The 72,089-nt window shown below is 42.0% G+C and overlaps 5 protein-coding genes across 5 annotated transcripts; 3 read left to right on the top strand and 2 right to left on the bottom strand.

Annotated features, from left to right (window-relative positions):
• Positions 1–11,033: 11,033 nt before the first annotated feature.
• asb15b (ankyrin repeat and SOCS box containing 15b) lies at positions 11,034–14,866 on the top strand (the record flags this gene model as incomplete). The annotated part of the gene is made up of 13 exons (XM_079236088.1): positions 11,034–11,056; positions 11,314–11,366; positions 11,566–11,697; positions 11,794–11,961; positions 12,150–12,256; positions 12,390–12,528; positions 12,642–12,813; positions 13,277–13,437; positions 13,646–13,790; positions 13,871–14,026; positions 14,200–14,302; positions 14,434–14,587; positions 14,697–14,866. The coding sequence occupies 13 exons, from the start codon at positions 11,034–11,036 to the stop codon at positions 14,864–14,866; spliced, it is 1,683 nt and encodes a 560-aa protein (XP_079092214.1).
• A 2,410-nt stretch (positions 14,867–17,276) lies between these two features.
• On the top strand, positions 17,277–22,133 carry lmod2b (leiomodin 2 (cardiac) b). The gene is given in 7 exon segments (XM_079236353.1): positions 17,277–17,790; positions 18,077–18,571; positions 19,129–19,389; positions 19,481–19,696; positions 20,176–20,304; positions 20,306–20,626; positions 21,774–22,133. Coding segments are annotated over 7 exon segments (1,725 nt in total). The 5' UTR covers positions 17,277–17,514; the 3' UTR covers positions 21,801–22,133.
• Positions 22,134–24,426: 2,293 nt separating this feature from the next.
• On the bottom strand, positions 24,427–45,555 carry LOC306752054 (actin nucleation-promoting factor WASL-like; the record flags this gene model as incomplete). Its single annotated transcript, XM_079235748.1, has 11 exons — positions 24,427–26,723; positions 27,394–27,502; positions 27,586–28,124; positions 28,953–29,106; positions 30,433–30,475; positions 31,077–31,260; positions 34,776–34,799; positions 36,678–36,774; positions 37,649–37,735; positions 37,984–38,118; positions 45,451–45,555. 11 exons carry the CDS (start codon positions 45,553–45,555, stop codon positions 26,662–26,664), a joined length of 1,539 nt encoding a protein of 512 aa, XP_079091874.1. The 3' UTR covers positions 24,427–26,661.
• A 3,502-nt stretch (positions 45,556–49,057) lies between these two features.
• Positions 49,058–55,041, top strand: LOC306752336 (hyaluronidase PH-20-like; the record flags this gene model as incomplete). The annotated part of the gene is made up of 9 exons (XM_079236087.1): positions 49,058–49,078; positions 51,371–51,528; positions 51,977–52,031; positions 52,413–52,579; positions 52,669–52,837; positions 52,936–53,154; positions 53,246–53,404; positions 53,831–53,920; positions 54,604–55,041. 9 exons carry the CDS (start codon positions 49,058–49,060, stop codon positions 55,039–55,041), a joined length of 1,476 nt encoding a protein of 491 aa, XP_079092213.1.
• A 3,944-nt stretch (positions 55,042–58,985) lies between these two features.
• Positions 58,986–60,018, bottom strand: tmem229a (transmembrane protein 229A). Its single transcript, XM_079236200.1, has one exon. The coding sequence runs from the start codon at positions 60,014–60,016 to the stop codon at positions 59,000–59,002; it is 1,017 nt and encodes a 338-aa protein (XP_079092326.1). The 5' UTR covers positions 60,017–60,018; the 3' UTR covers positions 58,986–58,999.
• Positions 60,019–72,089: the final 12,071 nt, after the last annotated feature.

Here is a 72,089-nt window from a genome sequence, read left to right as displayed (position 1 = left end):
ACGCGCCGTGCTGTGGGTCTTTAGGTGGTTGTTGAGGAACGCCTGCGTTCTGAAGCTCTTGTTGCATGCCGGGCACGCGAAAGGCTTCTCTCCGGTGTGAATGCGCTCGTGGTCCATTAGCTTGGACTGATAAGGGAAGCTCTTATCGCACACACTGCAGGCGAATCGGTCGGCCGGAGGCCTGATCTGCTTTTTTCTTCTAATGCTCGGCTTCATGTCGTCCCCGGCGCTGAACCTGGCCGGAGGAAGCGGCGGCAGGGCTGGGAGCGACAGCGAGTTAGTGGCAATCTGTGACACCCACTGATGCAATGTGACTCGCTGGGTCTGAGGCTTTTGGCCGTCTTTTGTTCTTGCATTCTGTAAGCTGGAAGCGAGTTTGATCGGCATTTGAACTACGCGGAAGGGGATCGGTTTCAAGGGAGGCCGCTGTGATTCTGGTTTATCTGCTGCTTCAGTTGTGGCAGGCTGTTCCGGTGTGAAACTTTTCTCTTGCACCAAATTCTCCCCCTGAGCTGTTGTTGTGCCACTCTTTTCCTTCTCAGCACTGTCATCGGCTGATTTATGAACGTGTTGCCCTCTCCCCTGTGGTCCAGTAGCTGGGTCTGCTGGGCTGTCAGGGTTCTCGGACATCACTCCCAGTTCTTCAGTGTCACTGAGGGAGGCCGGGCTGGTTTCCGTGACCTCTAATCGCTTTGGTGATTCTGGTGGTGGTGGTGGTGGTGGTGGTGGCGGCGGCGGTTCTACTGGTTTGGGCCGGAAGGCGAGTGAAGAGAGCACACAGTTTCCCACCGAGGACGAGATGGTTGCTGCACAAATGGATATTGCTTTGTTAAACTCATTTGCAATATATTAAATTAAATACTTAATGATTTCATTTTTTTTTCCTGTGTTTCATCACATGTTCATACGAACAACCTTAAGTATACCTTTAATACCAAGGAGTCCCTTGGCCTGCTGGTGCAAGAGGAGAGTCTTCAGGTCCCCAGTGTCGGGGATGAAGCCTCCACATGCCTCCAGGACAGACGGCTCCGCTGAGATCATGGCACCAAGCTGAGGTAGAGAGGCAGGAAATGGAAACATTAGGCTGTTTTCAGATTAAACATGAGACTAATAGTCAACAATCTAGCGTTAAGTATTACAACTACACATAAAATAAGAATTTTAGAGTCAGTGGCCTGGCTCTAAAATCTGTGGACGCCTTCGTTCTCGGGAGATTATCGTTGACCACGTGGCGTCAGAGCAAGTCGGGATCAAGTTGGACACAAATCTAACCGGCATGCATTGCGCGGCGATCAATTCTGCGCTGAACTAGCTCATCTTGAACGAACCTAATGAATGACTACTATTTGTACCTCTTAGGTTGGATCATGTTTTTATGTCTTTTTTGCATACCTGGGAGAGATTGGGAACAGGAAGAACTTGCTCCAGCTTGCACACCAGACCTGCAGTCAGAGCCTGTAGCGCTGTGTCAAACTTTGTGCCGTACTGAACAGGGAACACTTCCTGAAGGGAGAGAAATGTGTTCGGGTTTAACGTCATTGTGACTGAAACTGGGAGAAACACTTTGTTGAAATGAGATATACATGCTCTCTGTTTTACATTCTGATGAGCCGCAAGTGTGTATTTCAAACAGAAATGTGTAATGACAACCAATGTGGTTACATTAAGACAGATCATTAAAATAAGTGCACACCATTTGAAAAAAAAAAGATTGCAATAATGATCATAAAAGATGCAGATACCTGGAAGAAGCGCTTCTTTTCAGCTGGGTTTTTAAGCAGATTCTGGACCAGCACCATGAAGTTTGTTTGAGATTTCTCCACTTCTGCGTCCTTCTGTAACAAAGGAAATACTGTTACAGTTCATATCTAATTCACACAGTAAGTTTCCAGATTCTAGTGTTGAATAGAAGGAAATGCAAGCTGTGTACAAAAAACTGTATGTTTCTCAGGGAAAAAAAGTTCCCCTTCTTACCCCCAAGGATGAAGAGACCTTCAATTTATTTATGAGAGTTTGAATAGCTCTGGAATCTGGTGGCCCGTCTTTGTGAAGCAAATCCAAAATGATCTAGAGTAGAAAATACAGTTATAGTCCAAAGACAAACGATGATAAATCGAACAAAGTAAACTTCAAATGAAGGTGAGATCGGATTTTTCTGCAAAGTGAATGATGTTGACAACTTCATTCAAAGATACAAGAATGGAAGCTATAACTTCAGACACAGTGTGTGTGGTTTGTAAGAGGAATTGAATGGTGGAGAGCACACTGCATCCCAGGCTCAGTGTGATGGAGGTATGTGGCATATCTGCTGTAAACAATGATAGTCTGCTGTTGCGTGCGTGCGTGCACGCACACGCACACACACACACACACACACACACGTTAGATGATAAATAATCTCACCCTTGCTCTCAACCCTAAAACGAGCTGGGCCGTCTGCTTGAAGCTTATAAGCTCAGGAACCGTCTGCGTCACCATGGTCACAAACTCCTCCACTTTACCGTACTGCTTCACGTTTCTCTGCCGTATGACCTGCCATATGTACGAGTACGTCAGCTGCAGAGGGGACGCCATCAGGCGGAGGGAGGATAGGGGAAGGGAACCTCCAACACCTGGGTGGAACACAACAAAAAGTTAGAAGGTTTTGTGCAGCATGTCTTTTAGTTAGTCAACAGGTCTGGAAAGAGAAAGGACTGTGTGAGTGCTCCCATCCCCAACATCCAGTGTTTCAGATCTCACTTTCTAGCTCCCTTTAATCAAAACAGATATTAAAATGTGTTTGTAATCTCTGCCTATTACTAAATTGCATGTGCAATAGGGCGCATCAGCACGTATACACATTTTTAGTATACAAGTACTCATTGCACTTATTTCTACTTTGAACTTTATATGCTTTGTGTTTCATGCAACTAACTTAGTTGACCTTTGGCAGGAATGCAACCTTCCCCCTCTCGCACTGATAACGACCATTATGTTTGCATAATGGGCGTTTAATACAAACCACCAACAGAGCACGCTCTGCAGGTGGAGCCTCGAGCTGCTGTAGGTGGCGCTGCAGCGCTAAAAAACGCTTCGATCACTGCAGATAGGCTGTGCGGATGGGTGGAAAAGTGTGCACGCTTGCGTGTGCACGCGAAGTCGTGGAGAGAATGAGCGCCAAACTGTAACGTTAGCAAGCCGAGTTAGATTCAAACTTCCAGCAGCTAGCTAGATGGTGCGGGCTGTCTGCTGTTCGAGTTTCCTCACAGTCGACATTTAACACGACGGAGCGGTCGGTCGGGACATCCGGTGGGGAGGACGGTTTCATTTGAAAAGCAAGCCGTCTGGACTGTCCCCGCCAAAGCTTTTGGCTATCTAACCACCAAACATCGCCAAAAAATAACCGACCACACTTTAAAACACGCGCGTTGACTTGTTAATACACGCGAGCAGTCGCTTTACGGCAACAGATGTCTGTCGGTTCTGCTCATTTTGTGACCGCGGTTCGCGACAGCAGCTAACGTTGGCGTGCTAACGTTAGCTTAGCAACTTACCCGCGGTGTCGGATCGTTTCTCCATTTTGTGCCCAGGGTGTGGTAGCTAATTCGCGAATTGACCAGGCGACCGCACAACCAGGCGAACAATGTTGCAGTTTACACCGCAATATAACGTTTTAAAGTAAATAACCGTCTTTCTCCCGACAGTCAAGCCAGGAAGAATAATGGCGGCCGCTGAGTAGCGGCTTTCCAAAACAAAAGCTTGAGTGTTTCCGGCGGATATGCGTATATAAAATAAAAGCTCTTGAAATCACAGAATCTAAATTATGGTGCTTATGACTTAGTTCGCAATGTAATTTACCTATACTAATGATATTTCCGCCTTGTTGAGGTGTTTAGTGAATAATTCCTTCTACATGTCTAAATTAGGTTTTGCTAAAAATACGACCATACAACTGTTGTCAAGTGTCCAATAAAAAGGTGTTACAGTACCACAAGATCCAGCTAAAAAGCATTGCTCCTTGTGTTTCATAACAAACACACAGACAGTTATACTATCACCAAAACATTTTATTGATGCTATTGTCATTTGTCAATAAACATGGCAATGAAAAATTGAAATGACATCAAAGATCACTGAGTATATGACCTGGCAATGAATTCATGAAAGTTTGATTTTTTTTCTGAGATGTCTATATGCCCAAATATGTCACTTCAAAAACAAAGAATGGAGGCCTTTTATCAAGCCCCTTTTCGTTAACTGAACTTCAAGTTCTTATATTTTAAGTATTGTGTATTGTTATTCTATTCATTTAATTTAAATTATGTCAAAGACACATTCACACTTGACGCTTCACTATTTTGCTGACAACAATAATATGATGTATATACTGTATATCGTTTACATTGTTGACAAATAGTCATAAAACATACATATAATACTGACATTATTTTTGCTCATGGGCCATTTGCATGGGGTAGACTAACTAATGTAAACATTTCATATAAAAGGACATTGACCAAATCAACATGTAATCTGCTACAACTGTAGCAAGCTTTGCAATGCTGATTCAGTTACTTTTACACAATGTTCACAGTATTTTGTCCACCCCCCTTACATCGGTGACTTGAATTGGTTCATTATTTATTTACAACTTTATAATTGTAGAAAAAGTTAATAAAATTTTGTAAGTGGTGTATCTTGTTACAAAATAACTTAAATATCTCAAATACAATACAAATGCACATTTTCACAAAATACACATGTTCAAATTAGTCACCAGAAAGACAAGAAAACATAGTTGTAGACCTGGTCTGAAACATTAAACCAATTTAACAAAGGTATATCTTCCCATTTTTCATTGATGTGTTTTGGACGCAAATAATTCAAATACAGAAACCTGTTATTGAAATACTAACCATCCTCTCAAGAAGAGGCTACATTGCCTGCGGTCTGGAAAAATTCTTAGCCTGTTGATTCATAGGGATCTGTCGACATCAGTCGTGTTTCTAACTGGCATTTCCTCCAGCCTACGGCCACTTCTTTTGTGGCAAGAACAAGCCCTCCTTATGCTTCTCGCTGAGCTCATCCGTCCATCCATCCAGCTATCCCTATCTCCCTCACTTTCCCTCGTCCAGTCTGCCCATCCCTCGCACCGTCTCTCTGACGCATACAGTACAAGAGCGCTCTCACTCGGGGAGTCATGTTCTCATGACTGAACATGATTGACTCAGTAAAAAAAAGGCATTAAAAACACACTCACTGCGGCCGAGCAGCAGCTATAGATCACTGGGCAACAGCTTTGAGATACAATGACGGGATTCAAAGTGCCTCTGTTGGGGGCTATCTGCCATCTGGTCAGATCTTTGAAACACAAAGTGCTTGTTGAAATGCTCGTTGTGTTGTTTGTGACTAGATGGATGGCAATTTGTGACAGATCAGAACAATGCCAACAAGTACAAGACAAGCGGCAGTAGATCACACGCAGCTTCTGTAATCACGCTTTTACCTCTGATGCATGAAAATAAAATAAAAACCAGTATTGATAGGAATGTACTTGTTTGCATATAACCCTGATGCGTTTCAGTAGAAGCCAGAACACATGGAGCAGGTTGGAAACAGTGTGTTGACTCTTGACTCCACATCAGTGAAAGGACAAAGGTCTCTGTAACCATCGGGACACAGCCAACAAAATGATGACAGGAGTCCCATCTCAGAATGAAATCTTCCAAACAGTGGGAATTCATTTGGATGTGAGGCTCCAGCGGTACATTTGATCACATCTCAAAACTGGAGAGTTGGCAATGGTTCAGAGTGGCAGCAATAAGAAGAAGAAGAAAAAAATTGGTCTGCTCGGAGAAGGCGAGCCAAATGCTGCTAAACACTGGCCAAGACGAGACAATTAATGTACTTCACCAGCCATTTTGGGACATAACCAACCATTGTGTAGTGAGTTCTTCCTCTGGTTCCAAAAAAACCCCTCTTTGGATGGTTAAGTGCTAAAAGTGCCTGGGCAAACTGCCTTCACAGCTGGTGAGTTTTCTCTCGTAGCCCGGGTCCATGCACTCTGATGACTGAAAGCAGAGGAAGAGTGTCAGACCACACTGGGCTATCCAGCAGGCTCCTGCCGCTAACACAATAACCTGGAGAGTGAGTTGTTATACTGCGGTCCAGATTTCCCTCTTCTATTAATCATGCTTCATCCGCTCTCATGTTCAGGGATTGCCTCCCCCACTGGCTGAGTGTCAGCAGCGTGGGTGAGTGTCTGAAGTGGGATGGAGACAGACACAGTTGGGATCATGTCAGAAGGGGCCATTCGGCTATTTTCAGTGTTGCACACAGATAAAAGCCTCCCAGACTTGACCTGAAAATGATAAAAGAATGAGAGAAAATTACACTCACAATCTGAACAGTGTTCTTAAATCTTGTTTTCTATGATGAACAAATGACAGATCATAAATCTCCAAAGCGGAAATCATTACATTAGGTAAAAACCGCCTCAAAGTAGTGCTGAATATTTGATGAGCGCTTGTTAATTTGACAAGAACTGCCTTCCTGGAAGTGCTCACAAAATTGAAGGCTCATTCTCATTTAGGCTTTATTGGGCTGACCCACAAAAACCAAAAGGCCCAAGAGAGTGTAGTTGATGGAAAGTGTACTACCAAGGACGGACGTTTTCAGATCAGGGCTCTTAGGTTTCTGATAATATTAAAACACCCAGGAGGACTACTATCATTTGAGCAATACACAAACTATAATATAAACCAAAGATATCATTCTCACTGAATAATTATTGTGAAATAGCTCCCAGCTGAATTTTTCATTCTTAAAGAGTCGGAAGGCCATGCTGAAAATGGCGACTCTTATGAATTGCAATAATTGCTCTTTGCGGTATATAATCTATTCATGCTTTATGACAGTATTGCCCTTTTATACATACATGCAATTATCCGCCTGAATAGTGTGACGACTGTGTTACAATTTACTCAATGAAGGAACACAATAGGATCTTTAACAAATGCAGAAAAACTGTCTGCAGACCCGCTAGCAGCTCCATCTTAGTCCAGTGTAGAAGAACGATAGCACTAAACACCATGAAGACGATTTAAAGTTTTGACCTGACGATGGTGCTAGTTGAAAGCTTTTCATGTTACAAGAAAAAAATCAAAAGTAAGTATTTCAGTTAGAGTTGGTTCACTTACTTACCAGATACACTATGATAATAACACAAGCTGTGAAGGGGATGAGAACCAGAAGCACGGGAGTTCTCTTGTACCAGCTGGACTGCCGACCCTCCTCCAGACCCCCTGGAAGACAGAAATATTATTGGAAAAATCAGACTACGGTTACACTGTAGAAATCTGATAGTGGTTACGTCAATTCTCATGATGTTTATTTATTGAGAGGAATCTGACAAGTTCAATCACTCACAAATACTTACTTTCTTCCCTTTTGAGATGCCAAGTGGCATACAAACTCACTAAGCAGGCTTCCCCAAGTAGCTGTATGAGACTTGCTTTTAATGATGATATAATTCCTTAAATTATCTGAAATGACCGTGTGTTTAAGGTTACATATCTGGTTCCTATCCCCAGCTGTGTGTCCTGGACCCCCGATCAATATCTGCCCACTAATAGGCCACTAAGCTGCTTTAGTCATAAAAAATTAAAACGCAAATGAATGATTGTACCTGGTGTTTGTTTTGGATTAAGGCATGGTGGCGGCTTGCATGAGAAGCCGGATGTTCCTTGAGAGGCGGCATGTAAGACGTCTTTGATGTAGTCAAAGTAAACACCAGATATTAAGCTCCCTTCCCGATAGTGACACTGGAAGACTTGCATCGCTGTTTCCTGGGGAATCAGACAACAAGCAGTCCTGAAATAACTAAAATGTGCAATTACATGTGCAGAACAGTCCCTGAAGGACCAGAATGTTACGCACTCCTCCCCAAAACTGAGCTGCAGTGTAATTTGCACAATTCATCAGGATTGCTTACCAGTTCCTCATGGTCGAAGGTGAAGCGTAAACTCTTCAGCATTGCAATGAAGACAATTATGTTTTCTCTGTTGGAAGAGATGGCACCAAACATGCTGGCCAGCTTCCGAAGACTTTGCTCCAAGGGATAGATATTCAACACCACCCAGCACGTGCCAGCCTGAAGATGTAGGTCTCAAATAAATTAGCATCCTATATTTAAAGTTATATCATCTGTTTCACATGATTTCTGCTTCATACGTACCACTTCTTTGGGAATGTAACTAACAGGAATCTCATAATCAGAGGGGATATTCTGCTTCTATGATGGAGATCAAGACAGAAAAAGATTTTTTAAAACAATATCAGTGAAACAAGATCTCAAAGTCTCATTGGGACAAATTCCTAGCATACAGACACACAGATTATGGGTAAAACATATGAATATGGTACATTAATTTGATAAGTATGAGGGCTGTAGCAATTCCGTAATCTCACCAATGATGACAGCTTGCTCACATCATCAGTTATCGGTGTCCCAAATTTTCCAGAGCAGAGATTCAAACTTGTGAACAGACACAAGAGGAGACAAGGTGCTTTCAAGATCTAGAAGGAAAACAGGCCACAGTATATTTATACAGGGTACAGTTAATATAAAGTATTGTGTTTGAAGTAGTATATCTAATTTGTCTGAGGATGCTATTCTTTGTCTGATTTTATTCTTAAACATGCACAACGTTAAATATAAATCATCCAATAACAATTTTTGTGAAGCAAATCAACTCTGTGAACAAAGCATGATAGTCCCTTCTTTAGGGCTTCTTGTTTCAGTTTACACATGCATTGTGCATGCTTAATTGAAATGCTAAATATTATATATGTTAAAAACTGAGTATTATCTATTTCACAAACAGAAGATGAAAATTATTGTACTACTTTACTTTGTTAACATGGTACATTTCTTTCAAAAGTATACTTCTTAATTAGTTGATTAATCAAACTTTTGGATAATCTATTAGTGATTTTGATCAGCAAAAACATTTTCTAATACTAAATTGTGAAGCTTTGCTGTTTTTAACAATTACTCAAGAAAATAATCAGCAGATGAATTAAAAATAATTGTTAACTGCATCCTTAATCCAAAATATAATACAACCACTTCAGCGCCATTACAATAGAGGATCAAATGCACAGAAGTACAACATAACATTTATGTGACAGCTGTGGTGTTTCTTTGCCACTTTAAAGACTTATGGTTTAAAATGCAAAAACATGCAATGAGATAAAATCTGGTGATTAGACTTCAAAGTTGTCAGGGCGACAAGCAAGAATGTGGTTTGCTTCAAAGGAATTCTCATTCTCGTAAAATATTTTCTGGCAGCAGCATGGAGTTAATATGCAGATGGTTCTTCTGGGAGCACACGTGCTATACACTCTGATTCATTATATTGAGTGAAATCAAATTGTGTCCATGTGTCCTTTCACTTAACTTGCTCTTTTTGAAAAGGTGCAACACCACAGACACTGTAGACACATTAAAATACCTCTTAAAGGAGGTGTTCTTCAGGACTTTTACTCTCATACTGAAAAGTGAATGACAGTTTTCAGAAATCTGATTAAAAATAGAGACACAGTGAGATCCTTTATAATTCTTTCTTATATCCTCACTCCAAATACAAATAATAATTCAGCTAATTAACAAACACAATGTGGGAAGTGGCAAAGTGGCCATCAAGCTATGGCATAGCTGCATCAGTATATTAGTCTCTACAATTTTACAACAAACAATTAGTGTAAACGACAGAAATCAATGATATTCTACTTACTTTTTTCCTCATATGGAGCAAGTATCCGTGGTTGCTCAAATCCGGTGCATGAAAAGAAGTGTTTTCAGTTCAGAGAGAGAGCTCATTGTGTGTATGTGTGTGATGGCCGAGCGTGTAGTGAAACTTGAGGATGGGCTGGCAGTCTGCTTCCACTCCAGACAGATTGGTGAAGTCGTTTGACGCGGTGGAGAGGCCGCCTACAGGCTGAGTCACTGTGTCACACACTGACGCTGTCTGAGACTTTTTCCACAAACTCCCACGTATCAATTTGTTCGTCAGGAGAAAGTGGGCGCTTGTTCTCTTGAGGGAATATTTTGTTTAGAATATGTCACGGTTATTCCCGAAGCTGTTGTTTAGAAAGTGAAAATTTGAATTAGTAAAAATAAATAAACTGATACAAATTTGTTGGACAATTAGTTGGGGCCTCAATCTGAGAATAGCTGCTTTCAGCCAGCATCTGTGCTTTAATATTTTAGCATTTTATTATTTATTATCATAATCTATTTCAGAATCAGAATCATTTATTGGCCAAATACGTTGCACACACAATAAATTTGACTTGGTGAAAAGTGCTTAACAATCAAAATAGACATAGAATAAAACAATACAACAATAAAATAATACAAATATAATAAAACCAAATAAACATAGTGCAATACTATATACATATGGTAAACAACAAACAGATAGCAGTGCTTTAGAACAAGTTGGTATATTACATTTATATTGACATTGCCTTATTTCCTCAAATACAACTTGCTGTTGTTGAATTGCTTGAATGAGTGAGTGAGTGAGTGAGTGAGTGAGTGAGTGAGTGGATGCTACGAAAGTTCAGCTGCATAATATTCTTAAAACATCCTGGTTAAGTAAAAGCCAGTATCCTTTCTGGCATTCCATTATTAAATCAATACCAGTGACAAAGGAGAAGATTCAGGAAAACATACAGTGTGTTAGAAATTCTTATTCAAATTTGAAATAACTGTAAACAACTGTGAAAACAATAGCAAAAATATGTATTTTACATGCAATGCTCTGCAAGTAAACCGTAGGTAGGCGGTCTTGTGTTCACATGTGCAAAATGACCTAGTTTGAATGAAGCAATCAGGGAAAGGAGAACTTTGTACACACGAGTTAGAAAACGCAACGGGCACTCTGAGCTGAGTCATGTCATCTGGAGCAGGTCACATCTAAATATAACACAGACAGTTTAGGAGCCCTGCAAAACCAAAACACACAGGCTGCGAGGTGAGGTGCTCTATGGCGCACTTTCAGATCGTCAGGTGAGGCAGATTGACACGACTAACCAAATTCATACTTTTCTGGCGTCACCTCAGCTGTAATAGATTCATACTTAAGTACTTGCATATGACACCATTTGGAGCAGAGGGTGACGCGGTGCCAGCAGCCCTTAGCTGACAAACAAGTTGCATGCCTGCAGCCGTGACCAAAGCATAAAGTACAGGCAGATGTCAAATTAAATAATTTAAGGGTCATCGACTCCTTTTATTTGACTCACTATTCTCCTTTGGTTCAATAGGAAGGAACCAAGCAGTGAAGACTTTATGAAGATAATGGCAGCCATTCACAAAGGTATTTTATTAAAATCTGTCTATCGTTGTTTTAGCACACGAACATGTGCACGAGGTGTTGAAGTAATTTCATTCATACTAAAATAACAATAAATACAAACGTCTGTTTTTGTGTTCACGCATTCGTGCATGAACGTTTGTATGAATATTACAAACGTTTCCCCGGGAGTCCTGCGTGGCTCGTGGTTGTGTCTCTCCAGGTGATGTGTACGCGCTGCGGGAGCTGTCAGGTTGTGTGTCTGCCTTCGGAGAGAGCGACAGCAGAGGCCAGCTGCCTCTGCACGCAGCAGCAGTGCAGCCGCAGCTAGAGATCCTGCATGCGGTGCTGCAGAGTGAGATGCTTAACCAAAGACCATTCAGCATCTGCATGCACCAAAAAATGGTGCATATTTTTTTACCTTCACATTACGTTATTGGTCTTTTCGTAGCAATGTTGAAGTCCACAGACGTGACCCTGGAGGAGCAGACAGAGGGCGGGGACACATCTCTGACTCTGGCAGCAGAGGCCGGCCAGGTGGAAAACGTCAGGATGCTGCTGCAGCACGGAGCTTCACCACACAACACCAACAGCAGGAATGAGTCTCCTCTGCTGATCGGTAACACACAAACTCACAGTCACTCACTCGTCCCTTATTAACAGCATGTACCTAAACAGGGTTATTAGAAATTGGCTATAAAAGCTAAATATTGCTGGATGTCTTCGGTTGGTGGACATCCTTTGCCAATGTCGGTTACTTTATTTGGTCTTTTTACCGCATTGCCTTGTTTTGTCTACATTTTGTAGCAGTGAGACAGAGATCGTACGACATGGTTGTAACGCTCGTCACGGGCGGGGCCCTTGTGGAGCAGGTGTGTTTCACAAAGTGGACGGCCACCCACGAAGCTGCAAAGGTGAACATGCTGTCTTGATACGAACATGATGGAAAACTCAACATCCAGGATAAAATTCACATTTCCTCCTTCACTCCTCTCGTACCATCTTTCCTACCTTCTGTATGTCCATTCCCCTCATCTCTTGCACCAGGTGGGCTGTCCAGCTATTCTGATGCTGCTCCTTCAACACGGAGCCAAAGTAACAACCAGAGGCCGGCATGGGGTGACTCCTCTGGGGATTGCAGCTGAATATGGCAACACTGAAGTTTTGGATATACTGATACAGCAAGGTAAAACACCTCAACAATATTGTGTACTGCTTCACATCTGTCGTGTGTATGAAGAGCACCACCACATAATAATTTCTCCTCACCTTGCTGTATTTGTCCCTGGGCTCCACTAGGTGGTGACGTGAACGCCCAGGCCAGCAATGGAGACACAGTTCTGTATGATGCATCTGGATCTGGAAACCTGGACTGTGTCGAGCTGCTCCTGCAGCACGGAGCCAACCCGAACGTGGCCAGCTACGCCTGCCAGCTGCCCATCCACAGGGCTGCATACGAGGGACACATTCTGTGAGCTGACCTCAATGCAAAAGAGCATCCTGAAGCACTGGACATGACCTTATTGTCATGCCTAAAGCTTGAGGATATCTGCGTTTAAAAACTATTATCCAGTTCCATGCAGAAATAAATTACTGGAGTCAAATTAACATTCTTTTCCTGCTACTTTGCAGCCTGATCAAACTAGAGTGTAACATGTTACTCTGTGCACCTCACAGCTCTGCAGTGTTGTCACTGTAGTCGTTTCCACAAAGAGCCCTCTGTGTATCGCTGTTTTGCAGTTCTGTCACTGAACAACACTGTGTCTCAAACTGCAATCTAATGAACATGTTTCTCGATGTCCTGTTTTCTTCTTTTAGCATTTGTTTTTCACTGTTTCTGTCGCTCACTTTCTCCCTGTTAATCCCCCACATCCTCCTCCTCCTCCTCCTCCTCATCATCCTCCTTCTCTTCCTCCTCCTCCTCCTCTCTCTAGAGTCCTGAGGACTCTCATCCCCATCACTGCAAAGAGAGCAATCCGTCTCTCGGGACAGAACCCCATCCACTCAGCAGCTGACGGGGGTAAGGTCGAGTGTCTGGAGCTTCTTCTCCAGAAAGGATATGATGTCAACGCCTTGCTGGGCACACACATCTCTGGTGGGGCGCATGCTAAACTGTCTCTCACACATACTTGCTCAAAAAGAAAATTAATCTTTAAATCATTTCAAACGGTCTCTGCTTGCGACATCATGACCAACTTTAACCAAAGAATAAAGATGGCTAACTGGCATAGTCTTTCAGGTGTCGCATCATGACTTTATTGTTCTTTTAAACCGACCCTGATCGAATGTAAATCTTGTTGCAGAGAACTACGGGGACCTCAGAAAGACTCCTCTGTACTTTGCTGTTTCCAACGGTGATGTGACCTGTGCTGAGATGTTGCTGGCAGCTGGAGCGAGTCCTGACCTGGACCCACTGCAATGCATCCTGGTCGCTATACGTGCCGAGAGGTGTGTGTGTGGTGTACAATGCATATGCTTGTGTTTCTCATTCATTAGAGCTCACATACAGTTGTTTGTCCATTTTTCAGGCATGAACTGGTCCAGCTGTTGCTGTCCTACGGAGCAGAGGTGAATTGTTACTTCAGAGTGATCACCAACACAATGTTCCCCACTGCCCTGCAGTACAGCCTGAGGGACCCCGCCATGCTGCGATTGCTCCTCAACAGCGGCTATCAAGCGTACTGGTAAGTCAACCAACCGCAAAATGAAATAAGATCTACCATATTTGATCTCTGGAAAGCATTCTTTGATTAGGAATTTCAGTAAAACACATTCATTCAGTGCAATAATTGAGAGGTTGTGTATACAATTGTTATCCATTTTAACGTTTTGTTCCCTGCAACACTGTCTGTGGTAGGTGCTTCCATTGTTTCCACGGTCACGGTGAAGAAATGGATAGTACCTGGATTGACCTTAATAACCAAGCCTACCAGATTTACAGTCAACCTAACATCATCTCAGTAAGAGCACATTCAGGCAGACATATATACACATCTGTGGTAATAAAGAGTAATACAGAGTCAGCTCATCAAGTGACCAATAACCCAACATCTACAATAAATCACACCCCAGATTGTTTCCTCTCTTTCAGTTCTGTGAGTTTGTGTCGGTGTCGTGGCTCACGCATCTGATCGGCGGTGTTGTCAGGATGCTCCTGGAGTACGTCAGCCACGTCAACATCTGTCCCATCCTCAAACGAGTCCTGGAGAAGACGCCCGAGTGGGATGAGATTTCTGACATACTGAGTAAAACTTCAAATTCTGTGTTGAAAAAAAGGTTACACGGTGTTAAGCCATGGGGATTTTTAAGAATGTGTTATGTAACTAGAGGCTATATGTTTGTTTGTGTTCCCAGGCAAGCCACGTCCTCTGCAGCAGTTGTGTCGACTGGTAATCAGAGATCACATGAGCCTCAGGATGCTGAATGACCCTGAAGCCATGGCTGCCGTCCCTTGTCCTCCAAGACTGAAGAACTACCTGACCTACAGACAGTACGACCTGTATGGGGACCTCTCCTCTACGTGAAACACATTGTCTTTATCCCTGTTTAATTACCACACCAGTCAATCCTTTTGTATTTCATTTGTTAGGTTTTATATTTTATGAGCTGGAGTGCCTTGCGGTGTGTGACAATGTCTACTATTCATTTTATGCGTCACAAAAGAAGATTATTATTTCCTCCCTGGCATTACAAATGTCTCTTTTCTACATGGAGTCTATTTGTTTTGCATTGACACGGCACTATCTCCTTTTTTTTCTAATAAATATTGAGACAATCAGATGTGAAATCCATCCTAGTTTACCCCTGAACAGATGCAGTATATTATATGTTGTGTTGCCTTAGTGCTCTCTTTCTATTTGCGTTTGGTTTAATTGTCTTGTATGTACTGTACACTCATGCAGGTGTTTTCACTTCTCACTAATTAGAAGAGATCCCGCCCTAACAGTGAGAGAAATGTCAATCAAGAGCAGTCCTGAGACGAGGTCTAATCAGGCAGGTTCAGTAAACACACCTGTGTAATTGGACAACATATTCTCACTCTGTGCTGGCTGCGAGTGTTCGTATTGTGTATACTCAATATGAGGTTTGCCCTTTTTTTAAAAGTTTTTTTGGGTTGTAATAAACAATAATATATATATAAAAAAAATCGGAGTAATTGTGGAGTATTAATGTTTACTGAAAGATGAAATCACCAAAGCAGCGATATTGTTTTGATCTCTTTGTGTGTCAACACAGCCATTGTGCTGGACCTGGCTCAGCGTGACCACAACTTGTCCCTCAACAGCAAGATAGCACTGACAGAACTATCAGCTGTTAAAAGCCCTGAATAATGTCGGCATAATGGAGGTTGTTTCATCATGTTCTCTGTGCCAGAGTGAAAGCTTCGGAGTACTGATGGTGATGAGGAGCTAGTCTTGTTTGCATGTGGGAGTGTGTATATTTTCGAGAGATACAGGTTTGCAACAGGTTTGCATTCTAAATATTCTCTGAACCAGATCTACATTCTAAAAAAAGAGAAAATTCAAAACTAAACTTATGAACTTACTAGTGAGGTCAAGCTACTTTACATTTCAAATCCTTTGATGCAAAACGGGTCACAAGTCTGTTGGCATAATTCTGATCCCACACTTTAAAGTAAAGTAAAGTGTTTAAACAAGAGTCAAAAGCAATGCTCAGTTCAGTGAGGCTGTGCTTTAAGCTAAATGCTAATGGAATGACAGCATGCACATTTTGATAGATGTAATGTTTACCACGTTCACCATCTTAGTTTAGCGTGTTGGCATGCTAATGTTTGCTAATTAGCACAAAAGACAAAGTAAAGCTTCTTCAAAGTAATGTCATTAGTTTTGCATTGGCACGGGCCATCCGGTCTCTGTACGCCTGCAGTAGGAGCTGTGTTCGTATCCTCGGTAGTAAGTCAGACACGTTCCCGGTGGGTGTTGGCCTCTGCCAGGGCTGCCCTTTATCACCGGTCCTGTTCGTGACCTTCATGGACAGGATATCTAGGCGCAGCCATGGGGCGGAGAGGATCCGGTTCGGGAGTCTCGGGATCGCCTCTCTGCTGTTTGCGGATGATGTGGTCCTGTTTGCCTCCTCGGACCGTGACCTCCAGCATTCACTGGGGCACAGTGTTGCCGGTGAGAGGGAAGCCTGGGTCGGCCTGCTGAACCTGCTGCCACCGCGACCCGACCCCGGATAAGCGGCTGATAATGGATGGATGGATGGATGGATAGTTTTGCAAGTTTAGTTTCATGGTTGTGTAGCGGACCATCCAGACCACCACCATCCCTAGAGACGAGCTGCTAGCATGGCTGAATACTTGTACTGGATGAGGTTTGGGCTCTCTCTTGCTATGCGGCTACTTATGTCTCTCTTGTTAAAATCTACAAAAGTTATCCGACAGCTAACGAGTGAAAGGAAGGGGGACATCCCGTATCTCAATCCATCTTAGCCCTGAAGTCACATTATCTATTGCAAAGAATTCATAAACACACATGCATAAATCCATCAGCCCTTATCTATCATCTTTGCTCCTCCATTCATATGTATCTTTGCCATGACATGGCAGTTTTAACATTATATGACGACATCAACTGATAACAACAAAGGACATACAGATCGAGAGTTTTAGAGATGCATTATCTCAGTTTATCGTCATAGTTCTGTTCTGTTGGGTCCCGTTTGTCTTTTTTGGCTGAACAAAGACACTCAGGCCGAGGTGACAGACTGCTACGTTGACAGGCCATAGTCTCTGAGCTCACATGCTTTTTGTGTCTCTCATGGCAGTGCCTCCCAAAAAAGACGCTGCATCATGGGGTACGTTCCCCTGTGATCCCTCTCTTAAGGCCAAAACAGCAGCTGACGAGATTAGAGAGGAGAGGACACTGACACACACAACACACTCACAGCAACACTGCCGGCCAGGATAGATCCGGTTCAGACTGGAGTGGGTACATCCAAACAGCTTCAACTGTCAAGGATCACCTCGACTGGACCTCGTATGTCCGTGGATCTCCAGCAACCTCACGGTGGACCTAGACTTTATTGTTTGAACCTCTATACCTTGACAACTACTTCACTTTGGGTTCCAGGCTGCATGGAACTCTAGAACTGGTCTTTCTGTGGCAGTTAAAACTCATCCTGAACTGTCTGTGCTAATCTCACTTTGACCATGAGCTGTTTTGGGTACCGCAGAGAGTTGAGTAAGTACGAAGATGTTGATGAGGACGAGCTTTTGGCTTCCCTCACCCCCGAAGAGCTGGCTGAGTTGGAAAAGGAGCTGGTGGATATCGATCCTGACGCCAACGTGCCCATAGGACTCCGACAGAGAGACCAGACGGACAAGACCCCGACGGGCACCTTCAGCAGAGATTCCCTGATGAAGTATTGGGAAAATGAGACACGCAGACTGATGGAGGACGAGATTTGTGGCGGAAGCCCCAAACCGGTGAGTAATTAGATTGAATTAGATTTGCTTGGTATTTGTACAATGTGCCCGGTGAACCAGCTTGTTTGAACTTTTATCGGATGGAATTCAAAACAGATTACTTAAAAAGTTAAAATTAAGAAATCATGTGAAGCACTAAAGGGAACATCATTATAAATTACTACCGAAGTTGCCTTACAACTATCTGCGTTAAATTAGCTTTACAATATAGCTTTTGAGAACACAAATATTCATAATTGCATTATGCGTTGCATTTCAAACACTGAATAATTTGTTTAAAATACAGGATGAAGAACAAGAGGAGTGTGTGACAGAAGAAAACAGCGGAGCAGAGGATGAAAAAGATGTTAAAAATGAGAAAGAACTGAGAAAGCATGAAGCGCTAAAGGAGAAGGAAGAGGAGGAAGAAGAAGAAGAAGAAGAGGAAGAAGAAGAAGAAGAAGAAGAAGAAGAAGAAGAAGAAGAAGAGAGTGAGGAAGAGGAGGAAGCTGTAACAGAGGAGGAGGAAGATGAGGCGGAGGAGGAGTATGATGATGAGGAACAAGATAATAAATTAAAACCTGAGCCCTCAAAGGAGTCTGGGGCACAGTCACTGGTCGACACCCCAAAGCTATTGAAGCCACAGAGGGTGGAGCCTATGAGACTGACTCCTCCCCCTCCACCTGCCGACCCAAATGCAATGAGAAACCCAACTGTTGTTGATGAAGCTCTCCAACAAGCTCTTAACAACGACCCTGAGCTTAATGAGGTTAATCTGAACAACATTGAAGATATCTCACAGGTACGAATGCAGCCACCTCGTGTTGTCTTCGGGTCAAAACGACCCTGTACATGTATGTGTGTTGATGGGTCATTTTGACCCGAAGACAACACGAGGGTAAAGGTTTCTTTACATCCGAGCTCCTCTGTTTTGTTTGTGGTTTGGTTTAGGTCAGTTGTAGACATGCGATAACTTTCCGCTTGCTAGCATCCGGCTCTAGACTGTTGAGTAACTTTTGGTTGGATGCCAGCATATCTTTGGGTTATATATAGTTATATATTTGGCACAACCACATCTTACAACTGGAACAATGAACAGCATCGAGATTGTTTCTGTTCTCACAAGAAAGCTGAACTCATCTTGTGGTTTACTCAATGACAAGTAGTAGCTAAAAAAGTTATTTCATTGATTTTAGTGTTAGATGGAGGGGTGAGAGGATGAACTTTGTATGAGCTTGGTAAACACGGGCCTTACTGAAGAGTTACATGTCTTCAGGGAGGCCCTGACCACTGTGGTGGGGGGCGGGTGTATATATACTTCACACTGAGAATATTTTTACTAACTAATCTACTTTTTAGGAAACCCTCATTCGATTTGCTGAAGCACTGAGGTCCAACACATATGTACGGGTCTTTAGCGTCGCGAACACCCGAGCTGACGACCCTGTGGCGTTGGCCATCGCCAAGATGCTGAGGGAAAACTCTTCCATCATCAGTCTAAATATAGAGTCCAACTATGTGAGTGGAAAGGGAGTGATGGCGATGGTTCAAGCACTTCCTGGAAACAACACCCTGACTGAGCTTCGGTTCCACAACCAGAGACACATGTGTGGAGCACAGGTGAGTTCTCGTTTCTCACTTTCTCACCACGCAGTTCTTCTCGTCTATCGGTACGTGCGCAGGGTGACAGTGTCTCCCTCCCTCCCCTCAGGTAGAGATGGAGATGGTGAAGGTACTGAGGGAAAACCACACTTTGATCAAGTTGGGCTACCAGTTCAACCTGCCTGGTCCCCGGATGAGCATGACGGGGATCCTCACCAGGAACCAGGACCGTCAGAGACAGAAGCGGTTACAAGAGCAGAGACAGCTGCAGCAGGGCCAACAGGGGGCGTCAGAGGGAGCTATTAACCCCAGAACCACTGCACTGGTATGCAACTTTGCTCCACTATGAGACATGTCTAATAAAACAGAATATTATTTTTTGATTGATGTGGCCCCCAGGCCGATGATTGCATCCTGCTTCTCTTTTGTTCCCCATTACTGTTTTCAAAGTCCCCATCTCTGTTACAGGCAGTGGTAAGCTTTTCAGCTAACAAGCTATATGCTAATGATATGCAACTTTGGCAAAATCAGCGGATTCAACTGCTGTTTACGTTTGCCTATGACATTTCAAATGCATTCATGGTTTGGACATTGACGTTTCCACTGCTTTCACGGCTATAATGCTTCAAATGACACTTTTATAACACTTCTTTAAAATGATTATACTTCAACTGACGGTGCACACTTGGAACTTCAACTGAAGTGCTTTGAATTCGTTGTGTTCATGCCTGCAACCTGCGAGCACACTAGCCTTTAATAGTTTTCAATGCATTCGTAATCATCCATTTTGCTCTCGGATTCTAGAAAGGAACTCCTCGTCCATCACCTTACAGCTCACCCAGAGCCTCTCCTTGGTCCTCACCCAAACTCCCCAGGAGTGACGTGGCTAAAAAACAGACGCCACCTGTTCCACCTCCTCCTCCCCCGCCACCTCCCCCCCCCCCCACCGCCTCCTCCACCGCCTCCCCCGCAGCGGGAGAAGAAGAAGCCCACCAGGATGATTGCGGAGGTCATCAAGGCGCACGAGGCAGGCAGCAAGAAGGTGAGGAAGACAAAAGGTAAAAAGGGCAAGAAGGGCAAGGAGACGGGGAAAGAAGAGACGAGTAGCATCCTGAGGGAGCTCAAGAACGCTCTGAGGCCCATGTCGGTGGAGAGGAGAGGGGAGGAGGGCAGCAGGCCGTCCACGCCAGTGAGGTCAGCACACGACCAGCTGATGGAGTCCATTCGCAGCAGCAACAACCGTTGCCTGAAACGGGTAAGTTCAAGGATGTGCGCAATAAACGCGGATGTTTGTTATCCAATGGTCAAAATATGCGGTTTTGTATCATCCCCTGAATTGCATTAAGTGCCTCTACAGGCAAAGTGAACAAGGCGGTTTAATTTAGACGAGGATGTCAAAGAGTCAGTGGTGTCTGAGTCATGGTATGTTCTGTCTCTACACTGTAAGCAGGCAAATGGCTGCTTGCCACCAGCCAGCACTGTGGTATCATCACAATGCTTTTACAGCTAGAGAGAGAGACAGAAAAGCCAATATACAGCCAATACTAATGTCATCCAAGCCCCATGTATTCTTATCCTGAAGATGAAGATAAACTGACCCAAAAAAGGATTTTAAGCAAAGAAAATGAGACAGATAGAGCGCACTCTGGGTCATCTTATAATTGTCTTTAAGCAGTATGTTACTTTTGCTGCAAAAGAAATTAATACATCAAGTTTTTTTGTTGCTTTTTTTATCTTGGAGAAGAGAGTGAATTATTACTTTGGCTGAAGCTTCAGCACAACTTGTAACATTGTTAGAGTGGAAAATCAGCTCTGCCCTCAGATGGCGGGGTCTCCTAGCTGTGAAATTCCTGCCACTTAGTGAAGGTATTTATAGAAACTGTCCAGTGGAGCTTTTGATAACGACAGATATGACACATCGTTACCACAGCACGTAAGATAGGAAACAGGGTAAACAGCTGGCCTGGCTCCGTCCAAAAGGTGACAACATCCATCTACTGCTCACACATTAACATATATCTATTAAAACCTTTGGCATTTGTGCATATTAAACAAACAAGATTGGTTTCTGGTCTTTATGTGTTAAGTTAAAGTAAAGTTAAACGAGTGCTGGCTACAGCATCATTGACAGCCAACACAAGTAGTCTATCGAGGCTGTATACTGCCAACAACCAGAAAAATGTGCAACTATGAAGGAGCTTCGCCCTCTAATGAAACGAGGCCAATTTGTGGGCTATGTGGTTTGAAGACTACATTATTGTAGCCATGGCTCAGAGCTCGTAACTTGACCACCGACTTATGTCCATTCCTCTCATTCCTATCTTTGCTATCACCATCACATCCCTTAAAAGCCTTTTTTCATTGCCTGTATTTCAAACTGACATAGCATTGTCATTTTCCAGGTGGAAATCCCACATCATCTACTATAATAAAAGTGAACGTGAAAAGAGGTCCACTCATTGCCAGGGAAGTTGGAGATTCTGCGTAATGATGACGCTCGAGTGATGAAAGCACACGATGAAAACATGTTGGGATTGCTGAGCAGCCAAAAAATTAATTCTGGAAATTTACTGGAAATGTTCACAGCAGTAATAGCTTTTTAAGTTTTTTTTTAAGTATTGAAGCATAATTGGAAATGATATATTTGTATATTCATTTTGCAATTAGTTGACTGAACTGTTTACTGATACGTTTTCTAACTCACTGTTTTCTTGTAAATTGTAAATATGATCGGTTGTTGGTTGAATTATGTGTTCATTTCTAAATATAGCCATTTGGTGTTTACAATACTTGACCGTGTATGTGGACTGTTTTCTTTTTCTTTGTTTTCTGGAAAAGTTCCATTTCAAAAGAAGAGGGTCAAGCTGTTATGCAGCAGTGCTTTTATCAGTGAGTCATCTTACTGGTCAAGCGCCACTGATGCATTTTCCCACTCACAGCACGCCCACGCCAGTCAGCACGTATTAGAGCAGGGCTTTGGCGCACTTCGTTTGAACAATTCACAATGCATGACAAGTGAAGGGACGGAATAGACACCCACTAGTAGTTCCACTGACATCACAGCGCAGACATCAACGTTCAACAAAACCACAAGATCAAATAAGAAGCTGCTCAATGCTACAATGCCTTTAAACCACAGGTACAGGTACAGGAGGTTAAACTATTCTGGGCTCATTCTGCGCTGGTGGAATTTCATTATAGACAAGACCTAAGAACCAAAGGATTTAGCCAATTAAGAGATGGGGATGCTAGGTCAAAAGAGACACATTGACATGATAGAAAGGGAGGGAGAGTCCGGGTGGGGGAGACCACAAATCAAACAGAGAGAGAGGTGACAGACTGGGAAGGAGAGACCGAGAGCATGTGAGTGGGGGGGTGGGGGGGCTCAAGGGTGCCAACAATGAGAAAACTACTAATTACATAATTTTTCCGGAGTGACGTCCCACTTCAAAAGCATTCCATTATCATCATTGTGCAACAACAACAAAAAATGTCGTACGAGTCTAAAAACTGTGGTATGCGTAGGAAAATGGTGGCCAGTACTGTCGAGGATATGAGATGGTATATTGCTTGATGAAAGAGTATTTAGAAGAAAACAAGACAGAGTTGAGTTAAGCAGTGCACACTCCCCACTCCAAAAAGTAGTCTCCTCAATAGCCTCGCCAAGGAAAGCAGCTCAGTATGCAAAAGGCATTTCTTCGACTAAGTGTCCTAGAATAAAGCTTCCTCTACTCAAGCACAGCACTTTGTCATATCTGTCAAAATATCAATAGGGGATCCTTCCATAAAACGGAGGGACTTCCTGCTTGTAATGCTCGTTAACCACAAACAAACTGTTAAGTACACAAGTTGACATGCATTCCCTTCACACTGACCTACAGAAATCCGATAGCTTCTCAGTCACAGCACTCACGCCCTTTGACCTTTGTATTCCTCCCTGATGGATGCATGCGGTTGCCAATTTACAAACTATTACACTGTGCTAATTTGAAGTGAAGGGCAATTTCACCAAATAATGTTTTTAATTGTGTATTTAGCTTGAGGACATCTGGCTGAATTGTAACAGCAACAATCATTTTTGTAAAATGTACATACATATTTATGTTATCTATATGCAACAGACATTTAGTCTAAAAAGAAGGAATTTTGCATAACAGTTGATTGAGTATTAGAAATACAAATATGCTTTAACAAGTTTCGTCGGCCAAAAAGTAAACAATGATTGGAAGGATTGACAGCCAAAAAGACAAATAGTGCTCCATCGCTTCTATTAATGCCTTTGTTTATGTGCATGTGTACTGTTTGTGATCTCTATGGAAGCAAGCTGCATGCCCACAAGTGGAAAGTGTCATACCTGCTCTAATCCCTCTCATAAGCTCTGCAGCCCAGAGACCTCATACAGGGTGCGGTGTCAGCTGTGGACCATCCACTAAAAATAAATGGTGGAGGCATAGAGTTCTTGTTGTCATTATTGTGATGGTCACACTAAATAACAGGGTCAATTGTTGAAGTGGCTTTTAAAAGTATTGTTGAAAGGTCAATGCTTAGTTCCTCACTTCTTACCTGGGCTCTGCACATATTCCCCACAGAGAAACACAAATACTCTGGAATCAGGTCGGCTACTTGTGTGAACTTTAAAATACTAGCTGAACTTATGCTTTGTCCTAACTCACCAAGTTCTCCTTTCTACTTGGCTCAGTGTGTGAAATGGTAGTAAAGGGTGTGATAATCCTCTGCTCAGCTGTTCCCAGATCTGTCCAACTTCCTGTCTGTCTGGCTGTCTATTGCAGGTGATGGCCTGTATTCGTCACAACTCTCTCACACACACACACACACACACACACACACACACACACACACACACTGAAATTACAAACCTGACAGACATGATTGTGCAAGTGCAACAAAGTCTTTGCACATTAATTATTAGGATCACTGTCTCCTTTTTCCTTTAAAAAAAATAAAATCAGCAAACTAAAATGAACTTAAACTTTGGGGAAGAACAATCCATTAAAAACAAGCTGTGAAGGTAAAGGAAGCCCAAAAACCAAAATGTGTAAATATCAACCTTTTATTGGAGTGTACAATGCAAGAGTTCATTATTTGCCAAGCCTCATTGAGAAGGCTTGGCGTCCATATTTACCTACAGAAGCGAACATCAACATGGCAAGGTTTCCCCCAAAAAGTATCTTGACATTTGACAAGAGGTCAGTTCTTCCATCAAACAAGTGGCAATGTGTCTCTACAAGACAGAATGTAAAGAGAGGGCACCAACATTCCCCTTTTGCAAACTAGCAAGCAGTGAAAAAAACAAACAAAAAAACAACTCATTTTGACATGTCATTCTTTTTTCTGGATATTTCTTACACTGAGGGTGAGATGTTTCTGTATAAGCGCTCCGATAAGCCACCCGGACCTGGAAGGTTAAAGCTTCATGTTTGATGCCTGGCGGTTAGCAGGTAACAGGTAACCGGCTCTGGTGCCCTTCAATACTAAGATTTAAAGTGAGACTCCTGAAAAGAGGAATTAACACATTCATAGGTTTAAAGTAGAATCCACGAGCAATAAAATGCAGTCTTGCCTTATTCGATACACTTCGGGGTTTTTGCTGCTCCAGCTGTTTCTGCCCTGGTATGAGCAGTTAGCATAAGCTGGCTAATGTTAGATAAACCTTAGCAAAGTACAGAGTCTCCACATCGGCAACTTTTACCTTTGAGTCAGACTAGATGGGTTTAACCACACCAGGACAAGTCACACCATTGCAGTTGTCTTTGTGTCAAAAAGAAGCAGATTTTTAAATCCTTTTTGAAATTGATGAAACAATTTGGCTTTTAAAGTTTTGTCCTGTGTGAAAGATCCACCTTTAAATAAACAGACATCTGAGCATTTAGTCTTTGTAGAGAATAATTGACCACCGAGTTGTTTTAACTATTCCTATATTACACCTCATGATTTACTAGTTAGTCAAAAACATGTAGATACTCGTTTGAATGATGCCATGAATCTAGTGTTTCTCCCTAAACGGTCAGCACTTAGTGTCTACAACAGGAAAAATACGACTTCATCCCGGCTGTTTCTGTATAGTAACTTAGCATATGGACTCATAAGCATCAGGTATGTAGAACTAAAATGTCTTTATTACTTAAGCTTAACATGATGGATGACCTGAATCCAACAAACAGACATTTATCAATACTTTGCTTGCTATTGTAAAAAAAGATTAAAAGAAAAATAAAAGAAAAAAAGAGCACAATTTCAACTGAATCTGGAGCGAGAGACAGTGACCAAAGAAAAATAAAAGAAAATTCACAACAGATAGCTAGCCATAAAACTGTGGGCTACCTCTGTGTACTGTATGTAGTGTGGTGGGTTAACGGTTAAAAATGCTTAATGTCCAAGTGCCTCGTTACTTAAAGCATATGTATGTTCCATTAGGATACAGACCTGAAAATATGTCCTGTATTCATGCAGCGAGTCTCCTCTTTCAATCTGTGCAAAAATATAACAAGACTCAAACTCTGGAGCAAATTTACAGTCGACAGCAAATTAAGCTAAATATTCCAAAAAAGAGCATTTTCCTTTTTCTCTTCTTAGTTTTAAGAAAATATGAGTGCTAAACTAGGGTCATTTGAATAAGTAAAAATAAACTAGAGAGCAATAGGGTATGAAAATAGTACATTTTTTTTCCTCCTGACAAACAATGAAGACACGATTGATGAAGGATTTGCAGCGACTAAGCACTCCCTTCAAATCACTGACCAAATGAAAAAAAACAACAACATTCAACTCTACGGTTCGAGAGACAACTTGATGTAAAATTGCACGTGTTAATCTGTGGGATGGGAACATGGGAGAGTGACAGGGAGGGGACATGAGTGATGGGAGGCCGCAGATATGAAAGATGGCTGAGGAACAGATGGAGGCGAGTTGGGAATGTGGGAGGAGGAGAAAGAGATGCAGAGAGATGGAAAAGGTTCTAACAGTTAAAATGAGACGTAATGCTATCAAGAGACGAGATGGAGGCGGCAGAGCAGAGACGGACATGACGGAGATAAAGAAACAGCCTAAGATATGAGAATGACGAACATAAACAGATTAAATGAGGTATTGCACAGATTAATAAAAAAAAAGCATAAAGGCAACAAAAATATACAGCAAATTGATGGAACATTTACATTTAGAATTTTTGAAATTAAAGATTTCTTTTTAGAAAGACAAGAGTTATTTTAGTGTCATAATCATCCACGGGTTGGAGGGGAGGGAAAAAAAGAAAAGAAAAAGAAATTATCGCTAGTCCTCCCATTCATCATCATCCTCAAAGTCCTCATCGTCATCATCGTCTTCGTCATCATCTGTAGAAGAGAAAGAGACGTTCACATGAAGAATACCGAAAACAGCTCAAATGATGTTCTTTTGGCAATGAAATAATAAAATTCACCGAACGAATTATCCTATTAGAAATCGAACAAAGCACTTCCTTTTCCGGATGAAGTTTGTATACATACATACATACATACATACATACATAAATGTAAGTACATGCCAGTCTATGTGTCTGTTTAACAGTAAACCTTCACTTTCTTTGAATCAAGAGAAGAAAAGTTTTCTCCACCGACTCGAAATAGAAAAAAAAGGAAGTATAAAGGTTGTTAAAGACCGACGAGGAAGTGGTGAAAGTCTAATCTATATTCTGGCGACAGTGTGTAATCTTACATGCAGTCGATGATGCATCGTCTGAGTGCCTGCGACCGGTGTGACGCAACTGCTCCCTTTTTTTTTTTTTTTTTTAAGTTCAAGAGGCTGGGTATACTTCTCAAAGCACTTTGGTGAGAAAACCTCAAGTACCAAGGATCCACTCAAAGTAATTGAGAAATAAACAGATCTGAAGATAAACCGCTTTGGAATAACACATCCGCATAAATGATGCACTAATAAGAGTGTGTAAACAGCCCACTGGACTTCTATTGTGCATGACAGGAAGATAATATCTTCCTGAAAATAAAAGTAGACGTTTCTCTGTACCTGAAGAGTGAATGGCCTTGCTCCTCTTCTGCATCACCTCCATCAGGGCCCCCACGATGCCTGCCGAGAGGCCCGGGGCGGAAGGGGATGAGTCTGTATTGTCTTCCCTCTGTAAAGAAGACAGCATGAGTCAAAGCACGGGATTACGATAAATACATGCTTGATTGAGAGGCGTGACGATTGTTTACTGACCACTTTGAGTTTGGTTCCTTGTCGGATTTGGTCCAGAAGTGCGTCTCTGCCGGTGTTGGTGGACACCGGCCTCTCCTTCTGATCCACCTTCTTCAGCTGAGCGCCTTCTCTGATCTGACTCAGCAGAGCCAGTGACTTGCCAGTTGAATCTCCTCCATTGGCCTCCGTGGGCAGCATAGGGGCAGGGGGCGGAGGGCCAGGTGGCGGCGGAGGCGGAGGGGGAGGAGGAGGCGGTGCTCCGGTACTGAATGGAGTTGAGGATGAGGGAGGAGGAGGTGGGGGAGGCGCCACAGAAATCGAGGCATGGGCTGGCGGAGGTGGAGGCGGGAGAGAGACCCGGCTGGGCGGTGGAGGCGGCGGCGGAGCGGACATGCCCGGTCGGGACGGAGGGGGAGGAGGGGGTGCAGAGATGGGAGCTCTGGAGGGGGGAGGAGGTGGCGGGGCACCTCGGCCCCTGGCTGGAGGAGGGGGAGGCGGGGCAGAGCCATGGTGTGGGGGCGGGGGAGGAGGGCCGCCTCTGGATGGAGGGGGCGGAGGAGCTGGAGAGAAAAAAGAAGTTCAAAGTTGTAATCGTCACTGCGGATCTGTCACAGTTCACAGTTCACTCTGCAGCCTTGACAAACATCCAGATTTCATGTATTTTTCACTTCATCTGAAAAACGATTTCATGAGGACAGGCAGTGTCAGTGTCTGGATGTTCACAAAGGACGTCACACACATCTGTCAAAATTCTGCATAGCTGCCAAAATCAATTTCACGGCACATCTGTCAAAAATCAGTTTCCCAATTCTTGCTAGTGTCAATGCATCATGCAGTTATACAATGTAGCCACTGGGGGCAGCCTTCTCCCATGTAACTATTGTTGATTTCTGTGTTTTTTTAATGTCTCCAGACCCAAAATGCCCCCCCCCCCCTGGCACCCCCCCCCCGAGTCAGCTCATGATTAAAAAAAAAAACTCCAAATACAAACAACTCTAAAAGAGCAAACACTGAACTAACTTCAGTTACAGAAAAACTCAACACTATAATTTAATTGTTAAGCCAGATTACAGTCCAACTTGACATGCACAGACCATGCACAGAAACCTACCAATCCACTTGGGAGGACCTGGGGATAAAACCACCACACTATAGTTACATTAACAAATCACCCTTTAAAATGTATTTCACATGGTCAGTGTCCAGCAAAAGGTTTACTGTGGACTTTTCCAAGCTAAAGTGTGGGAAGTTACCTTTTTAAATTTTCCTTTACAATAAATGTTTTTGTCCAAATGAAAGAATCTGGCAATTCCTTCAATTCTCTTTTACTTCTCTGGCTGCAAACATTGTTTTTTGAAAGGGTATTCCCAACGGTGCATCTGCCTTACCTTGTCTCCGTAGCTCGTTTTTGACAGCTTCTACGCCTCCTTTCTTCTCAATGAAGTCGTAGATGACCTTCGAGGTCTCCTTGTCCTTCAGCTGAGCCTCAGAGATGCCACACATATCAAACAGATGCTTCAGCTCGGGGTCCAAGTTATTCAACTGAAGAAAGAAAATGGAGAACGTCAATCTGTGGGTAGGGTTTACTGTACGGCATTAGTACAAAAGGGTTTGACCTCATAAAATAAGGGATGCTCAAACTGTATTTAAATCAAATTTAAGTTACAAAACCCAAAATCATGACCAGCTAAAACGGCCTCAATAAAACAATATCAGACTCATCACCACAGTTAAAACATACTGGCTATAACAGAGTGGCGTGTTGCTGCACGTGCATTACCTCATGCTCTACATGTTAAGGTCTGTGATGGGATTTCACCAATAAGTATTCCAGAGCTCGGCAGCTCAGCAACACATTATGTGACTGATATGGTAGGAGTCGAGTTTGGTTCAGGTAGGATTAAAACGGACATTTGACAAACCACGACAACATAGTTCATTCAGGGAAGATTTAGTATGTAAATTTTTTTTTTTAAATCATTTGTGATATTACAATCTACTTTGTGAAAACGATCAGATATAAAGACGGCTCAAAATGAGACCACAATATCAGGGTATATTCTGCCACCTGGTGGTGTGGAGTAACACTTCCAGGGAGACAGGGGGAAAAAATGGAATAGTTAATTAACCCAAATGTGAATACAAGTTGGAACAGCTCTGGCGTTTCTCATTATTTGTTAGAGCTACACTACTACTACTTATTTCCTGCCTCTTCATGTCTTTTGTTACTCACATGAACTCAAGCTGCCATGTGTGTGGTGTTTACTGCTTTTTGGTTGGTTATCACCAAAGTGGGTACTTTATCTGCAGTATCTATGGATAAACAAGTACTAGCTGGTAGGACTATGAAATACATCCCTTGCTCATTCGTGAATCCACGTATTTGTGTTCCAGTTTTAAGCCTGAGGATTTGAGAGGTGAGCAAGCTTTATTCAACTGACGTCACCTACTCAAATAAGTCCTTGAAAGCATTAACTTATGAAACCAAATCATCTGAATTTTATCTTTTTCATTAACCGACAGAGTAAGTCTTCTGACCTGCATGATCTCATACTAATCATCTACAATCCATCATAATTACTGACGATGCTTTTTTTGGGAACGAGTCCATGGATTATGCAGATGCAAGTTCATTCTCTTCCCTCCAAAATCTCCTTGTGTAACGTTCCTGATGACTTGGGCACGCAGCTCTGCTTAATATTTTGGAGTCGACACAAAACATTTCTGTCTGGAAGAGGGATGTGTGACTGACTAACAGATAAACTAGGTGCCAAGTTTTAAGAATATCTAGAGGTCACATACTCCAACATGTGCAGAGAGACATACAAACAAGCACATGCGGACGTTACATTCTTGTATTGCACTTACATCAAAACCTGTGTTGGGATCCCATCCTACATGCCCAATGTGCCTGTGAGAGAAGCAAAATAGAGAGCATGTGAGATAATATAACAGTACAACTAAATGAGGGAGAGCAGAAGATGTGTATAGTAAATTTCTACAAAAAAAATAGGTTCAATAGACTGCTGCAAAATCCACAATAAGACTTTTTTTTTTTTTTTTACCCAGATGGCCCATTTGTAACCTGCAGTAACCCATCAGACAATATGAGAGCTGCCACTGACTATTGCTGACAACACAGCACAGATTTTCCAGCCTTTCCAATCACACTACACATTCTGTAATATCAGATTCTCACTAAAGACAGCCTGGATTAAAACCTTGCCCTGATTTAAAAGTCCTTATATGGACGTCTACAATGACCTCATAGACCTCCCAGCACACAGCCTTTGTACTGAAGGTGCCTAGACACAATTGTTTAATCTGCATTTGTATCTTGATCTGCATGGAAGCACATGAGCATATACAGTCATACTGTCTGGCAGTATCAGCGCTTTCATAAAGGAGAATCATTCATGACCACATCAGTTCATCACGTAGCGCCACACATGACGGTGTTCATCCACCACCTGACCTGAACCCCGCCCTACTAAATGCTTGTGCTGACTCACTGGAAGTTGCTCGGTGTGCCGATGTCTGCCTTGGTCAGCCTCTTCTTCTTCGCCTTGCCCTTTTTCTCCCTCTTTTGGAAGGACGAGTGCACAATGTTGTTGACCTGAGAGTTGTTATGGAAACGTTGAACATTGCTGATCTCCGGGTTTTTGATGTCGATCGTGGCCATGGGCAACGTCGGGCCTTAAAAAAAGATGGAGACAATGACGTTACGTTTATATAATAATACAGCACAAACATTAATGGATCAGAAAATATAGACACAGTTGTGGGGGTATATGTTGAACACATATACCGTCTTTACAATAAAGAGCTACAAATGACATGTCTGGCAATCGGAACAATGCCAACACGTCATCGGCTTAGGACTTCATGAGAAATTGACCTCGTGTCCCTTTGAACAGCAAGCATGGAGCATTTCGGGGCCAGCAGTATTTCATCAGTTATGTAAGCTATTATTTAATAGCCATTACAGACTCCGTTTGGCACAGAGATGTCTCGTTTTTTGATTTGGTCATGGGTCTGAAAAGGGAATATGTGGGATCATAGCATCATCTCATTACTTCAGGTTATTTGAACTAAATTACAGAACTGGTGAAGACCGACACTAAAGTAAATATTATTACCACAACTTACAATGTCTTTCAGGCAGAAAGGTTTGAATCTACTGAAAAACTTGTTCTGTCAGTTTGGTGAGCCTTTTGCAGATGGCGCATGTTTCACTTAATCATCCAAATTGTCAGCTATGTAATTGCATTTTATTTAACCAGGCCCTTATTTATATGTTAATCTCAATTAGGCCCGGCCTTGACAGGCGGACACAACAATGAGGAACCAACAACATAAAATGGACAAAACAAAATGCCAAGATGTCCGGCGGAAAAAGGTCCATGCGACCATATGGAGTGGACACCAACAGTAACTCTGACACACACATCAAATCCACAACGAGAGGAACCAGTGCCTCAGCGGTAGCGCATACCTTTAACACTCTCACTACAGGGACTTTTGGGTGTTTTGCTGGGCGAAGGCGAGGCTGAACGGCTGCGTCGCCTTCTCACCCGGTCCCAAATGCACCCACCCTCTCTTGCTCCGCAGGTGCTCATACTGACACCGAGAAGCATTTTGCCGACTAGGTTGTGAGCTCGCTCTTCGGGGAATATGGGGAGCCGATCAGTCGGGTCAGAGAGAGCTGGGTACTGTTCGTCCTGAGGGAGAACCAGGCAGTGTAAAGAGGAGAGGCAACTCCCTGGGCTCAAACCTCCACCCCCTACTACTGCTGCTGCTCCTCCTCCTCCATTGCCTTCACAAATAAGATCCTCAGAGGGCGCCGACAGGAAGGTGGTGCAGAACATCATCGTAGCAGCTGACTGGGCATGAGCAATATGGCAAGAACGAGCTCCAATGGAGAGCCCAAGGGAGATCCTGCTTCAAACAAATGCAGATTTGTGGCTCAGAAATAGCCTCGCTTCAGCGCCAGAGAGATCTGATGTTTTCTTATCCGTCAACAGAGAAATAATGTTGTCTGGTGGAAGCACCGCAGCCAGGAGGTTCTCATCCCCAACACGGACAGACACTTCAACATGACTTTGTAAGCAGGTAAAAAGCACAATCCCCTTGTTCTCTGGTTTCGTAATCGATTCCAGTTCTCTCAGGGAAAAGGTTTCTCCTTCGCTAAAAGACAAGATCCCAAAGGTTTCCAAAGCACGGCCACAACACCAGCACGGAAGATAAGCCAACTTGTGACGATGCAACGGTCTGCATTTACTGAATTAATATCCTCATCCGACATCTGGTGGAGTTGACACGCACACGGTCTGAGCTGTGAGAGCAGACATCCAGCAATGCCCTCAGAAGTGAGAAGAGGCAGCCAACACTTAGCCAGCCAAAGTTGACTGCTCCTCTTACATTCCTTCCATCACAGCAACAGTTTTCTTCTATGCAAATTGTTCAGCAGATTTATTTTTCCCTGCTTTATCCATCTGAGCTCTGCATAGTGTATCTGTTTTGCAATAATTTAGTCCATTGACTTTCCATCACAGCAGGGAGCACCGTTAGATTATCTTGCTCGGATTGGCTCCCTGTGAACATTTCTCCACCCACTTCCACTACCGTCCCCTCCCTCTTCCTGCAAAAACACACGCATGGATCTAATCCCAGCGAATCATTCTGGATTTAGTGCTGGATTTTACATAACCATTAAAACCCACCCATACATAATCCCGCGTTAATCTCCATGGTTTCTAAAACATGATGAATCTGCAGGGTGAAAGAAAACATGAAGAAGGCAGAGCATTAAAAAGGCAGACAGAGTGGGAGAGAGAAAAGAGGAAAGGGAAGACAGATTAAACGAGAAGAGAGGGAAATTACAGGAGAGAGCTGGAAAGGGCAGCAGGAGAAAAAGGAGAAGAGATGGAAAGCAAGAACCAGACTGGAGATGACAGACAGCAACAGAGCTCCGATGCGGTATTGGGAAGTGAGAGTGAGACAGATGGAGACGGAGAGAAGGATGACTTCCTTTGGAAAGGAACCAATTCAAACACAAGATGCACTTGTTCAGAAACGGGAACCATGCATGACAAATCCAAGATAGAAACTGGCATAAACGTTTATGCATGACAGCATAACTCGGCGCAGGTAAATGGAACACAACCCTTTTAGAAAATGCTTGTCCTTTACTCCTTTCCAGTGGGGGAACGCAAAAATATAAATTAAAAAAGCTGCGTCAGTGTATACAAAAGACAAAGCCAAAACAAAATCAGGTTCACAACGCTCTGAGTTACGTGGTAGTTTACGTCATGTAGGACACGTCATACATGGCATCTCACCACATGTGACTTCTGCTCGGCTGCGCGCACACACACACACACACACACACACACACACACACACACACACACACACACACACACACACACACACACACACACACACACACACACACACACACACACACACACACACACACACACACGGTCCAAAGCTGGCTCCCTCCGGGGTCAAACTAGGCCATATGTCCACAAACAAATGTGCATGTCCACAAATGTTTAGTCCTCAGACTCTACTGAGGGTCGGCCATGAAGGGCATGTAGTTCACAGATCAAGACTTCACGGCACTGTAATATTATGTAGTGTAAACGCAGTGGAATGGTATTTATTTTATTAATTTTAATTCCTAAACAATTCCAGTTATTTTTTAGAAGTTCTCAATCCTGTTTGTGTCTATAAACTTGTCAAACAGACATTTTAGAATACCATTTATACTTTATGAAGGGGAGGCAAACATGTTTTCCAAAAGTTTCCCCATCATCTACAATCAGTAATGAGCAGCTCCTCCATTTTCTTTGTGCATTGCATTGTGGGACAATAATGTAAATCAGGAGCAGATTTCTTTTTTTTAATATGTTTTTCGTGTGTATGCTGTCGGTTTTGTGTAATCTTTTTGACACACCTGCTTGGAGTTAGTATAATGTATTGAAATCGGACACAGCTGATGTGAGACTGTAGTTTTTGGACAGCTGTTCATTTAGATGATAAAGGTAATGCATTATGAAATGCTATCTATGCTTGAGTTGTTGCCACTCCACCCATTGACACAAATGTTACCAATACCCTCAGACACCGGTCTGACTGTGGTTTACACATCTTCTGTTCTGTGTATTTCTGAAGCTATCGACAGGAAACAGTGGAAAACATACCATTTGTAGGGTCGCGTCTCTTCTCTGTGAACACACAGACAAATGCAATTGTTACAATCGTATGTAGTGGGTTGTGTTAGTGAGAAGCGTGCGTCAAGAGCACAGATATACATGGAGAAGAGAGAGTATTGGCTTGTAAGAGCGGGGCTCGGCAGGATTGTGAATGTGCTGCGCAGAATGGAGAGTTATTTGGAAGGATTGCCAAGCAAATTGTTAAGGGTTAGCATGTTTTAGAGATGTTGGTCAGTCACACACAGTCAGTCTCACACACAGGAGTTAGTACTATAAAGAATATAAATACTAAAACATTAATGCCATTGACACATTTCAAATGACACACTTCAAAATACTGATAGCTTGAGATTTCCAACGGCTGAAGGTCAAACAGAAGAAGCCTTGTAGATAAGATTAGGCGCCCTATGCAGAGGGCTGAAGGGGAAAGATGAAAGAATGACCCAACTGGAGGGTCAGGAAATGACCCGCAGAAGAAGAAGGGGGAAGACCGACGATCTGAAGCAAGTGAGGATGAAAGCTAAAGACTGAGTGCCAGTAATTAGTTAAAGACTGCATCTGAGCGGCTTGTGTGTGTGTGTGTGTGTGTGTGTGTGTGTGTGTGTGTGTGTGTGTGTGTGTGTGTGTGTGTATATATATATATATATATATATATATATATATATATATATATATATATATATATATATATATATATATACACACACACATACTTCTAGTGCCAAAATCAAATTGTTGGTGCTGGATGAAAAAAACATTTAAATGTTCAACAACACATTTCTTGAGTATTCTTAATGTATTATCTTAATTAATACAACATATTTAAGGATAAAATGGTAAATTAAATCCCCATGTTCAATTCATTCTATGCCAACTGGAAATATTACACCCATGGAGGGATGAAGTCCATCTCACTGCTGATTATTAAAACATAACTGTAGTGCCCCCCTTTGGCCAGTCAGCACATTTGTTCCATCCCGTATGTGAAGTGTTGAGAAGCATCCCAGAGGCTTTGCTCAAAGTTAATCTGGTGGTGTTTGAGAAATTATAAACATTTGAAAACGGATCCAGAGTCCTCTCCCCCTGACTGCAAGCAGTTTCTGTCTGAAAGGTTTTCTACCAGTATCAAAACTGAGATAACTTTGAAAATATATACCTTTAAATGGTGAACAAATAGACTGAATTTTTAAATGACTATTTTTCAAATAGGTCATCAGAAAACTGAATGACATCTTTCTGTTTGCTTTTGTGATTTGACTTAGTGAATTTCATACAAGTGCCTTAACGACACGGTGAAAACGGTGATATGTGTTATCAAAGATTTTAAGGAATGAAAAGAGATTGCAGTAGATCAGAAGAACAAGGTGGTAAAGTTCACAGACCTAGGCAACAACATCCTCAACCAGATCCAATACATGACACTCTGGGCCCAACATTTGCATCTATTTAAACTAGTCCTTCACCAAAGAACATCTCACGTGCCGACCAGAATACACTGGAGCATGAAAGCATCAGTCTAGTGCCTCAGAATTCATTTTGGTCATGTATTGAATTTTTGATTATTTTGTATGCCTAGTTCTGTGTGGCTGAGCCTTTTTTTTTTTTTTTTAAATGACATGTTTAGAAATGAAATGTATCTTGTGCTCACACTAATATTAGATATAAGATCATAAAGGCAAAAAAACAAACAAAGCAAACACAGGAGCAGACACTACAACATCTTTGTTGCTCCATTAATTATCCAGAAAAACTTTCTGCATCTCTGTTTTAACATCGTTTGCTGGATTGTTTTTAACACAAGATGTACATTTTCTAAACATGTCATTTTTTCTGTAAATTAGGTGAGTAGAAAGGTTTGTAGGAAAGTGGGCAGCAGCAGTAGGTTGGTACCAGATTTCCTCTGTCTTCTCCCTATTAGCTCCATCACATGGTTATGGAAACGCTTGGTCTCCTCCTCACTGGCAAAGTTCAGACCCACTTGGCATTTCTGTAAACACACACACACAACTTTGTAAAAATTCAATACAAACGCCTCAATTTGTCTTGCCAAAGGCCAACCATCACCCTAAACTACCTAATCTCTATGCAGAATGTCCAAACCATACACTCCCGGCATTATCATCACAATCAGCTGTCCCACATACCTCATGGTCTGCTGGAGTCTGAGCCACTGTTCCCACCAGCCAACATGTTTGACCACGTCAAGACACCTCTTCACAAGAAGCGCTTTAGATGTTACATAAAGTTGGGACTTCTATAAACTATTTAGATTTAGGCTAAGTGATGCAAATAGACACAATGTCTTTTGGTGGGTAAAACTGGAAGTTGACTCACAAGTGCTTCTCATGGAAGTTTTCCAATAGAATTTCTGGATTTAGTTTCTGGAGGAGAATATAAGCTCTACAACTATTTGGTTGAACAAAATCCTCTATACATCAACACAGGTTCTATTGGGGTTGGGTATTGAGAACTGGTTCTTAATTCAATTCCATTTCAAATATATGAAGAAGCTAAAAATGTGCTTCTCAAATCTACTTTTTGATTCTTACAAGCACACTTTGAACCTACAAGACCCATTATGAATGTGTCAGTGGAGGTGTGTAGTGTTTACAACATGGCAGACAATAACACCTTGTGAATTGGGTTCAAATTTACTTTATATTTTCGTTGATGACTCAAATGTAAACCCCAATGACAAATCCCTGATGGCAAACACTGAAATTATCTCAAATAACACTGTTCCCCTTCTCTTCCCTCTCCAGCTACAGTTTATGTACTTGTCTATGCCCAGATTTGAGTTCTGATGAAGAAAACAGAGGATCATAAATAAAGAAGAGACAGCTGAAGCGAGGGAAACTCACATCTCCAGCAAATGTGATGAAGTACGGTTTGGGAACGTTGATGTTGAAGTTGTTGTACAGCTCTTGTTCAAACATTATCCTACCATCCTGTAGGAAAAAACACACACAAAGACAAAGTTGAATGAAGAATTAGGAAGCAGTTAGTACAACAAGCAGCTTAATGCTACAGGTCTTAAATGAAAAGACGTCCTATAGATTTTACTGTGTGGCTATAAAAACACAATGTCGTTATGAATATCAAATGGCGGTACACCACGAGTTCCATCATCTGCCACACTTGACAGGGATGAACCACAATGATGTGCAGAACTGCTTCTGGCTTTCCATTTACTTACCTTGAGGTCCAAGACCCTGATGTAGTACGATCGCAGGGGGTTGTCTTTGACCAGACATGCCACCCCGCAGCATCTCTTGCTCCAGCTGGAGTTCCTGTCTGCCGTGAACACCTGGACCACTGCGGCGGACAATGACTGGAGGGACAGAGAGAGAGGGAGATGTCAGAGGTTGTTTTTCTTTTTAGGTGATGTTTGTTGTTGTGTTCTGCTAATGTAATGTTCTGCCTCCAAAGAACGAGAGGACAGGGACTTCAACTTTTTAAATCGGTAAAGCTCATGTTTGCAAAACTCAAGATCTGCGAGCTGCGACGCTGGACATACAGCACTGCTTCAGTCTGTGTTCAGTACAGGACTGAGGAACACTTACTCAAAAACAAGGCTCACAAACACCACAGCAGCCTCAAATTGAGGGAAGTCTTTGGTCAGAGAGGTGAATACAAGTTCTTTCCCATTTCAAATAAATGTACCCACCATCTTTAAGGATGATCAAAATAGTAAATCTTATATGTTCAAGTGGGACGTCATTTTCTGATCAGAAAAATCTGTTCAGTAATAACATTACACACAACCCCATATCTTGCAGAAACTGGACATTGCTACCATGACAAACGGAGTTGTAGCAACATGCTGTTTTCCAGCTGCAGCCACTGTGAGATAAGTAAGGATAAGACCAAACAATGAGGCGCCATTAATACAAGGTGCAGTTCTGTGGCCCTGTTTGAACAGGGTGTTAACATCGCAGTCACGCAGAAATAGTTTCAGAACAAGAACGGTTACATCCTTGAGTTGTCCTGACCAGAGTCTGTGGTAGCACCTCAATGCAGCTGTTCACCCATGTCCTCCAGCTAAACTGCCTGAGCTCGAGTCAGTGTTTTTCATAACATAGGCCTAGATTCACAAACAAGGGTACGTTTAAAAAAAAAAGATAAAGTGTCTGAATTGGGCCGAGAAGCAAACGCAGGCTAGGAGCACTGCCTTTAATATAAGTGTGTGACGGGCAGCATGAAAGTATAATGATATAAACGGCGACTGAGAGTCTCTGTGGGGGGTCAAATAGCTCTGCCCACAGTTGTCAGAAAAGATTCCATCAATGCCATCTGACAGACGCTGAAACTGAGCTGAAGGAAAGCAGTGGGAGCAAGCGAGTCAAGAGCGACGAGACGGGTCAAAAATGATTTAGTCCCTATAATATGGAACACCGAATTGTAACAAATGCGTTTGAACAGACCGTTTATCTTGTTTGACACGGGTAACAGAAAGCGTGCACATAAATGATGCCGTTGATGAGTCACCATCGACACCACCCTCGTCTATGGACACAAGCTGGGTTTACTCTGGTCATGTATTAGGAACATTGCAAGCAAGTCAGCTTCAAGTCTAAAATAAAGTCTAAAATCCCTTTAGAATCCACGCTTTATTAAGCCCCACACACAAACACCCCCAATGCTGGGCTTAATGACTACACATGGCAAAATGTAATACGAGAGGCATCTCAGAACTTCTCTCATACAGAGAGTACCAATGTTTAAGCACATGCCACGTCATAAACGTCTCTCACACACACACACACACACCTTGCTGGGCGAGCAGTGGGGTGAAAAGCAAAACCTGAGACTAAACTACACTCACACAGAAGAGCACCCCTGTAGCGCACACACAAAAACACATCTATGATCATATGACCAGATCAGACGCCCACTGGTTTTACAGGTTGCTGCAGGGGTTCTCTCACACTGAGGGGTCCCGGTTCACAGTCATTACCACACAGATGAAAGCAATGGCACAGAGAAAGGGAAATGCCTGGTGATCTTTGGGCCTTTTCAACTCAGTGGTTCCAGAAATGACTGCGTACTTCCAGACAACATCAGAGCCCTTGTGTTGCTCGTTGTACTTCATTGTGTAGGGATGGGTATCGTTGGGATTTTATCGATACTGCTTATCGGTTCGGTTCCTTATTAGTTCTTTTTATGAAATTGTGGGAGATTAAAAAAAAGAGACGATCATTTAAGAAAACAATAAATGCGGCTTCATTATTCTTGTATACAAATAGTCTTTCTTGAGCAGCAAAACAAGAAGTTCCAAAATCTTGAAAATACACTTGCCGCTGAACAACTGGTGATGATTAGCTCTCGTTTATTAGACTATTCTCATGATCAAACTCTGAATGGCATCGCTAACGTTACTTGCAGTGGCCAAACAGTGGATTTACGTTCTGCTTGTTTGCCAAACGTTGTGATAAACTGCTGGTAATACCTCCCTCACAATGAGAGTCGTCAGCATCCACTGGAGTAAAATGTAGCCACACTTTTTGTGTCTCATGCTGGACTGAGCTGCAATCGGTGCGTGCGTGTATGTATGTGAGAGGAGAGAGAGAGAGAGGCGGTTTGTGTGGTATTTCCCGTGAAGAGCTTGCTACGTAACTTTGAAGTAAGTCGGTGTGTGTGTAAAGCACAGAAGAGCATAACTCCGCAAAGACAAGCACAGACGGAGAAGGGAGGCTTGTTACGCTGCTATTTTCCGCGATCTCTCTCCGTAACTTAAAAATTACTGCTAGCAGAACCATTAACTCTGAACCATATGAATCGTAATTTACTAATTTAGAACCGGTTCCCGTTTAGAGCCGAGATTCGGGAGCCGTCCCTATGTAAGTGCGATGTCTAAATGAATGATGTGCAGAGGCAGAAAGGAAATGGCAGCGAGACACTAATTTCTAAAGCATCGGGGATCTTTTTGCTCCCACACTTTTGGCTCTTTTCATCTTAAACGTGTTTAGACTGTTCAAGGTGTCACCAACAGTAGAGCTGTAGTTAAACATAAAAAATATTAAGATAAATTCCTGTCCTTGTCCTAATATTGATACTTGCAAAATAACAACAACTAAAAACTGTGTTTGCCTCCAGTATGAATACTGCAAACTTGTGGCAGGCTCAAGGCTCATGTTTTTACTGTCAGCAAACTTACATAAACTCCACCCTGATAGTTCCTGGATCATCCGAAGGTATTACCTAAGCAGCAAGTACTCTGAGTGAAGGGACTACAAGGCAGAACGACCCCCCTCTTCTACCGAGTCACAGTAACAGTTTGTCCAGCATCAGCAGGAACTCCCACAGAGATAGCCACGTCTCTCCGGACCTGATCTCTCACTCACTCGATGCACCACAGCTCTTCATACAGGAAGTACGGTATTGTAGCCTCGGCACATGACACGGCAACACGAGGTAACAGAACAAGTGCACATGCAGAGGAGCAGGTAAGTCATAGTGATGGTGTGGAAATCAGAGAATAACCACAAACCAATCCAATCAGTGTCCCACAATATAAGATATTGATTTTATGACCATGAATTCCAGTCCTACAATTGAAAAGCATTTTTTTTTAAATCCCCCCAACCTCTGTGTCCAACTCCAGCATTAACAGTGAGGCAATTGGCTTTCCATGTACAGTATATTCATATACAAATTCACTCTCAAAGCAGCATTACAGCTCTTATTGTGTGGATTTGGATCAGAAACACTTCCACACAGATCAAAAGAATAATAAGAATACTGTTTCGTGCTGGGCTTTCTTTGACACAGCGACTGCAACGGTGTCCCGGCTCTGAGGGCCTGGGGTTTCATCTGCCCATGGAGCGCTGATTGTTCCTGACAGGGCCAAAGGCTGCAGGAAGTGGAGCTCGGTCCATGGCGTCATTGAAACCCATCAAAGAAAATAAAGACTCGCTCACTCTATCTCACACAAATTATCTCTCTTATGAACTTGTTCTCAAACACATTCGGTTTCTCCATCTCTCTGCTGCTAAGATGACGGCCATCATCTGAACAGCACAATCACAGCCTTAAAGGAGATTAGCAGCCACCACACAATATTACATGTCAGAGAAAAACTGCCCACATCCTACCCCCCTTCTTCCGGCACCCTCGCTCGGACCACACCCATCTTCAAACACAGCCTTCATTTTGATCTCAACTAGTGACAAGATCTGTCCACCGCCAGACACGCCTGGCAAAGTACTCAAAACCGCTTCTGTGGTAGTTCCTGCTACAATGGGTGTCTCCTGGACCGCACTTTGCCATGATAACACACACACAAAATTTAAGGAAGAATAGGCTTGAAGAAGCGTTGAAGGAGAAAGATGAATAAAACTGTACGATGAACTAAAAAGGAAGGAGAGAAAGCGTAAAGTGAAGAATAAGAGGAGTCATGTTGCACTTCTCCAGCACAAATCACCAGAGGAGGCCGACCACGGGACTTCCTGCTGGACGGGACTGCTGATCAGGCAGTCCACACACACACACACACACACACACACAGACACACAGACACACAGACACACAGACAGAATTGGACCCCTTCCACCTCTTGCCCAGCCAGACAGTGTTGCTGATGGTGAAAACAGCAGAAGGAATACCAATGAGTAAAACCAATGAGTAACACCACTGTGTTTGTACCCGACTTTCTTTATGCGAGCGGCTGCATTATTTAGACGAGCCAAAAACAGGTTGGAATACTTGCAATTCTTAAAATATGATCCAAGTAGTTACACATTTACGGGAATAAGTCTTGCAACCTTGAACTGTCACGGCAAACGAGGTGACCACGAATGTCACGTGTGCTCTGTGTATATATTTGTTGCAAAAATCATGCTATAGCAGGCTGGAACACTTAAACTTTGGAGAAGTCCCGAATTCATTCTGATGTCACAAAACAGCGTCACTAGAAAATCAAAAACACAACACAACATAAAGAAGAACATTAATCACTTAATTTCTTAATGATTTGAATGAACAATGCTTTGCCATGTGGTCATGGAAATACAAAATAACATACATACAGTGTATTGGGCAATTTTATTTCTAAGCAATTAGAACAATAATACAAAAGGCAACCCCGGAAGCAGTGTAGTGCAAAAAAGTTGCCCTTTGTATCACTGTTTTTCAAGCAGGCACACAGGCAAGGAATACTTTCAAACAATTATCTAGGATACAACAAGCCCGTTACAGCTGGAATAAATCGACTGCTAATGGCTGCGCATCTTGGAAAGAAGACAGTGAAAATAAACTAAGTAAAGGTGGTTGTCATTCTCACATTTTCTGCATAATAACTTCATTACATAAGGCACGATTGCCCAGTCAGCCACTAAATCACTGGTGGGCATTCCAATTAGACGCACAATGTCTGCCTCTTCATGTCTCTCTCTCTCTCATACCCAAACTCTCTCTGCATGCAAGGACGTGTACAGACACACAAGAGCGTAGGACTCTGAGGAATGTTCCCGATTCCACGTCTCTGTCACACGCTGAATGACACAATTGCCAGAATGCCAGAGGAAACACGTCATTGGATTTTTAAAACAGGTTACAGGAGGTGTAGGACGACGCGCCACAGGAACCTGCTGTAAAGCGGGAGGCGGGACATCCCCACCAGGTGACCGCATACAGGCCTGACATCCCGTGTCCTGGGACAGGAAATGTAGCTTTTCCAAAGCAAACATGGAACATACAGAAACCTCAAAAACCTGCGTATGACTGGTTCACTAGAATGAGGAGGTGAGTCCTGTTGACACAGAGGACGAGCCATTTCCCTGTCCACCTTTATACACGTTAAAAAGGAAAGTATGATCAATATGAAGAAGCGACCTGAGAACAGGCGTTGCCAAAGTCTTTACTATCCAAAGTAATGCAGACTTGGATGGCTTTCGCCTCGCTTTCGCCTCGCTTGCATGTTAAACGCGCCACGTCTCGGACCGACCCATAATCTATTGAACAAACTTGATTATGCTCAGCCAAATACATAGTTGAACAACTTTAACTTATTAATTGACATCTTGACTTTAAAACACGTCTTATCTGAAGGCCATCAATCACAGGTGAAAGTGTGACATTCTTTCCAGCTGATAACACTGGGTGACAGAATTTAACTATGGTCAGGGGAATAATAAAACGTTCAAAACCTGACGGGGAAACTGTGCAGCCAAGAGGAAACTTGAAAAGGAGCTCCCACCCTGCTTCTTTTTATTTGAAGTCTTCTTTGCATACACACACACCTGCTTGATGAAAATAGGCTGATCTTTAAACAACTCTCATTGCCGAGAGCAATATCACCTACGTTTACAGTGAAACACTCGAAAAAGTTTCATTACTACCTCCAAGGCGGTGGTGATGCACACAACATTCATTAAGTAAGACAAAGGGTCAAAATCGTTCTGAATCTGCTGGCCACAGGCTATTCCTCTGAACACTGCAGAGGCAACTATTTATGCCACAACGGTGGCCATCAGAGTGTGCAAGTGCATGCACATTACTATTAAGCCTTTTAATGTCTATCTTGCAGTACAATGCTCCGTTTAAATTTGATAGGACAGCCAACATGTGGATGTGAGACGACAATCCACTGGCTAAAAAAAAAAGAAGCAAGAGTAAAAAGGAAAAACACTTTTTTCTGGTGCAGTCTGTTAATATTAGTTGTGTATATAGTTTATTCATATTCAGAAGTGTGTCCCCAGTGGATAGGGTTTACGAATAGCAAAAAGAGGGAAACCTGTCCTGAGAGATCAAAAAGAGGAAAAAGCAAACCTAAGAGAAACGTGATGAAGCTTATGCTGTGTAATGCTGCTGGATGCAGCTGCAGATGTCCGACTGGGTTTGGGGGCTAGCTAGCTATGGCACAGTGCACGAGAACATACAAATGAGTCAGCTGGATGCTACACGTGTTACGTAATATCAGACTCTCACAATATTGAGTCGTGACAGTGCACTACTGATCTTGACTGCAGTCACATTGGTACAGCAGCCTTCTCCACCCACACACACACGTTTTTGTGACTGGCAAGTCTCGCATTAGCAGGACTTTTAGTTTAGCTAACGTTAGTTGGTCGGTGCATTCCTCGTGGTGGACACAATTCCCGAAAACTACCAAGGTTCAGCTATGTTATGTAATGCTAGTGCAAAAATGATTACTAATAGATTTAACAGCACTACCACACAAAAAAATACCCAACGACTAGTGCTAACTCAACTGTGCCAGTGCTAAGCTCAGCGCAGCCAGGCTAGTTGGCAGCGGGTTTTTGAGGATTTCCTGGGTGATTTCAGGTGTGTCAAGCTTTAAATTAAGGGCGCACCCGCGAAGGAGGCCCGGGGCAGTAATGGAAACTTGCTGTTTGCCCAAATGTCAACGTCACTCCCAAAAAACGGGGACGTTGAAAACAGTCAACGACTGTCAAAACAAACCACCCCTGTTCAGTGAGAAGTCTCAAGTGGCTCCCAGGGAAGACTTACACACGTTACCTGCGATATATACACTCACACAACATCAAACTACAGGCCACAAAACACACCGTTACACATGATAGCTAACGTCATCTCCCGTGTCCGGACGAGAAACACCGGACAAGCTTTTATTAGCTGTGTTTCTTAGCCCGCTATCTTACAACAGTTTGATGGAGGGCGAAGAAAAAATTCAACAACTTACGATGCATTTCCTGCCAAGGTGGTTGAAAAGGCATTCATTTTCCTGCGGTGTCAGTTGTATCGACGAGATATTTGCTTGTCGCCGTTGCGACGGATGTCCGCTCATTATCAGGGATCAATGTATGAGGTATGCACCGACCGTAACTCGTAATGGGAGAGCCAGAGATACATAAACAATTCCTTGGTCATCCGTGGCCTTCCTCCGACCCCCCTCACACCGATAGTTTATGCCGGAGGTCCAAGGAATATTGGGACGCCAACAAATGTATGCCGTTTGGGGATGCAGGGCAACGTCCCGCTCCTCTTTAAAATAAGGTAAAACTTGCAGCGACTGGGCGAAGACGGAAAACAGCAAAAAGTTTCCTGGGAAGTCCGTCCGCCAGAGAGCCCTGAGCCAGTTCCATCCAACATGGCAGTGTTGGGACGAGTCCACTATTTGGGAACGGGGTTACACCTTTCCCAGCTGTGTGCCACATAATTACAAAGAGACCATTCTGGCACGGCAGATGATGAGAATCTTATTTTAATTAAGAAATTTCATAAATTAACTGCGCTCTTTGAAAAATTAAAGTGAGGAACTAATGCCTAATACAATTACAACTCCCAGCGTAATCCCCATGGAGATGGTTTGGTCCTCCCCGCTCGTGGCTTTTATGGCAGGAATGTGTGCGAGTGCAGAATGGGAGGAGATAAGAAATAAGGTGCAAGTTGTGAAGATAATGGCATACAAGACTCCCTGTGAGAGGAATTGTTGAATACTTAATAAGTGTTAACAAAAGAACCATGGAAATTGAAATTTCCCTCTAATTATGATAATGCACTATTTTAATCGTAATGTCATAGAGGTCGTGGTTCAGCTACAGCTGTCATCTGGGCCCCAGGATTTCCCAGGCCATAAGCATTCCCTGGGACATGAAATAATTTGCCCCCTGAACTGAAATGCTTCTGGGATGTTACACCGGCCTTTTTCTGTCATAGAAATAAACTATAAATAGCTTTTATTAAAAGTGAAGTACGATTAAGACTGCTCCAGTTACTATACATTGCCTCTGGGGTAACATATGCTTCAACGAGTACATTTAAGTGTGTTTCTCCAGAATTTTTGTCAATTGACTGAGACCACAAAATGAAACACCGCTTTCAGTAAAGCCTTTTCCCATCAGACATTTTATTCTTCACAATAAACAGCACTCAACCATCAAACAGACACATTTAGAGGCTACTATGAGTAGCCTTGAACAAGGGCAGCATAGATGATGGCTCATACATATTTCACTAATGTGCCGAAGGGTGATAATACTCATGCAACATGCTCAGTCAGGCTCATAAATGGGTGTTGTTTGCAGGATGGCAGTCTTTGAGAGGTGATTCAAAGAAAATACTTTCCCTTGTGATAAATATTTCCCAGAAGTGATTTTGTGATTGCCCAAATTTGTGCAGACTATATAAACACAAATGATTGATTGCACAGTCCTACATATACAATTTGTCTCATTTCAGGTATCAAAAGCAGGTCTGACCCTTTACAACTGCTTTATCTGTACCAGACTTAAAGACATAACACTTTTGTGTCATTACTAGTTGCGGCCAGCGACAGAATGTCACATACTTGGCCAATAAAGGGGTTCTGATCTGTTTCTTTCCATGTAAACATGAACACGTGTGCATGATCATATGTGAGTTTCTTAGTGTGTGTGTTTGTTTGTGTTTGTTTGCAACATGCATGCGTGTGTTAGAAAAGTGTATCAGAAACAAGTTTATACTTCTCCTCTCTCACCGGGTCAGTATGAGTTAGAGAAAGTTCCCATGGAGCTCACAGTAACGACAATCTTAAATGGCACCAGTAAAACCTGTCGTGAATGACACTGCACAATAACCAAATTCAGCTTTTCATGATGAAAACACAGTCCGCATTTTGTTAATCCTTCATCTCTGTACAGGCCGGAGTAATACTGATACCGGAACACGGTATATTGCTTTTAAAAAAAGTCAGAAAACACATTTAAGAGTCAAAAAGGATGTCTTTAATCCAGTATATTTATTGTGTAAACAAAGCTGATAGTGAGGTTAGAGTTTTCAATAAACGGCATGATAATATTTGAGGGAAATGTGGAAATATGGATAAAGTAATACCATCCTACTCTTCCTGTTAAGAGTCATGCACATGCTCTTTCACACATTCTTCCACCTGGTTCAACCTATTTCTATGCTTGTCAATGGAAATCTTGAAAAACTTGAAAAACCTGACAGACGGGCAGAGAAACACCGAGTGAAACTCTGCACTACTCCACCTAGCCTTGGCTTAGCAAGGTAGAGATGTGTTAAAAATTACTCATGCTGAATGAGTAGTTATGAGAACACACATGTTCTTCATGCAGAAACATGAAGAAAAAAAAAGGGCATTTAAGGGCAACAAATGAGAAAGAGAAGAGTGTGAGAAAGAACATGGACAGAAAGTGGAATATAAGAGTGAGGGAAGGTGAAGAAACCAACATTTCCGAAACACTGTCATAACAAATAAGCAAAACCAAAGGCAAGGAGGTGAATTGTTCATCCGGTCACGTGTGGAGATTCACAGAATAATTAAACTGACAGCCAATCTTTGTATGCACTTATTCACACAATGACAAGAGGACTGAACTGAGCACTGTGGTTTGTGTAAAATACCTAACTGACATTTCTGAGCAATGTCAAGATGTGAGCATGAGCAGTGATGCCCTTTGAGTGCATGTGACTGTGCAGCATGTCTTTCTAATATATGTTAATGTATATTTAAGGGACAGAAGTCTGCATTGTCTAGCTGTTAATGCTCTATGTGTTTCTGGGGTTATGCCGACACACCTTCAGGGTAAAACATTCATTTGACCCACATTCCACAACAAAAGCGAACTGAGGTTGTGAGAGAAGGAGGTAAGAGGGCAACATGATTATAATATTTTGAATTCTGGAGGAAGACATCCCCTACAGGCCTCTGTATGAATATTTAATAAAGTTGGCCTTTTCACATCTCGTCATCATGTTCTAGAATGTGGAATTTCTTTTTTGGAAACATCACGATGGGGTCAACTCAACAGAAATATATTCAAACAGGCAAGTATTGTGGTGTGCCAAGCGTGGCGTTTTGCTTGGTTTTTAGGAAGCAGGTTTGCATACATACACACAGTACATTCATACATACTGATTCACAGAAAACAAAATACATACAGGTTTGGGAAATATTGCCAAAGCTAGGTTTGCACCATCTGTATACAATAACCACAAGATGGCAGCATTATGCTGGATATTATGTCACCGATGCTGCTGGACAGTGCACTCACATTGGTTACTGCATTACATTCGCCAAACATGGAGGCCAAAACACAATAACCATCCTGGGCTATTGTGCTCAATGCTGCCTGCATTCATGTTAATGCAACCATGTGACGAGATTAATGTGGAGAAGAGCTTCTGCCCAATCTGTTGCAGCAATCTTTTGCAGTGTTTTCTGTCATAGCAACCACCATTGTTATGACAGAAAACATCCTTCCAAACAAACTTCCTTCATAACTGTGTGCTGTGTGACAATGACCCGCTGTGCAAGCCGAGGAAGAGGTGGGAGAAGAGGAAGAATGAAAGAGGAGAGAATACAGGTAAGAATATGCTTATTTTATGTTGAGGCCAGTACAATAACGACTTTTGTTTTGTCCCAACATGTTTGATCCGTGGTTTACAAAAAATATGTAAGTCTTTGTTACCTAACCTTCTATGCTTAGTGGGTAGCATCAGCTACTGAATTGGAGCTAACCAACACTGTTAGTTCTAATCTAATCTAATCTAATTTAATTCAATCTAAACTGGCCTATAATGGAGGGGCTCATGCAGGTCTTTTGGTTTTGTCCACTGCATTAAACATGCAAGAAGGAAAGTTTTTTGTTTTAAATATGAGCAATTTGTAATGAATATCAGAACTGGTCCTGAAATTGTAATTTTATCATCATCATACTCTATCGCTCCATTGATCCTTTCTTGAGAAGATTTTATTTTTTATCTTTAAGAAATAAAAAATAAACTAATTGACTTAATAAAGTCATACTTTTAGTTGCTGACATTGCATGTTTTTATAACTGAGACATACGTAATCTTGTTTACTAAAGTTGACTTGTAGTATCATCTACAAAACGCACACCACCCTTCTAAAAACATCTTCTGTTCACACTGTGCCACTAACTCGTGAAATGACCACCACCATTTGGTATTAAATGTCCCTGACCAGACAAATAAACATATACAGGGTAAACAGCCCAATGTATAAATACCAGACTTACATTTACTTGTAACACAGAGGTGAAACATGCTATTAGGAATTATATTTGAGTTATTTCTGTCTGTAAACTTCACTGTGTGTGTCAGACGTTAGACGCCTATTAATGCCACCACCCCTGTCTCGCCACCTAGGTGTCAAACCTTCCTGTCTCCTAGGGGGAGAATGCGCTGATTGATAGCATGTATGCAATTCTTTCTAACCAGGCTAACATGCCAGCCAATTGCCACTATCCCTTTACCTCTATGTTGAACTACTTCAATTTGCTTGAATCCTTTATGGCGAGAAAAGGAAGTCAGAAATAAATATTGCATCAAAACAGGTGGTCGCGGATCTGATGAGCCACCGTGTAGATTTAATCTGTTTTACTGTACTATGACTCCAAATAAAGATTAAAACCACAACACTCACACAATCACTTTACATCTGTTACTGTACATTATGTCACTAGTCCAAAGACGATGACATTAACTGTGCATGTAGTTTTGTAATATTGAGAGATGAATGTCAGTTTATCGACTAATCCCATTTGCTCTCACGGCCTCCATTGTTGCAATTATTTATTCATCCCATCCCAGGTGACAACCACAAGCATCAACACCAGAGCAATAACAATCTAAGCTTCATACTAATGCCCCACTCAGTGCGCTTCACTATGAGGACACTGCACGCCCCATAACCTCACACCCAAGTGTGTCTTCCTCCTCTACTCCAAGTCAGACTTGTGTAATCAAAACAAGAGGAGCATCCTTGTACACAGCTCTGCCCACCTCGCCTCTCCTCCCCTATATCAGACAGGATCATTTTTGTGAGGACACTCTCCACCTCTGGGCTCCAGTCAACACATCGTATGGTGAGACGGGTCCACTGAAGGCATGTCCAGGTATTGTGTCTTTTTTTTGTTTTTGTTTATTTACGTAGTCTGTAAGGTAGTTTTGAGTTGGTATGTTGTGGTGTATGATTTTCCAAGTGGCCTCATCTTGATTTAGAAATGCTAGATGTAGAGACCAGTTTACATCACGGATATCACGCTATGTTATTTGTGTTTGGGAAGACAAGGGGAGTGAAATCATGCTAGACTGCTGAGACCTGCGCGGAATGAAGATAAAGGGACTTCAGAGAGTTAGGCTGTGCATTTAATTTAAATGTGAATGATGAGATATACATAGTTTTTGGGCATTAGCTTATAGGTCTTCTTTGCGTAAGTTATATATATTCAACAGTGTGCTCTGAATATATCTTAATGAGTTAGCATTGACTCGCTTGCTTTGTTATATTTTCATTATAGCAACATTGGCTGCACACATACACAGATTAAAAGCCTATTAGACTGTAATATGCACAGGAGAGTTTGATTGGCTCTGTTTCAATTAGTTCACACTATTATTTAATTATCACACACCCCTTTTTTTCTATTCTTCTTTCTTCAGCCAGGGCAAAGGATGGTTTCAGTGATACAGAAGAACAGAAGCTGCATGCTGCTGCTTATCCTCTCTGCTCTATCCATCGCTGTCTGGCCTATTCTCTCATTATCTGTCCCGACAACACCAAACACCTTTACCCGTCCTGCTGGTAGCACCAACATATCCACCATTTCTTTTACCACTCCTGCAATCCTCAGACCATCCACCTCCAACCTCAGCCCAACGTCTTCGTCACAAGCCTCTACTACAACACCCTCAAAATCAATGTCAGCCACGTCTACGATGTCACTCTTCGACCAAACATCCCAGAGAGTCCTCATATCCTCACCCTCTGCTTACTTGCCACCTCGCCCATGCAAACAGCTGACACCACCCTTCAAAACTAGAGGACCACCTGTGCACAAAAAACTATGCCATTTGTCTAAAATGACTCCTGTGCAGTCTGAAAAACCTCCTCTTCTCACTGCTAGACTTCTATTTCCTCCCTCCAACTCTACTTCTATTCCACAAAGTTTGCCATCTTCCCCTCTACCTCAAACTGCTTCCCCCAAGCTTCCCTCTCTTCTTTCAACGTCATCCCTCTCCACAGCGTTCCAGCCTTTAACATCTAAAACATCACCACCTCCTCTTGCCACATCTTCACCCATCCCACTCCCCAAAACCTCGCCATCTCCTCCAGAAGCACCAGCCTCTTGTCCGTCCGGACCACTTCTGCCTCCCTCTCTCCCCCACACCACAGGCCCGCTGTTTGAGCACCAGCCATTCATTGTTAGTTGGAATATCCCTGATTTGGTGTGTAACAGGTACAACATCTCCCTGGACACCTCCCCATTTAAAGGCGTGGCCACACCTGCGAAGGTAAGGGGACACGTATTTGAACGTTGGGTCATTATTGAGTTGCGAGTATTGAGTTAAACCCTATTCTATTGACATTTAAATACATGTTTGCAAAGCACATGTTGTAATCAAATGATATGCTCAATTACTTTGCATACAGCTAAAAAGGAAGAACATTTCTAGGAAATAGTTTTCTAAATTTGATTGTTAGGCTACATGTCTTAAATGCACGCCAACTTGTTTCTAGATGATCACAACCCAATACAAGACATTAAGTTAATTGAATAATACAGGTTCATTTCCATGTCGGATACCTTAACTGGTGGTTATAGCTGTTGTTCTTCTTGGATTTTTCAACATACTTATTTAAGGTAAATTCACTTTGTCATGTTTCTGCGGCAGGTCCCAGGCCAGTTTCTGTCTCTGTTCTACACAGACCGACTGGGTCTTTACCCACATGTAGACCTCGCTAGAAGGAAACAGTTAAATGGCGGCATCCCTCAGAGAGGTAACCTGAAAGCCAGTATGAACAAAGCCATAGAAGACATTAACTACTACATCCCATCCAAGTGAGCCTACTTAAAATTCACTGTTTATTGTTTAACAGATTTGATGCTGACCTTTAACCTACTTCTTTATCCTCCTGTCTTCCCTGCAGGACCAGCCGAGGCCTGGCTGTTATAGACTGGGAGGAATGGCGCCCCCTATGGGACAGAAACTGGGGAAAGAAGAGAATCTACCAGACTTTATCTGTGGCACACCTTATGCAGACAAACCGGTCCATGTCAGTGCATCAGGCCACAGAGAAAGCCAAACAACATTTCCAGGTTATAACTGACTATTAAAACGAAGAAAACTAATTGTTTTGTTCTGAACAGCTATCAAATATGGATTATTCTATTCTACCTTCTACCTTCTGTTTTAGGTGGCAGCCAAGAGTTTCATGTCAGGCATATTGGCAATGGGCAGAGCTATGAGACCCAACTACCTGTGGGGCTTCTACTTGTTTCCTAACTGCTATAATTATGGCTGGGCGAAGCCAGACTACACAGGCCGTTGCTCCAAGGAGGTGAGGAGGCAGAATGATGAGCTGCTCTGGCTGTGGGAGTCCAGCACCGCCCTCTACCCCTCTGTCTACTTGCAGGTTAGTTAATTCCGTTCATCATTTACTGTTTATACATCTCTAATATTATTTCAAGTCTTCATTTTTCCCCTGCATCCTTGCACTGTTTCAGGTCTCTCTGGCAGACAGTCCAAAGGCTGCTCTGATGGTGAGAAACCGTATGCAGGAAGCTTTGAGAGTATCTGCCCTGCCCAGACGGAGTGGCACTGCACCTGTGTTTGCTTACATGCGACCTGTCTTTGTTGATCAGAACAGACGCTTCCTCAGCCAGGTAAATGAGACTAATTTAAATGCTGCTTTGTTTAACACATGGTGTAAGTAATATGAGCTAAAGTATGAGATGGCATTGGGAGAAATGAAAAACAACCATAAGGAAATGGTTGTCATATATATACAATAAGTCAGTCATTACATCTGCTATACAAACATTTTTTAAGGAACTCATTAGTTAGGGACCACACTCGATTAGAATAGATACATCTTAAGTTACTTCTTCCTCCTCGTAGTGAAGTGTTTCCAGCCGAGGTTATAAGAGGAGTTTGGTTTCTTGGTGTAACAACATCCTGGTCGGGTGGTAACCCTCCCCTGAGCATGATCATTATCCTCTCTTCTCAGAGTGTTTCACCCGGTGTAAAAGTCTGTGGACCATGAATGCATTTTGTCTTCCGTGTATCTAAACAAAGGCATTTGTGTCCAGGGAGACTTGATCAGCACCATTGGGGAGAGTGCAGCAGTGGGAGTGTCTGGCGCTGTGCTGTGGGGGGCCAGCGCCGACTATGATGACCAGGTAACATCACCCGGCAGACCTCCACTGCACTGCTGAAAGACATGACAGTGTACTGGGTGAACCAGAGACAGTGTGTTCAGTTAGATGATATAGGAGTACGCTCGTCTCTTTGACTGACTCACAATACCTGAGTGGTACTGATGGATTGTGTTGGTTGGCACAGTGTAGCAGTATTAGTTAATACATGGCAGGGAAACCAGGATTAACTCGATGATAGTGACATTCACTGGGTGTTTAAAGTCTTCTGAAAGATACCTCTGTCAATTCAAGTTAAATAATACTCTTACAGCTGTTGTGTATTGTTTGTGCATTAAGTTGTTATTATGATTGTACGTTTTTGAGTAGCCATGTTTCCTAAAACTGTTTTACACCAAGTTTCTACACAGGATAAAGTAGCCTAATGTTATAACATGTTGGACAGACACAGGCCAGCTGTTTCCCCCTGTTTCCAGTATGTTAAACTAAGCGAATAGTCTCCTTCAGCTTCACAATGAAAGGACATGAGAGTGCTATTGATCTTATTTTCTAACTGTTGGCAAACAATAAGAGTATTTAAGTAAATATCAACTACTACAAAGTACACATCAACATATTTCAGGGCTGTTGACTTGTTCTATTTCAGACATACAGTACAGTATATAAATACAGAGTATATGTACCTTCTTCCACTCTCATCTTCCCAGACGTCTTGTGCGGCCCTCTCATCCTACCTCTCCTCCACCCTCAACCCTTACATCAACAATGTCACCTTAGCCGCCCAGCTCTGCAGCAACTTCCTGTGTCGAGGGAATGGCCGCTGTGTCCGCAAAAACTCCAACTCCAATCACTACCTCCATTTAAACCCCGAAAATTTCAGGATCCTGCATGTTCAGAACCGCTACCTTGTCCTGGGGAGACCTAGCCTCACAGACCTGAAGGCTTTGAGCAGGAGGTTTACGTGTCAGTGCTACAAAGGACTGAGCTGCTCACCCAGGACACACAGAGAGCTAGCAAAGGCCCTGGTATTTAGTGTGAGACAAGGGCTGTACCAGAAGTTTCACACTCTGAATAAATCCATGCTAGATGATGCACAACAATCCAGTATTACTAAGGACGATGTTAAAAAGAACTTGAAAGTTTAGCTCGTAAAGAATCATTTTCTTCCGAGCTGAAGTTCTTCTTTTTTGGAAAAAAAACAATTAAACCAAACACTACGTTCAGACCTGGGAATACCCAATCCTGTTGCAATCCAGTGTTGGACAGTTCACCTGCAATAGTATAAGGGGTTTGCCTAAGACCAAAGGTACAAATACTGTGCTATATCAAGTAACGATGAGCTATGTGATTTTAATAATCACACTGGGTATTTCTTTATGATTTGACTGTATATGTAAATAAATGAAAAGCGACATGGAGGCAGTAGTGTGGATAGGGCTTTTTTTTTTTTACTTTGTTGTTGTCATGGTAGGAAAAGCACAGGTGTTACTAATTAAGATACTGTAATTCCCAACTTAGCTACTTTACCTTGAGAGATGCCTAATCAGATAAGTGAAAACACCTGTGTCGATGTACAGGGACTTATAGCTGCATTCATTGACTTGTAGCCACAAGAAGGCAGAACAACTCAAAACAGGCTGTTTTGGCTGTTAGCTAACTTGGTAGCAAGCAGGTACATAATAATAATAATAATACCGACCTACACATCCAGCAGATGTGGAGCAACATCTGCCTTCATTTAGGGATGCGTTTCTGGCAACCAGGCAAGTAGTCAAGTTCAAAAGAGAGAAATAACTGGCCATTTAGCTTTCCATGTTGTTGGCTAGCAGTTGCTACTGCAAACAGGGTTTATAAGAGCATGGGATAAAATCCAAATATAGAACTTAAAAAGCTAAAAAAGCAGCAGAGTTGTTAGCTAAATTTGTTTAGCAACTTTTACATTAGCTGCATATATTAACCACTTAATTCATGTTATTAAAAAAAAAAAAGTAGTATGGAGCCTTATAGGCTAATTGACAGGTTGACCTACATGACAACAAGGTTAACGACATGCATTTTTCAGGTGTTATTTTTGTGAGGTTGGGGTTAATGTTGATTAGCTAACTAAGGCAAACTGTTGAATCTCACTCCCTGTTTCCATCTGCACGTAACCATGCAGCTTGTACACAGCAGCCGTAAAACTGCTGACAGAGTGCTAATGAGTCTGTATAAAATATTCCCAGTGTGGAGTTGTCAGCAGATACCAGGCCATTGGTGTATTGCCTGTGTCCTGTGGGCGGTAAGCGTGTGAGGTGAGTCAGATTTGTGTGCTTGCTTGTGTCAGTGATGTCAAAGGTGGTTTAAAGAGGAAGGGCTGATGCATTCTTAGTTTAACCCTACGGGCTACTTGTGATGCCACAGTGAGCAAACACGTTCAAGACACATGCAGACATCAGTTAAAGGTTTAAAGCATGGGCTTTTTTGTTGAACTGTCTTCGTTCCTCGGTGTCTTGTTTCATTTGTTTATTTTATCACAACATCTCAACAAGGAAGTAGGAAAGAGAGATGGTACAAATGGCTTTTGTGTGAACCAGGAACTGAGGCAAATGTATTCAAGTACAGCAATCAACTTGACCTCATCAACATGAGCTCATGTTGTTTGTCAGCCTGAAAACAGGTTTCAGAGCTTTTGGCATTGGTAGCCTATGATAGGCCATGCTTTAATGCTCCTATCATACTGAAAAGAGCGTGAATTCAAATGTTTCCTCCATCAGGCTTGCATGCCTGCTCTGCTGCAGCGATGCAGTGCGACGTTTTTGCTCAGAACTTTGCTGAATAATGTAAATGGTATTTACCAACATTAAAGTGAAGGAATGCCAGTCATGTCACAGGAAAATTTCCGATTTAATTTAAGTCATACAATACATGCCATTGCAATTCGAGTTTCTAAAAGCAGTTTAGTCTTTTTTTAAATTGGTGAATAACACAGCACAAAGTAAAGTTTGACTAAAGCAGGTTGGTTGTGACAAATCGTATACAAAGGAATTTAGTCTGTGGTTCAGTAAATGCAAAATGTTGAAGAACCTCTTTAGCTGCCAAGTTGGACCAAAAACAACACCCTAAACCACCCCAGCCACATGCAGGGCTAACTGCTGTTAACGTTCAGTGCAAGATGTCAGTTCTGACATGGATTCAAAATATGTTTTGTTACGTCTTTTTGTTGATAAACACATGAGCTATAATCTTTTCCCCGTACCCTTCTAAATATTTGCATACAAAATACAATTGGATTTCTTTACAAATCAACCACAGAGGAGAAGGAAATCTGGTTTCTTTCTTTAATAATCCAAAGTAAATAATTCTAATATAACCAAAGAATGAAGTGCAACAATGTCAACGTTACTTTGCCAACATCCAAGGGAATTTAATTACTTTTGTCTTGTATTGTTAGTATTCTACTTGGTTAACTGAGTAAATCGACCTCACACTGACCAACCTGAATCTAGTAGAAAAACAAATTCAAGCATTGCATTTCGTAAATCACAAGCTTATCTAAACATTCAGAAAGTACTACTCATTCCGATAATAACTTATAAACAAAAGTATGCAAATGTATTACATCTTTTTTGATTAAAGGGTGGCTTCATAAATGACAGGATTGATTCTAGCACAAAGTTAAATTGCTGGGTGAAACAGGTTCACCTGCTGGTAATGCAAACTCCAAATAATGTTCACCAGCGAAGTGACTTGTATAGAGTATCACAGTGCAAGGTACTTGGACAAGTCTGTTAATAAGGCATAAGACCACTGTAAAGCAAATGTTGGAGTTAGAATAAGCTCTTTATACACAGCTGGAGTTTATTTAGGGAATATTTAACAAAAAAAAACATTTCTTCTGGATTTAAATATGTCTGTACTATATTCACTTCACGTTAAGTTGATTGATCGACTTAAATTAAATGTGTTTTTGTTGTGTTGGATTATCAAAATCTGTAAAGTTGATCAGCTGTATTAAATGTGCATCATTTTGGTGGAGCCCGTTATTGGTTCTAAAGGTTGAACTATTTTATCATAGTCATTGACAAATCACTGCTGTGCTTCTAATCTAACAAGAGGAGGCCCATGAACACCGAGCCTCGTTTCTTGAGTCTGCAAGACGCTGTTTGCAAAGGAAGGCACTCCAGCAAAGTAATGCTTGGTTCATAAAGATTCACAGTAAAATCTCACTCTGCTCCTCATATCCATTCAGCTACAGGTTTTCTTGCTACATTTATTACCGGGTTCATTTCTACTCTAATAATTGCCATGCAAAAAGTTGTCATGCAATAGTCGAGGGTCATATTAACAAGATGGGTGAAAATAGGGAGTTTGTTTCAAAATATGAATTAACATTGAAAAACAGGGGTTTACTGCCCAGTGGTTTTAAATCTTTGTCTGACTGACTTTGACTATCATCATATCTAATCCATAAATCTGACATATGTTATTATATTTTAAGCATGCAGCAGTTAAAGCATGCCAATGGTTATGTAAATGACACAATCGATCCAGCTCAAATTGACCTGCCACAATGTATGTAATAGAATAGTAAGTCTGCCACTGCAACCATTTAAAAAACAGAATTTCCACACTTACAAAGTCATGTAGACTTGAAAAGTATTAATATTAAAACTATATTTTACATCAGAGATAAAATGGCAGTAGGTTAACTGCATTTAAACAGATTTGGTGTATCGTGGTCCTCAGTAGTGTTTTATCTTTACTACTGAACCCAGACATATCAGGCGTTGCAGAGTTAACAAATGTCTCATCTGCATACTGGCAATAAGTGTCTACACTCTGAAGTAACACAACTCTAAACTTACTAAAAAGATGAAACTGCATAAAATGTTGAATCCTACATTTAACATCTCAACATCTGTTATCATACACATTGCTGATCAACTGTCCAAAGAGTCAAAGTATCTTACATACTTTGAAATGTGGATATCTTGCACTTATATATTATATATATATTTTCCCATTAAATCAGTCTGATTAATGTATTAATTAGAATAAAACAATGCCCATTTGTTCAGTCTGTAAACCAGACTTTCCCGAGAAGTTAAAAGATCAAAATGAAAATTAAAGTAATTTGTTCTTTGACTCCATCGACCCATTGACCTCTCCGTTCTCCTCACCCACACCATTTACATCTTTGGTGCACTTGATTCTCAGCAGGACATTAGACAGCATGTCCTGGTACAAACTGAGGCAGGCCCAGCCGGGCAAGTAGAGCAGGGTGATGAGTCCCATGAAGTTGTGAGGATAATGGGAGTAGTCCCAGGAGCAGGCGCCAAACTGCCTCAGGACCAGACCCCAGCAGAACTCCCAGGTGTAGATGAAGCAGATGTAGACGGGGAGCCGCCGCAACGTCCCCCAGCCTTTGCTGAAGTGCAGGTGAAGGTAGAGCTTTTCCACCACGAAGCTGCAACTCCCGTACATCAGGAACGACCACAGGGACGTGTGACCGCTGAGGGTCCGGTCAGACTTCTCCACCAGGTTGAAAATAGAGGTGAAAAGCACCTCGTCCAGAAAGCCCTGCATCCCAAAGAACAAGAAACGCACAAAGCCGGGGAGACCGTGAAGAGGCCCCCGATCATGACCTCTGTCCTCCGGGACGAGTTTGCGTGTGTGGTCGGGGGGGGCGGAGTGGTGGTACCGCAGCCGTGACAGTCCTCTGTGAAACACCTGGGCAAAATAGAGAGCCAGAAAGTAGTGCACTACCAGCTGCGTGCCAGATACCACCCTAACCTGCTCGGTCAGTGTGTTAATGTTCCCGATAAGGATCTGCAGCCCGATGTAGACGGACGGGTAGAAAACAAGATGAAACACCACAGGCCGACCTCGGAAACACCTCTTCTGTGAGTAAATCTTCTCCAGCGCAAAGTGGGTCAGTGCGTGCATAACGCAAAGGTACGGAGAGGAAAAGCCCACCAGTTTGGGGTCTCGGTGATTTAAAAATCCCTGTACCGATGAGAGCAGGACGTCTAGAGCCACGCCATGCATCCCGTAAAAGTAAAGCCGCATCCATCGCGGCAGCTCCCGCAGCGACTCCACCGCGTCCTCCGTCTCTCCGACCGGTTCTTGTTGACGGGGCATTCGCGCCGTGGTCAGGCCGCCGGAGGAGGTTCCCGGATGGCTGCGAGCACCGTCTTGCCACCGACTGGCCATGATCACTCACTCTCTCTAGAGAGATGCAGCTTCCCTCTCCCTACACATTGTTTGTTCCAGCACATTGAAGCAAGCTGCGTCTGCAACCATCCCCTGTGCAGTGGATGCTGCGTTCACGTGCTCCCTGGAAATCCCTGCTTTTATTCATTCATTTTGTGAACAACGAACAAAAGTTCTGTTTACATTATGTGTCATTCATCAAACTCACTGTGAGCATCTTCAAGTTGAGCACATTTGCTTTCCCATGAAACGCAGCCTATTTTGAACTGCGCATTGTTTATTTATATGTTGTTTACGAGCATGTAGGCTTTTTCCTACCTTTGCGGGAGCCCTGCCAAACCCGTTGGCAATGTTACCTTCACCAACTGTTGCTCATGTTAGTCCTTGTAAACACATGACTATAGTGCTATGTTAACACATCTAATAAATGCGTCTGATGTTGGTCCAATGTCAAAAGGCTAACAGACTCAATACGGACAAAACAGGTGCATAAGTGTAAAGTGTAGAAAAGTAAGATGTGTGTAGGAGGATTGCAGCCTTTTAAATATGCTGTGTAGCAGCAGGTGTGGCCATCACAGTCATACACGCAATTGGTGCACCGCGTCATTTGCATCGCCATAACACTGTTTACAAATTTCCAATAGCACTTTAAGGCAACACACTAGACTGAAACTGATGGAGGAGGCGGTGTAGCTGTATAGCTGTGGTGGAGACGGGACGTTTAGTCTCTGACAGTTATTAATTGAACTCCCAACCCAAGGCGACGTTGTGACGCTGTTTAATTTAGAGTTGTTAATGATCATTACAGCTGACGACTCTGTTATTATGATAGATCAATATCGGTCATGTAGTAAACTAATCCATCATCTTTCATCAGAGTGAATTGATCACCTGTTAGGTACATATACCTGTATGACGTAATATGAAACAGATAGATAGATACATACGATGGCCTATATCATACATCTTATGTTCAAAGTGAATAAATTAACTGTCCTTCGTAGATAGATGCATGCAATGGATGCAGCCAAGTCTTAATGTCTCCACTTCCTCTTATGGTTTCCTGTTCACTATCTTGCTATTGTTGCACATAAACCATGGTTTCAATGAGAAGGTTAGACCATGGTTTCCACCATTTCAGCAGGACAATCCATAATATGCTGAACTTGCTTGCAGTACGACTGGACGGCCACAAATAGGCACCACTGAGTCTGTGAGAGATGCAGCTTATATTCACCAAAGGAAACTCATCAGAGGCTCAATGAGACCAGGCAGCATGTGTGCCATGTGTGCTCATTCACCTCTTGAGATGTGTCTTGTTGGTTTAGCGCTGAGGAGGGTGTGCTGAATGCATGCATTCGTGCTTGTTTGGTGTTATGTGTTTGTGTGCCTACTAAGAGTATGAATTTGCGTGAGTTTGTATTCAACCACTTGGAACGGTCTGTCATGGTGTCACAGAGTGTATATTAACAACATTTGTTTGCACGTTGTGAGTGCTATGCAAGTGTCAGCATGTCTCTGCAGGATGTGTGTGTGCCAAAACTGTTTCTGTGTGTGTTGTTACGTAAACTAACCTTTTCAATCTCCCTTCGAGAAAACAAATGCGATTTGAAACATTTAAATTTGTAAGCGTTTATTAAACGGATACTTGGAATACATCAATTGAATGGACAGAGCCCTTTCACCACAAATGAGGAGGTCTGACCCAGAAAAATAGTTCAACCGAGTTTTATACACATTCAATTATGTTTGAAATGTTTGCCCTTCCCCTTGCTCCTCCTCACATCAAGGCCTTGGTGCATGTTTGGCTGCTCCCCTGAGAGGAAAGACAAAATAGCCGACGAAACCTAAACAATAATAAGATAGATTCTGTTATTGTTCCATTTCGATGGCGCCGATCAGACTAGGTCAAGATGAGCTGTCTCTGCTTTCAGAGTTCAGCAATATGATTACATTTAGAAGACACCACGTGTGAATATATTCATGTGTGCTTTTGTGACCGTCTGTGGGCTGTCCATGTGTATATTTGTATTTATGTGTGTGTGTGTGTGTGTGTGTGTGTGTGTGTTCATGTGCACTTAGAGGAAATAGAGATATCAGTGGCCTTTCTGGGCCACAGAGATAACAGTGTGCCTCTGCATGGTTTTAAACCATCAGAATCGCTTCAGCACAGATTGAATTCAAGCCTGAACCCACTCAGTCGTGACTCAGCCTACACAGCCGATTCCGAGATGAGAAAGCAATACTAATTTTCAAATAGTTTGTGTCAAATACAACATTTTATATGGCAAATGACAAGACATGACCCTCTCTCACACATGCACATCTTCACCTCATATTGCCATAGTGTATTTTCTCAACCTCCACTACTTGCTGCAGATAATAGCCATAATTCTTCATGTTCAGAATGTAGACACTAGTCTTTGACCATCAATTATTTACTACACTATTTATAGTTGGACATATAACAAAAACAACAACATTATCACTTCTAGAAACTGTGCACTCTGAACATCGAATTCTAAAAGGTAATTTTCAGAGGCAAAAACATAGAAGCGTTTCTGGCTGAAGGAATCATATCGTTGTGCTTCATGTTTACAATCTATCTATAACTTGAGTGTGTGTCAATACTGTAATTTACGATGCGGTTCTTAACAAAGTGTAGATCATTAAATGTTGTAAAAACCCAGAGTGTGCAATAAAGTAGATGCCATTGTAGTTGACACAAGGTAAACACTTGGGACTTTGACATTTTGAAATTTAGAAGATGCTGATTTTGCACTGCCACATTATATCATTTTACCACAAGTTGTATTCATGGAAATTTAGTCCGCATAACTTGCTACTTTAAATAAATAATTAAAAAACATAATTTAAGTTAAAGGTAAGGTATTGTATGCCACTCAATAGAGCCAACTAATATGAAACAGACACATGTTTCCTTATAGATAACCTTATTTTAATCTGTGTGTGCTGTGAACTGACCTTTTCTGTCTCTGTTCTGTCTCTCAAATATTGCATTACCTTTGTATTACTGTGTTTTATTTTAATTGATCAGAGGACACAAAAACACTGACAAATTAATATTCATTATTTTGTGAGAAGAAAGTTGGAGTAAAATGAGAAATAGATGGGGGAATACATTTGTTCTTCAGATGATAACAATGTTTTTGCAGAGCTGTAAAGTATCTCATGAAATGAGATACTTTACACTCTTGGTAGCGACACAGACTAATCATTTCCTCATGTCTTATCTTGGTCTTTTATTCAGTTGACAACCGAACGTGTTGTTGCACAATGGCTTACTTATTATGAAACGTGCAAACTGTGGAAGATTCACTGACTCACAGTCAAACAATGAAACTGGCTAATTTCCCTGTGTGCTTGATGCCATTGTCTCTCCTTTGTGATGATAAACTCTGTGTGATGTGTGCCAGTGTCACCAGGACAAATACCTGGAGATTTAAAAGACGTGATCTGTTATATGATTATGATCTTGATAGTTCATGCAATCATTGGGCTCACTTTCATTGATCTGAAGTGAGTCCCAGTGAAACATCTGCTTGTCTGTGAGTTTGAGTCTCCATGTTCACCAGATAAAATGCTGCATGGACTTTGAGTTTATGCCAGAGAGCCGGTCTGTTCTCTTTGTGTCTCCATGGGCAGCCTATGTTTTATGCATTTTAATGAGTTTTGGTGGATTATTGTGGGTCAAGTGCTGGATGTTCGGGAGTGACAATGGTGCAGAAAACGTATCGGCACAATAATTCCTGGTTGAACATTTGTTAAACCAGACCATAGAAGCATTTCATCCCATTTACACTTTATATAATCAATTGAAAGGTGTTGCCAGAAATCTAGACTTAATTCCCCAAGAAGACTGTCGCCTCTTAGGTGTTTACTCAAGCTTCAACACTAGATGGCAGTGTGCACACTCTCCCGTGGCTTGGGTGGGCCCCTCTGACTCAGATGTTGTTGATTCATAGAAACAACATACAAATACTGTTTTGCAGATAGCACATATAAATGAACAGGGCTTATATTTGTGCATCAATGTGGCAAATGCATCAGACAGACTTCAAATGTGTGGCCTGAATAGCCATGATACGTGATTGTGTCTGTACTGTGGCTATGCACTGATTTATACTCATCACCGCGTGCTGATTAAAAGGTTAACAATGGAGGATTCAAGCTTATTCTACTTCTGGTGTCATTTATATGAGAGTGCCATCAAGGCCTGAAACCTGAATATGTTCATTTGGGTTCTGAATGGTTGTGACTGTATTCATCGGGCTCTTGAACATTTACGCAAGCTCTTGTATGGTTTAAAACAGATTTATCATATTAGATGCTTGACAGCCTCTCCACAGGTGCATACAAAAACATTTTCTCATCAGATATATCCTGTTAGACTCAATAAAGCCTGTGAATGGATGTAAGACAAAGCTATGTGATGTTTGATTGATGTGACGCTCGACCGAGTCCCGCAGGAAATGAATGTGAATCTGCAGTCATGCACTTAAAATGAGAACCTCTGAAAATGTAATTTCAGAACCCATTTCCTCCAACATGAGCCATTATTGAATGGCCCGCTGGCCCGATGCTCTTGCATTGTCTCGTATGGTCAGACTGCGTAGGTGTGTGTGCGTGTGCCAATGAGCTCATGCTGTGCTTGTATGTCTGTGTTCTTTTCCCAACTTGAACATTTACCATGGTTATACATGTTTGATGCATAACATACTAGTGGGCCTGTTGCTTATGTGAGAGTCTGTGTGCGTTCAAACATGTGCTCCCTTTAGAGATGGGAGGAGGAAAAGGAGGGCGATGAAGAAAATATAAAGATCAGTCATCCCAATAGGATGATTGCAATATTCCTGTGGGTAGTTCAGGCTCTTGTTTGCAGTTTCTTCTTCATTAGGAATTCTGTGCAACCCCGAGACTCTCCGGGGTTCACCCGGCAACACGGCAACACAACACCCTGACTTACCCCGTCTCACCTACTACTCCCCTTGTCTCTCATCCTGTCCTCCTGAAATGCATTTTACTCACCCTCACACCTTCACATTTTGTATTCAGTCACTGCTTCTCTGCCAGTCAGATTTGATGAACCACATCTTCTCCAAGTCTTGATGGCAACAGTTTAAATATAATATATTCATTTGATACTGGGTAATGCTATTGTTGGAGTCTTTCAACTGTCCACACCCTTTTCCTCTCCTCTCATTTATATTTTCATTTCCTAACTTCTCGTCTCTTATATTCTCGTGTGTTCGTCCCAGTGGATCTACTTCTATAATTAATCTGTGCCTGCACTCACTCATCTCATCCTCCTGCTCATCCTCTCCTCCTCTCGTTTCATCACTCCTCTCTGCAGAAACCTTAGTGACCCTCCTTTTAACCTTGTCATCTTAAATAACCCTCTCACCACCTCCTCCTCACATCACATCTCTTCAGCCTCTCTCTAACCTTAATTTCCTCCTTCTTTCACCTCTTAACCCCCATACTGCCCACCCCATAGCTTGCATTGTCTCGAGTAAAACGTCTTTTACCTCTTTTCATCAGAATCTGTAATTATTCTCACAACTGCAGTGCTGTCATTTCTCATGCCTCAGTAGCATAACCCTTTACTCTCTTCTGCTACCCCTTCCTATACTTTTTAATGATGCATGTTCATTTAGCCATGTTGCACACAAATGGAAAACGTCCCCAAATTGAATTTGTTTATATGGAAAAATAAATGGCATTGAGCATGTTGCTTCATGGCTGCATTATGGCTGGGGTTTAGGTGGAACACATAACACAACATTTCACGTGACTGTTGGATAGAACATTAAAGTTAATCCTTAATATTTGTATGATATCTAACAAGTATTATATCACATTTATGTTATCAGCAATAACCATGTAATGCATTTCATTCTAGTTTCCGTTGTTAGTGGCAGACTGTCATTCCTGTGCTGTATTCACATTTCCTTTACAAGCACAAGGGATTTCCAGGAAACAATTCATGCATGCAATACAGTGTTCCCTCACTATTTTTGATTTTAATTCACTGGTAACTGTTTACTTTCAGTCTCCCATAGCCGTATCACAGTTCCATTAAGTTGATACTAATGTGAAACAAATTAACGTTTAGTGCTCCTGCTGCTTTACATTAAAAGCGTTGAAGTTGCAAAACACAGGGGGGCTTTTACTGTGAAGCAGCAACATCCGTTTTGTCCCCAGAGTTCATGTTGGCCGTGATCAATCTTCAGAAATGTGTCTTAAAAACAACACAGATGTTTTCAAACCACACGGACAATTTTTTTTGGCGTATTGTTATAATCAATATCATTAAATCATTACTTATGATCTTTGCCTCTCAACACTGGTTGGGTATTTGCACCAAAGTATTTCCCCCACAGAATATATGAGATAGAAACTGTGATTATAAAGGTTCCTTCTGATGGAAACAGAACATTTACACATTTCACCGCTCATCCTACTTTTCCCACCTATATCGAATGTGTCATCTCCTTTTCTTCGTAGGTTCACTTCAAATGTGTCACCTTTTTCCTGTCCAAAGCCCATTTTACCTTTTGACTTATTCCTTCCTCTTCAGTCAGACAGTTGCAATTTCCCCCATCTTAATCCTCCACACTTGTATGACCCCTTTCTTATCCTCCTGTCAACTTACTCTGACAATTACAAGTCTGTTGTTCCTCCTTTCACCTTGCTCATCCCAATTACTTGCCTCCAGACCGCCGTCCTTATTTTCTGCCTCTCCTTAAACCCAGTTAGTTAACGCAGACTCTCTCTGTGTACCTGTTGCCACACAGTATCTGTCCTCTGTCTGCCTCTGGCTTTGTGTGTGGACCTCTCGACCTCCCTATGCCTCTCTCTCTCTGTCAGTTTAGCCAAAGCAGTAGCAGACGATGGCATAATTTAATTTTGTGTGTGTGTGTGTTTCATGTTTGGCCTACTGTGATAATTTGCAGGATGGAAGAATATAAGGAGCAGGCAGACACCACTATATGTGTATTGTGGGCCTTCTGCAGTCCATCCATTTTGTTTACCGTCTCTGTTCGCCCCAGGGGGGGTCTGGGAGATTGTAGCCATGGGATACCGACACATATTATCATGCTCTGATTGGTTCAGCCTCCCATCAGGTAGAGCATGCAGACCTGTAGTGATATGGATATGTATCTGTGTATTCCCTTCAGCTGTCTGTTGTGTTTTCTTGCAGTACAACCCCTTTCTGTCTGTTTCTTTGTCCACAAACAGACCGTTAGAGAGAGAAAGAAAGAGAGAGAATACTGTTGAAAGGGATATGGAGAAAACAAGTAACCGCAGGAGATTGAGAGTTATCAGTGGGATGTGTTAAAGGTTAGCCCGATGTGTGGATGTAGACATCCAGTGGAAGTAGAGCGTAGGATGTTGTCTCTTAGCTGTGGTACCAGGAGGCTTCTTTAGACCTCAGCTATATCTGACCTCTAACCTGTGACCTCATGGCTATGTTCTCATTGTCTGTGCTCAGTGGCAGTTTAGGTGAATTGGGAACTAATTTGTAAGTTTGTTTCTGTCAATATGTGTTAGCTATGTGACAGACTGCAACATTTTCAGATTAATATCATATTTTGTGTTTGTATATTGTCGGTTATGTAACCTTTTTATATTTGCTTTTCAAAACCCCTTCAAGCAAGAGCAGCACTGACTGCAAAATTAATACAAAGTTCCACATACAGAAATACATACAACTTTGGTTTCTCTCTGAGATGGAACGTGAGTTTGTCCAACGTTTATTACATGCTTTATTAAGGCCCATCTGTTTAAACACTTGAAAATATTTAATGTTTGATTCTATCTTATTCTCAGAAGAAACAACTTAGCACCCTCACCGATAATCACTCAGTCCCTTTTTAAAGATATAGCCATTTTGTTATTAAGTGTCACTTTACAAGCAACAGATTCCTCTGCTTGTGCTGCTCAAAGCCTATTCTTAGCACAATGTGTGTCTTTGGGAAACATAAAAGCTTGGATATGGAAATAAGACACTGTGTTCAACTTTATGATGTCAAAATGCCTCACAACCCGAAAATAAAGTTGTTATATTAAATGAAGATGGATGTCAAGATGCGATTTTGCTCTTGATAGAAAAATTCAATGAGGAAAAGCAAACAACACAAAACAAAAGCTGAACCCTAATGAGGTCCCGAGGTGGCGTGCCTACACGGGTTAACGAAACAAACCCTCCTGTGGATTTTCATGAATATTTCACTCTGAAATTTGTTCTGCGTGAAAACCTTTGAGGTTAGGGAGAGGTCATACAACTGTAATACAGCTTTACATATCCTTTATTTATTACTTATTGTTTATTTATTTATTTATCACATAATTTATAGAGGTTGAGTGCCAAAGCAGGCAAGTGATTCGTGCACATGCTTTCCAATCAATACATCACACAATACATCACACAATTAATAATTTCTTCTTTTTCTTCTTTTTTTTCTTCTTTTGACTTCCCATTTATCAAAACGTACCTTTTGCCAGATTTAAATAAATGAGTCACCGTAGGCAAGCCTCCAACAGAGGCTCATTGAATTAAGATTATTCACAAATGACTGAATACCTTTTTCAATTGCTTTTACATGAATCACTGGGGCCGACCATTCAAAACGATTGCGTCAGTATGGATGTAAATCGTACCAGCTGCACTCTGATGCATTTCCTTACAGGTGATTGCCTGAAGGAGTCTGTCAATCTATAAATAATAAGCACGACACGTCTCAAATGTTACTATCCCCAAGGAACGAATGTGTATGCCTTCTATGTGCTTATGAGAGCAACTCTCTTCTTCATTTGTTTTGTTTTGCCTCAAGTCGTCTTTCTTTCCCCTTTCAGTTTCACTTTACCCCGAACAAGCTTTGCAGATGCTGCATGCTCTGGTTGAATTTGCATACATTTTGTATGCAGGTGGTCACTTTCATAAATGTTCTCTCAGCAAATCTCTGTTTTACATTTATATGGAGGTGGGTTGGGTTGCCATTTTAATTGGAGGCTAATTAGTTGTAGACGTTGGAGGTCAATAGCAAATGGACAAATAGATTGAGAGCATAGTTTACAATGTTTAAATAATGGAAAGTTTTTAGTTTCAAATCATAACCAAAGCCAATGCAGGCTATCTTACTGAGATGACACGATCTGTGACTTCGATGTGAGGTCACATCGTCACAAAAAACACCCAATATAAAGCAATGTCCTCCTTCAGTTGAGAACTTTCTCTTTTAAACATGTAGCTGTATGTATCCTATTTATTGTTTTCTGCATGACTTTGTTTCAAAATAAGCAGAATAATAATTCAACCATGACTGGCTCTTGTGCTAAACCATTACTTCTGGCTACAAGGGACACATACATATGTTTCCAAAGGGTAAAAGATGTTGCAGGAACAAATAGAAGCACAATTTCCTCATGAGTGTCATTAAAACTCCATCTAGCTGCAGTGCAGGGGCTGGGAGACCGTAAGCAGCAGCACAGACTGTCTGCAGGCTACGCTGGAGGAGACTGCATCTGTTTTATACAAGTCAGTGTCTTGTACTGCTCGCTTTGCCAAAAGTAAGTTTGTTCATCAATGATATGAATCATGTGATGAAGCTTAGGCGTATGCACACAGTTCACAGAATCAAAACATTTTAAATTGAATTATTTAAGTAATAATAGACCCATCAACTCAATTGCTTCATTAAACATGAAACACATGAGATTAGCAGATTGCTTGTACTCAAACCTAAGCATCTGTATTAGGCATTTAAAATGTTTTTACAACCGATAAAAGTGGCCCATCACAACCAACCCACAGACACTCGAGCATTGTGTTTATTCACATTGCCCTAATAATTCATAAAACAAATTATCCTCATACTACAATGTTGAAGTGGTTAGATGAATCGGTTGCAAACATTTCTCCATAATAATTGTATCTGATTGTGGCATGTAGAAGCTGCAGTACACCAACATGAGATTCTTGTGAAAGAAAAGATGAACTTGATGAACCATTTCATACCCTTGATATAGCCGAGCAACAGCGTGATACTTTTTGACCCATAAATGTTGAGACACACAACCTGAAATCGAACCAGGGACAGCTCGAAAGCAGGCTCAGCTTTGGTACTGTTTTTGTTCTTATCTGTCTCTGTCAGTGGAGAGAGACTTGTGCTATATGCTGTGACTGGTCGATTGACACAGTATTGATGCTGGCCATTCCCAATCAAGGTCATCATGATGCTTGCTAATCCCAATCGACTAGGATCACTCAGCAGCTTGTTGCATGGCGGACAGCATCCCTCTTAGCACAGAATGACACATTTATACCAGAGAAAACCCCATGTAATACAAAATGCATATATTGAATGATGGACCTTCAGTTAAGTGGAATATGCCTTAATGGAAAACCCTCTCAGTTATTACTCCTCAGCAGAGTGCCCTTGCATGTACAAAAAGCTTTTGAACCCTGTGGAGGACATGGTGTTTTTGTTGACATAATGAATTTGAAAATTCCCCTTTTTCTTGACCTAATCAAGTGCAAATGTAAGAGAACTGGGAGGGCCTTTATTATCATCATCATCATCATCATCATCATTATCTTTATCGTGCATCAAGCTGTCAGCATTTAAAGAAGCGTTGCCGAGGTCAGGAAGTGTGCTCAGGTCATAATGACCCTTTTAGCGGGCTGTGGAAGGCAGTGTCTACGGTCTATGACTAATGCGAGCAGTTGGCAGGCATCATACACACGCACACACACATAGCTGCACAGACTGACACACATGCAGTATATCTACAATACAAAGGCACACAAACAAACCACAAGCTCCACACTCACTGCAGTGTCAGTGACGGACTGGGTTAGGGGTGGGGCTGGGCCTTTCTCTGTGTATCACTGACCCATATTAAGTTACTATAGTATTCCCTAGAGAGAGGATATGATCCTCTGGGTCATTGGAAAATGAAGGGTAAACGGAAGTAGTGGGGGAGGAGAAGCGGCAAAGAAATGGGAGGGGGGTTGAGAGGAAATAAAGCAGCTTGTAAAGGGAGAGAAATGAAGGGTGACTGAGTGAGTGAGTGTCACATCAAATGAGTCAATCCTGAAAAGGATGAAGGGAAGACTGATGCGCACACATGTAGAGAGTCAAAACCACAGAAGTTTAATCCCTATCATAGAGTCTTGAAAGTCTACAATAAGTAGAAATAATTCCTTTCTATTACAACATGGTTCTTATTTTTAAAGTTTTGGCCAACATTCCTAATTATTATATTATTGTACTCAGCAAATCGATTGCAGAGATGAGAATAACAAAAAATAAGTCAGATGGGGCAAGACACATATACAGTCAGACCATCGTACAGGTTTTAGAGGAATGATGAACTCAGAAAAGACACTCAGTAGTAGTTTACTCTATAGTGAGTACATTTACATTTTTGAACAAAATTAATCTTCGTCACTGACAGGTGTACAGTAGTATCACATAATGGTTAATATTCTGTGTAACTAAGTAAATATAACAAGTTGCTATACATGGGAATTATTCTGTAAGGATTAGTTTTCCTTTTTCAAAATAAAATTTGACAATAATTTCTAAAATTGGAATGGAGACTTGTGATAGACAGTAGAAACTAACTAGATACTTGCGGCATGGAACTTGCCATTAGCAGGCTGGTTTATGGTGATGTTGATGATGGCGACTAATGGGAAAAAGCTGCCACTTGGAGAGCATGGATATATATTCCTCTTTCACACTATCCCAGCTTGTCTCTCATTCTTTCTCAACTTCTGTGACTTACCTTTGCTCTTTTATTTTTTCTCCGTTTTGCACTCTCTTTCTTATCCTGTCGTCTCCATCTCTGCCAACTTTCTCTCATCATTTTGTTTTCCTCCCTCACACCACCCACACTCACTGCTGTCTGTCTGTTAGGGCCCTGTGAACACACACACACACACACACACACACACACACACACACACACA

This window comes from Taurulus bubalis (genome assembly GCF_910589615.1).
Source record: "Taurulus bubalis genome assembly, chromosome: 20".
Classification (NCBI taxonomy): Eukaryota; Metazoa; Chordata; class Actinopteri; order Perciformes; family Cottidae; genus Taurulus; species Taurulus bubalis.
The sequence above is the reverse complement of the archived record's forward strand: the minus strand, read 5'-3'. Positions and strand labels throughout refer to the sequence as shown.

Bases quoted from the DNA above. Each gene is read 5' to 3' on its own strand.
- tmem229a (XM_079236200.1), bottom strand. From the start codon at position 60,016: ATGCCCCGTCAACAAGAACCGGTCGGAGAGACGGAGGACGCGGTGGAG.